Raw genomic sequence first — 72,089 nt, 5'->3', positions numbered from 1 at the left:
ACACGCGACACAGGTGAACCACCTCATAGAAGACCTGGAGATAGATATCCTTTTTCTCACAGAAACGTGGCTTGCCCCACACTCACAATCAGATATGGCACTAGCAACTCCACCGGGATACCTGATTCAGTCCCTCCCCCGCCCTTTAGGAAGAGGCGGTGGTGTCGCCATCATCCACCAAGACCATCTCCACTGTAAAACCAGTGACGCACAGATTTTGGACTCAGAAAGTCTCCACTTTACCATTAAAATAAACCCAACCAACTCCCTTACGGGAATACTTGTGTACCGCCCTCCTGGCCTCCCAGGTTCCTTCATTGGTTCCCTCCTAGATTCAGTCACAACTCAGGCTCACTCCCTGTCAAATTTTATGATAGTAGGTGACCTGAACATTCATCTTGAAGACCCAGCAGACCCTGTAGCCAACGATCTGATCCTAGATCTGGCGGCACTTGACATCCGCCTACTCAACTCCGGAGCCACCCATATCAAGGGTCATTTACTGGACCCTGTTTTCACTAGTTCGCCATCAATACTACCGAAGGAGGCTCTTCCCCTGCCCTGGACAGACCACTTTTTAGTTCTCTGCCAACTTCCTGGAATTTTCAGGAAACCCCAAACACCACCCACCTATAGCAGAGACAGGACCTGGTCTAGACACCCCACGGAAAAATGGGCCAAAACCCTAGAAAGGACGACCCCGGCACACGCGGAAGACCCGGCTACTGCCGATAAACAATACAGAGAATGGATTACCTCCTCCCTGGACTCAGTACTCCCAATTATAACTAGGGAAAACAAAAACGGTAAACCTGGGTCAGCCCCATGGTATACTACGGATCTCCGAATACTCCGCAAAAATTGTAGCTTTGGAGAAGAAACTGGCAGCACGCCAATAAAGAGGCTTACCAGATCACAGTCAGACATTACAAAGAGGCCATCAGACAAGCCAAAGCCTCACATTATGACACAAGGATACAAGAATCATCCAATTCAGCCAGGGAATCCTTCTTAATTGTTAAGGAACTGCTCAAAGTCCCCAATTCTACCACCTCCACCACCCCTAAAATTGATCGTAGCAATGAACTCGCTAACTACTTTAACGATAAAATCATAAAAATCCTGGCGTCTCTCCCACCCCCCGACCCCACCAGTCACATGGAAAGCCGATTATCCCCTGACCAGGCCAAAAGCAATCCGCGCCCCACACTGCCGACATTTCGGCCAGTAACTTGCTTAGAAGTGGAAAGAACACTGATGAAAATGAAAAGCGGTTCACCTCTGGACCCAGCACCGATCAGGTTCCTCAAAACCGTAGCATCGGTCATCGTACCCACTGTCACAGAACTTATCAACAGTTCGCTCGCTCACGGATCTGTCCCTGATAGCTGGAAGAGTGCTGTTGTAAAAGCACTTCAAAAAAAACCCCAGCTACATCCAGCAGACTTGGCAAATTATCGACCAATATCACTGCTCCCGGGTATCAGCAAAGTAGCTGAGAAACTGGTAAATGCTCAGTTATCTCAGTTCTTTGAGACTAACAAAATACTTAGGCAATCCCAAACTGGATTTCGCCCGGGCCATGGGACAGACACCGCACTCCTTGCCGTCATTGAAGAAGCAAGGCGCATATTGGATTCAGGAGGATCAGTGGCAGTGATCCTCCTGGATCTAAGCGCAGCCTTCGACACAGTCAACCATCGTGTCCTTCTTCATAGACTGGCGGATGCAGGACTAACCGGGACGGCACACAGTTGGATTGAGTCATTCCTGACAGGGCGCACATTCCAAGTATGGGACAACAATCACCACTCAGCCATCCTTCCTCTCACAAGCGGTGTCCCTCAGGGCTCCTCCCTGAGTCCGACGCTTTTCAACGCGTATATGGCCCCCCTTGAGGACGTGGTGACACCATTTAATATAAAAATGGTAAGTTATGCCGACGACACTCAGCTGGTCGTCTCCCTGTCCCAACTGATAGGCCACCCAGAAAATCTGACCAACTGTCTTACAGGAATTCATAACTGGATGAATAATTCATCATTAAAACTCAATGGGTCAAAGACGGAGGTCATGCTCGTAGGGAAACAATGGAAGACCATCCCCCCAGCACTCTGGCCAGACGTATTCGGAGAAATCCCACCACCAAAACGCGAAATTAAAACACTCGGCGTGTGGTTCGAACCAGAGCTGTCTATGAAGACACAAGCAGCGAAAACTTCAGGCACCTGCTTCGGGCTCCTACGCACAACCCGCAAGATCCTCCCCCTACTGCCACCCAACTCTAGGAAACTACTCATCCAGGGACTGGTACTGTCCCACCTGGACTACAGTAATATGGTCTACCTAGGAGCCCCTGAGGCCACCCTAACAAAACTTCAACGGACACAGAACGCAGCAGCACGCCTTCTCACCAACCTCCCCTCCAGAGTGTCCGCCAAGCTGGCCCTCAAAGCTCTGCACTGGCTCCCTGTGCGCCAAAGGGTGCAATTCAAAGCGATGTGCACAACACATAAGCTGATCAACGGCACTGGCCCCGAGATCCTCAGAAAAATTATTACCCCCTACACAACAACCAGATCTCTTCGATCTCAGAATGAGAACCTGGCCAGCATACCTAGATTTAAAAAGACCCGCACAGGAGGACGACAATTCTCCGTACAGGCGGCTGCTGGATGGAACGCCCTTCCACGGACCCTCAGACTCGAACCCAACTACCTGGCTTTCCGCAAGAAACATAAAACACACCTTTTCCCTAAATAGTGTCCCCATACGAGTACCTCTCCCCCCCCCTTCCCCTCAACAGGATTACAAATTTACAGCACGGGGATACCCTTGGGTCAACAGGCGCTTTAGAAATCGCTATTAAATTAAATTAAATTTTTTAAGTTTCTGTAATAAATCAATAGACATCAAAGAGAAAACAAAGGGTAAACTGCGAAGCATTTCCCCATTTTGTACTGTAATTTTCAAAACACAATTGCTGCCAAGAAAATATTGTAAGCAAAACCCACCGAAAAAGTAAAAAAAAAAAATTGGTAACATAGTGATACTCGCTATATCCCAACTTATGGTAATAAACTAATTTTACACAATAACAATCAGGAATTACTGTGCATACAACTATGCAGCTTTTCTGGCGAAATCTCAACTTTGGGATATCTACCTCTTATCAGCAGTCATGATCTCTTATGATACATGAGCCAAGAGGGATTGCCTTAAGAAATATTTTGAACAAGTGTCCGTTATTGAATTTAAATAAATATATTTAAAATACACCTTCAGGTAGGGAGATCGGTAATGAAATGCCTAAGGCATAACACTCACTCATATGACTCAGGAGTGGAGGCCCGTAGGCGCGTGGCAGGGGGAATTCTTCACGCCCGGGTCATCTAAAAGATAAAAACCGGGTCAGCTGACGACCGTAATTAAACAGCATGACATGTTCTTTTATGAGCTCTTTCAAAGATAAATAAGTTGAGTCAGAGCGCACGGTTGCCAGTGGGACAGGAGAAAGGAGCATATCGCAGCACACACTTACTTTCTACCAGGCTACTCCCCTCCTGGAAACCTACAGCGTCCAAAACCATGGCCCGAATACACCGGAGACCGAGGAAGAACGCTGATTTAAAAGAATACGTGCTCCACATAGGTTCCGATCACGTGTTCGTCCCATCTTAAAGTTTAAAGAGGCCAATTTGTTTATAAGCCTTATTTACTAGATGTATGTAGCGTCTGTCTCTTGTTGAAAAACTTTATTAGTACGATGGACTGGCACGAATGGCAAAGATATCCTTCTCAAAAGAGAAGAGTTAGTATAACGCCGCCTTTCGTATCTCAGCACACAGGAATTCCTGTGCAATACTAAAAAGAAACAGCCTACGGGTAATAGCTCTAAAAAATGCAGGATCGATAGATGATACCGAAGTGTGCTGTCTGCACTGACTGTCGGTTGAGAACGTAAATGCAAAAGGAGCCAGCAATAATAAACAGACGCAGCCACCTTATTTTGCCTGAATATGCACGTATAAGTGTCCACATCTGACACCTGTAATAAGACACATAACACAAAGGGCCAGCAATAATAAAGGCAAATGAAGACACCCCATCTGCCTAAATATGCACGTATAGGTGTCTATGTCTGATACCTGTGTAATAAGCCATACACCACAAAAGAACCTCTCTTTTAGAAATCTAGGGGTAGACTGAATCTATTGGTTACTTCAACAATCAGCAAAAGGAAGTACTTGTTATAAAACCACTAGGCTGGAGAAATTTGGCACAATGACTAAGGGCGGATAATAGGCACAGGAATCCAATAGTCAATGCATTTTGGAACCAAATAATGACCTCAAAGGTATCAACAGGTGGATCACCGCCGCATAACTGACCCCCAGGGTATATCATTTAATCCATGTGTATGCGTAGAAAGGCGGTAGATCCATCTTTGTTCCTTCTCAAAGATGGAGTTTTCGCTGGTTTGATTCAGTTGCTCTATTATTGTCCATCTAATGTCATTAGGACAGTGACCTCATTCCAGGAAATGGGCGGTTAGTTTAGTAGTCCTCTTTCGGCACCTCACATTACTTCGATGTTCTCCAATACGTACTTTTATTTTCCTTGTGGTCATCCCCACATGCTTTAAGTTGCAGGGACAGGTGACAAGATAAATAACGTTGCTTGAATTGCAATTTGAGTGTCCTCTGAGATGTCAGAGTTTGCCCTCTTCCAAATTAAGTGTTTTGGTTGCTGTAGTGAGGTGGCAAACACTGCACCCTCCGCATGGGAAATGGCCATTAACGGGGGGTAAACCCCATGTAGTAAGTACATTATTATCCTGAGTAGTGTGATCAGTTCTAGGACGGGTATGGACCAGAGCATCTTGTAGGTTCCTTTCTCGTTTGTAAGAGAAAAGCGTTTTTTGCCAATTCCGCCCCGTGCTGTTTAAAATTGGCCAATGTTTATTTATGCAGCGACTCACGGCATTTGATATATTGCTGTAGGTCGTCACACACGTCAAAGGTGGCTCGGCTTCGCTGTCCTTTGTGTAGTCTTCCAGTAGAGCTTCTCTATTTTGGTTTTTTGCCCTCTTGCGTCCTTTTTGGAGGATTTTTTCTAGGTAACCTCTTTTCAGTAACTTAGTGAGATCTTCTGCTTGTGTGTTAAAATCACTCAGGTTACCGCAATTTCTACGAATGCGTAGATATTGTCCAAAGGGTACGTTTTCCCGCAAGGGGCGTGGGTGGAAGCTCGAATAGTGAAGCAAGTTGTTTTTGCTGGTCGGTTTGTGATAAGTTTTAGTGGTTAGGTGGTTACCTTCCCTTGTTATTGTGACATCCAGAAAGACAATGGAACTTGGGTCATGCTGATGGGTGAATCTCAGGTGTGGATCGCATGTGTTAACCCAATCGAAAAAAGACAAAAGGCTCTCTTCAGAGCCTTGCCAAATTAAAAGCACATCATCAATGTACCTCTGCCACAGGATAACATTGAGAGAGTAAGGGTTGGTGGTAGCTAAAATATGTGTCTTTTCAAAATTGTACACATACAATCCTGCAATGCTCGGAGCAAAAGTACTCCCCATCGAAGTACCTGTTTTCTGTAAATAGATGGTATTCTCATATTGGAAGAAGTTACGCTTGAGAGCTAGGGTAGCACAGTCAATTATAAAAGTCCGGGAGGTGGTATAATTCCAAGGGGTCTGTTCTAAGACGTCTGCCCGGACATTTATAGGTGCATCCTGCAGGGTGTAGGTATACAAGCTTTCAATGTCCAATGAGACAAGAAAGCAAGGCTCATCAGGCATCTGGACGGTTAGTAACATTGATAGCAGGCTTTTGGTGTCGTTTATATAGGTGCTAGTAGACTGTACCAAGGGTTTGAAGAAAAAACTCAGAATAAGTGGAAAGTTGCACAGCTGTGATTTGATTTGAAAGGTTGATAAGTTAAAGTACACAGTTCAACAGTTTGTGAGGTTTGCTGCCCGGGAGACGTCTCTTGTCAAGGGCGTCCAGTAAACATCAAGATAGTGCTTCCAATAAATATTGGAAGCATCCCCTGGCGCTCCACTCCGTGGAAATTTTTAATAGAATCAAAAGAAAATTTGTGCAAACATTTTTTTTTGAAAGAAGACTTATTTTATATTCATAAGTTCAAGTTATGGAGCAATATCCATTCAATCGTAAAGTTCATTGAAGCTCAAATTCAATACAACACATTTACGGGTCCAATGCATTTCGGGCTAATTGCCCTTCATCTGGGACAACGGCTGAAAGCAAGACTCAAAATAATATTCAAATGGCTGTAGATCATACAATCTATTCTAACAACAAACACATTTTATCTTATATAAAGTACAAATACCATAAGTGACCAGTAAAAGTTGTGCTCTCCCCTAATGTGCATGCATGCAAAACTTAATCAGCATTTCCATGAACTCACGTGTTGTATATGTCTGATTAGCTCGCTCGTACGTTGGGCTAGAGGATAAGCATAACATTTTCTCAGTGTCCTAGTAATACAAAACCAGTAACAAAATGGAACTAAACATGATGGAATATAGACTTACTTATCATACGCATAGTGTCTTCAAGCTAGTTTTCAGTTTCGCGTCTAGCGCGAAGCGGTTTGGAAGCGGCATGTTTCCGCGTCTTGTATAAGAAACCTGACAGGTTACTCTTTATGTACGGCACAACTTGATTGGATGAAGTTCCGATCATGTGATCGGAACTCCACCAATCAACCATCGAAGTATCGCTAGCAACTCTGGAAGGAAAGTGTATCAATAAAGTTGTGAACAGCAGGAAAATTGTAACAATGGGGTTGAGTCAAGGCACTTTTGTAGTCAGTGTAAATGTCTTCTAGACCATCTTTAAGAACATGAAAAAATTAAAATATAAACAAAAAAGTTAAGTTGATGAAATGCAATGTACAGATCGGCCACCAATACATGACAACTTAAATCAATTACTGTAAATAATCAGGTTACAGATAGCATGCGAATTCAATGCGTTCATTAAGTCCGTTCGGTTTACTGGAATTAAGTAAATAAATCCAGTGATTCTCTCTTTGTAAAAGAAAGCTGTTATTGTCTCTGCCCTCTATTTTGTCAGTGGTTTCAAGTACAACATACTGAAGTTGGGAAAAATTGTGATTTGCTTCAAGAAAGTGGGTCGCTACTGTTGATTTGACGTTTCTGGTTCTAATGTTTGACTTATGTTCATTGAGTCTGATTTTGATTTTGCGTTCAGTCTTTCCGACATATGCCTTTCCACATGGGCATTTGAGCATGTAAATCAACTTCGAAGTGTCACAGGTTGCATTAACTTTCAATTTAATTCTATGGCCCTTCATTGGATGAACTATTTGATGACCTCTTATGATGTTATTGCAGTTACCGCATTGGAGACAGGGTCGAGTTCCATGATATTGTTTGGGATCATTATTGGTGGGTTTCAACATTTCTCCAAAATATTTATTTCTGGTAAAAACAAAAATGGGGGGATTGTCAAAAGCTTGTTTGAAATCAGGTTCTGCCTTTAGGATATTCCAATGGCTCCTAATGATTTTTTTAAAGTTGAAACTCGCAGTTGAGTATTTGGACACTACTGTCATTCTGTCTTGTTGAGGTTTGTGTTTGACAGTAAGTAAGTCTGTTCTTCGCAGATTCTCTACTTTGTTAACTGCTTCTTTGATTAGGGACTCTGGATAGCCTCTAGCCTGAAATCTTTTACCCATTTCACTGATGGTTCTTTTTGCTTTAGCTGGATTTTATGTAATGCGTTTGACACGCATCATTTGAGATAGCGGCAGGTGTCTTTTCAAAGGTTCTTGGTGGAAGCTTAGATAGTGAAGGGTGTTGTTCCTGTCAGTTTTTTTACGGAACATTTCAGTTTCGATTCTACCTTGAATTAGATTAACTCGTACATCTAGAAAGGTGATGGACTCTGTGGAAATTTCCCAAGTGAATTGGATCCTTTCTTCTTTCTTGTAGAGTTCCATTAAACAGACCCCCCAGGATATAGCGGCATGGATTAGCAAATTTAGCGGCACAAAAAAGGAAATTTAGCCGCACAAATATGGAAATTTAGCGGCAATTTTGCAGCATTTTTTTGGCCATTTTTCCTACAACAAACAGATATCTTTGTTTTTGAGTTATTTAGCAACATGAAGCTATGAGACTCTATTGCTGCTGCTTTCTGTCCCAAAGGGAGACAAGAGAAGGCACGAGTGTACAGGAGATGTGCATACCATATGCATGTACATCTCCTGTCCCCGGAGGCTGGCAGCGCCTTCAAACTCTTTTATGCAACAAGACTTCATTTTACTACACAAAATGAACCCCTTCTTCTCAGGTTGTACACTGTCTTTGTACTTGTGTTACAACAATCATTTAGAGTAAAAACATGGAATTGTTCAGAGTGTGACAAAGAATCATCTCATTGGGTTAATGTACCTGAGAACAAGATCTCTAAGTAACCAGAGGGGTCAAGAAGTTAAAATACATTGTTGAAAAAAAAAATACATTGTTGACTCTGACTTTCAACCTTCTGAGGCTGATAACAGAAAGAGTGGCTCAGTTGGCAATATTTAAAGCACAATAATGGCAGCGTAAGGCAACCTACACGGCTTGTAGGTCTAATCCAGATCTTTCATGCAGATTACTGACTACAGTGAAGTCATTAATTAGAAACAAAATACAAACGTTTCTTTTGCCTAAAAGTACTTTCTCTAAATGGAATGACTTTTATAATCTCAATAAAAAAAAAATAATGAGTCAAATAGCTTATCAGGAAAACTATCCGGGCATTTATCAAATGATTTGTCAACGGTGGGAATCTCTCGCTTTCATCAACCTTTGCGGCAGGTGAAGGCTGCTGGCACAATAATACAAACTTGGCAGCAGCTGCCCCTGTAATTCTCGTAGGATGCAGCCGGCATGGTTATTGATTTGCCATTAGACCCTTTCCACATGTCAGATAAATAATTGGTGCGTGCATTTGCCACTATTATTTATGGCATGTGGAAAACAGTGGCAGGCTCAAAGGGCTTCCGACCCCCTCCCTCCCCCGGAGTGTTTGTCAGCCCGAGCTGAGACAGCCCCGGGCTGGCGGCCGTCTTGTCTTAAGGCATCTGCAGGGGGGGGAGGAGGGGGTGTCAAATTCCTACAGCATAGGCAGAGTGGAGGGGCAGGGGGCTTGAAGGGGTGAAAACAGAAAACAGAACAAAGCCTAGTTAACAGGTCTTTAAAAGTCCATTCACTTGTTAAGTACTCGGGTGCAGCTGCCTTAAGACAAGACGGCCGCCAGCCCGGGGCTGTCTCAGCCCGGGCTGACAAACACTCCGGGGGAGGGAGGGGGGCTGAAGCCCTTTGAGACTGCCACGGTGGGTAAAATATGCATGCCTTCAGTGTTTTGGGCACGTTTTCTAAATTTCGCGGGCAGTTTTGTAAAAATCGCGGCATTTTTACAAAACTGCCGATTTCGCGATTTTTTTGCAAATCGCGAAATCGCGAAATGCTGGAGGGTCTGATTAAAGCAGTTCTAATGAGTCACTCGAGTTCTTCCATAGTATAAAAACGTTGTCAATATAATGAACAAGCATCTTAAGGTTGTCTGTCCAGTATAGGTTGTTCAAAATATATTGAGATTCAAATGATTTCATAAAGAGATTCGCGTATACCGGTGCTGCGCTATTGCCCATGCTAGTTCCAATGAGTTGCTGATACCAGGTGTTGTCGTATTTAAAGTAGCTATGGTATAGAGTAAAGACGGTCAGTTCCATGAGGCTTCTTCCATGGCTTCAATGCCCAATCCATGCGGTATAGACGTATATAGTGATTTGACATCTGCCGTGCAGTGTACCAGTTGTTCTTGGTCATTGAATTCCAAAGCGCTTAGTTTGGATAAAAAATCAGTAGTGTCACGAATGTATGTCTTCATGTTTTGTACTGTGGGTTGCATTAGTCGATCAATGAATTGGCCAATAGGTTCGTGTAGACTGTTTCTTGTTGAAACAATTGGGAGTAATGGAGGATCGAGCAAATTCTTATGAATTTTTGGCATCATATAAAATGAGGGGCTCTTTGGATGAAGTATCGTCAGAAATGTACTTTTTCTCTCGTTGATTGTGCCCTCATTTTTGGCTTTATTGACAAGTTCTGTGAGTTTTGCAAGGTATTCATTGGTGGGGTTACACTGAAGAGGTGCATAAGTGCTATTGTCATTGATGTGTTCTTGTACTTTTCGTTTGTACATGGAGGCGTTCATGATGACAAGGCCGCCGCCCTTGTCCGCCTTGCTGCATATGATGTCCTTGTTGGTAGATAGTCTTTTGAGTATCCCAAGGTCTTTGTTGGTGACATTATTGTGACATTTCTTTTGACAGTTAATTTGTGAAAGATCCTGTTTAACCAGTGTTTCAAAAAGGTCAAGTGTCTTATGGCTCATGGGAGCTATGAAGGTGCTTTTCGGTCTTAGGCATCTGAGTTGATCTGGTTCTTGTGTCATGGGTTTTGTTGAGATGTTGTCAAAGAAGTGACGCAGTCTCAATTTTCGCATTAGTTTAAAGAAACTGATCTCTAATTCCAAAGCATTGGTTCTAGTAGGTGGTACAAAAGATGTTCCTTTTTGGAGTAGTTTCAGCTCTTCTTCTTTTAACCTATAGTCTGAGATGTTGATGACTAATTGTTCTTGTTCGTTTGTTTTTTCTTCTCCTTCTCCTTGGTGGTCACCTTCTCTTTGTCTTTTTCTTTGGTGGTCACACTTCTTGTATGTGGGCCTTCTTTTTCCCTGCCTGAGTCTTCGGTTTCTGGTGGACCTCGTTCTAAAAAAGGCACTTCCGAAATATTAGAGGTATGAGATGTTGATGGTATACCTTCTCTGTGTTGTTCACCTTGAGGGTTTGTCGGTCCCTTCTTGGTGGGTTGAATTCTATTGGAGGGTGGTTTATTTGACATGTCACTTCCTGACGAGGAAGTGTCTGTGTAGGGCGTGTAGGGTCGATTTCTGCGTCTTTGGGCGTACACATCTGCCCATGTGTACACCTCTCCTAATTTGTAATCGAGCATGTCATGCCTAAATTTGCGGATTTTTCTTTCATTTGGGTTGGAACCCCCTCTTTGCTCCACCACCACAACATTACCAACAAATTATGTACCCCCAACCTTTTGTAGGGTTTGGCCAGAGGGGCAGGGGCAGGAGGAGAGGAGCGAACCAATTGCACTGGGGACCAACAGATTCCATGGGCGACAACACACGGAGCAAAACCCAGGAACTGAGGGTGGGGCCCAGCAATGCCAAACCTTAATTACGAACCTATCTAAACACATCTTGAATCCTGATGAAACTGCTGTTTTAGAGAAAGGGCTTGGCTTTATACCCACGCCATGCCTTGACCGCTTTAAACTGCAATGCGAACTTAGGTTGAAAACCTTTTTTGAACACCAAAACCCAATGGAGAGTCAGGCTGTAACCAGTGATACAAACTTTAAGAAAAAGTCCTCCTTTTACTCCACCGCCGCATTTAATACCAGCTGACATAATTGCCTTTGAGCAGGCGGTGTTCCATGAAGTGGAGTCACTGGTAGAACCGACTCCTTTTAAGAACTTGACAGCTGGCGAATACAAAGCTATTCAATGTCTTCAGAAAAACCGAGAAATCGTCATCAAGTGTGCCGATAAGGGGGGATGCATTGTCATCCAGGATGCAACTGCCTATGACGAAGAATGCAGATGCCTCCTGGGTGACATTAAAAACTACTCTGTCCTTCCTCAGGATACCTCCCCCTTCCTGAAAGATGAAATAATGGAATTGGTCATGACAGCAGAAAGAGACGGTTACATCAACAAACATGAAGCAGATTTTCTAACCAACTCAGAAGGCAAAATCCCGTATTTTTATACTCTCCTAAAAACTCATAAAAATCGTTTCCCTCCCCCAGGAAGACCAATAGTTTCGGGCATTAGTTCTTTATTAGAACCTCTTTCAAAGTACTGTGATTTTTTCTTCAAACCCTTGGTACAGTCTACTAGCACCTATATAAAAGACACCAAAAGCCGGCTATCAATGTTACTAACCATCCAGATGCCTGATGAGCCTTGCTTTCTTGTCTCATTGTACATTGAAAGCTGGTATACCTGCATCCCGCAGGATGCAACTATAAAAGTCCTGGCAGACGTCTTAGAACAGACCCCTTGGGATTATACCACCTCCCGGACTTTTATAATTGACTGTGCTACCCTAGCTCTCAAGCGTAACTTCCTCCAATATGAGAATACCATCTGTTTACAGAAAACAGGTATTTTGAAAAGACACATATTTTAGGTACCACCAACCCTTACTCTCTCAATGTTATCCTGTGGCAGAGGTACATTGATGATATGCTTTTAATTTGGCAAGGCTCTGAAGAGAGCCTTTTGTCTTTTTTCGATTGGGTTAACACATGCGATCAGCACCTGAGATTCACCCATTAGCATGACCCAAGTTCCATTGTCTTTCTGTATGTCACAATAACAAGGGAAGGTAACCACCTAACCACTAAAACTTATCACAAACCGACCAGCAAAAACAACTTGCTTCACTATTCGAGCTTCCACCCACGCCCATTACGGGAAAACTTACCCTTTGGACAATATCTACGCATTCGTAGAAATTGCAGTAACCTGAGTGATTTTAACACACAAGCAGATCTCACCAACAAGTTACTGAAAAGAGGTCACCCAGAAAAAATCCTCCAAAAAGGACGCAAGAGGGCAAAAAACCAAAATAGGGAAGCTCTACTGGAAGACTACACGAAGGACAGCGAAGCCGAGCCACCTTTGACTTGTGTGACGACCTACAGCATTATATCAAATGCCGTGAGTCGCTGCATAAATAAACATTGGCCAATTTTCAACAGCACGGGCGGAATTGGCAAAAACCGCTGTTCTCTTACAAACGAGAAAGGAACCTAAAAGATGCTCTGGTCCATACCCGTCCTAGAACTGATCACACTACTCAGGACAATAATGCACTTTCTACATGGGGTTTACCCCCCGTTAATGGCCATTTCCCATGCGGAAGGTGCAGTGTTTGCCACCTCACTACAGCAACCAAGACACTTAATTTGGAAGAGGGCAAACTCTGGCATCTCAGAGGACACACAAATTGCAATTCAAGCAACGTTATTTATCTTGTTACCTGTTCCTGCAACTTAAAATATGTGGGGATGACCACGAGGAAAATAAAAGTACGTATTGGAGAACATTTACGTAATGTGAGGTGCCGGAAGAGCACTACTAAAAAAAACGCCCATTTCCTGGAATGAGGTCACTGTTCTAATGACATTAGATGGACAATAATAGAGCAACTGAATCAAACCAGTGAAAACTCCATCTTTGAGAAGGAACAAAGATGGATCTACCGTCTTTCTACGCATACACATGGATTAAATGATGATATACCCTGGGTGTCAGTTATGCGGCGGTGATCCACCTGTTGATACCTTTGAGGTCATTATTTGGTTCCAAAATGCATTGACTATTGGATTCCTGTGCCTATTATCCGCCCTAAGTCATTGTGCCAAATTTCTCCAGCCTAGTGGTTTTATAACAACTACTTCCTTTTGCTGATTGTTGAAGTAACCAATAGATTCAGTCTACCCCTAGATTTCTAAAAGAGAGGTTCTTTTGTGGTGTATGGCTTATTACACAGGTAACAGACATAGACACCTATATGTGCATATTTAGGCAGATGAGGTGTCTTCATTTGCCTTTATTATTGCTGGCCCTTTGTGTTATGTGTCTTATTACAGGTGTCAGATGTGGACACTTATACGTGCATATTCAGGCAAAATAAGGTGGCTGCATCTGTTTACTATTGCTGGCTCCTTTTGCATTTACGTTCTCAACCGACAGTCAGTGCAGACAGCACACTTCGGTATCATCTATCGATCCTGCATTTTTTAGAGCTATTACCCGTAGGATGTTTCTTTTTAGTAGTGCACAGTAATTCCTGTGTGCTGAGATACGAAAGGCGGCGTTATACTAACTCTTCTCTTTTGAGAAGGATATCTTTGCCAAGAGACAGACGCTACATACATCTAGCAAATAATGCTTATAAACAAGTCGGCCCCTTTAAACTTTAAGATGGGACGAACATGTGATCGGAACCTACGTGGAGCACGTATTCTTTTAAATCAGCATTCGTCTTCGGTCTCCAGTGTATTCGGGCCGTGGTTTTGGGCGCTGTAGGTTTCCGGGAGGGGAGTCGCCGGGTAGAAAGTAAGTGTTTGCGGCAATATGCTCCTTTCTCCAGTCCCACTGGCAACCGTGCGCTCTGACTCAACTTATTTATTTTTGAAAGAGCTCATAAAAGAACATGTCATGCTGTTAATTTACGGTCGTCAGCTGACCCAGTTTTTATCTTTTAGATGACCCGGGCGTGAAGAATTCCCCCTGCCACGCGCCTACGGGGCTCCACTCCTGAGTCATATGAGTGAGTGTTATGCCTTAGACATTTCATTACCGATCTCCCTACCTGAAGGTTTATTTTAAATGTATTTATTTAAATTCAATAACGGACACTTGTTCAAATAATTTCTTAAGGCAATCCCTCTTGGCTCATGTATCATTAGAGATCATGACTGCTGATAAGAGGTAGATATCCCAAAGTTAAAATTTCGCCAGAAAAGCTGCATAGTTATATGCACAGGAATTCCTGATTGTTATTGTGCAAAATTAGTTTATTACCATAAGTTGGGATATAGTGAGTACCACTATGTTACCAATTTTTTTTTTTTTTACTTTTTCGGTGGGTTTTGCTTACAATATTTTCTTGGCAGCAATTGTGTTTTGAAAATTACAGTACAAAATGGGGAAATGTTTTGCAGTTTACCCTTTGTTTTCTCTTTTATGTCTATTGATATATTACAGAAACTTCATCTCTCACGCTTTGGGGAGGACGCACGAGGAAGAACCTGTGCATTGATTGCATTCAAGTTTGTAATCTGTGTGTTTTTTGTCCCGCCGTAGTTGGTGTTGGTGCCTTAGAGAGCACCAGCCACCAGGCGAGGTTTCTTCTTTTTGGTCCTGATGAATGCTGAGCTTACTTGTAGCTCTTTATAGCAGAAACATGTCATGTCGACCTTCGTTGTTTTTCTATGTATAGGACTTCTTCGTTTACATTAACACGACCAAATGTATGTCCGCTCTCACTAACGTTTTTAACGGAGTTAGAACTACCCCTTCATTAAAATAATCTTCTGATTTGGGGAGTAGTCCACACTCCTTTTAAATTAACTTTTTCAGCACACGTGGTAATAAATCATGTTTTCCATAAGAACCCAATGAAGACAACTGGCATCCGACCTTCAGTTGGTGCCTGAGGGTTCTTCTTTTACCACTTTGCACCTGCAAAACTTACTGGTTCCTTGTTTTTCTTCATTTCTTTCCTGTCTTCTTACTTTGGTGGTAGTAACTGAACTATTCTACTGCCTTTGTTTGTATTTGAATATTTGCTGTCACTCTTTTGTTGATTTGTATTGAGTAATTTAAAGGGGTACAAGAGTGGCTTTCTGACCCTTTCTCTCCTGTTGATTATATGATATCCAAATGTATTCCACCGCTGCAAGCCTCCCGGGGTAAAAAATGGTTAATACTGCACCATAATAATTTTCTTAATGCCAATATGTTTCGTTGCTCAAAAAGTTCCAGCAACTTCGTCACGGCAAATTGGGGTTCACTTTCCTTTATCTTCACACTCATTCAATTCCAGAGCCTGTAGTAACATTAAAAACGAGAAAGCAGTGAATCGCCAAAGTTCCTTCAGAGAAGGTTTTTGGTTGAGAACAAGTTTATACACACTGACTACTTTTGAACGCATATATTACCTTAAGGTCGCCTGGTCACCGCATACCAGCAACCATGTAGAATGTCGGACCACGTGTCACAAGATCACGTGTCCACCAGAGGCTCGTTCTGTTTTAAGCCCCCTGCATGACAAAGACAAATGCATATCATCATGTCCGGGAAGCACACCTTTGTGTGTGGAGACTCCAATGACCACCCTTCTATACAAATGGCCACATCTCGCGACATTCCTTACAAACACAGGCGGCCTCTTAACAATCGTATGAGTGCATCTATCAATGCACAAATGATTAGTGGCGTCCACACCCTTTCACGTTCCACAACTATCAACAGCAAACACTGACGACGTGCATGTGCTTGCTTAAACACCCTCAGCCCGTCTCCAAGTACTTCTTGTGGCCCACAGACACAAACGACCCGAAAACCTTACTGTTGCCGAGTCCCACCAGCTCTTCTGGGGATCCCTCGCACTGCCTGCTACCATACTCGCTCTATATCCTCAACTTCAACACCGCCCCTTCGGCAATGTGACGTCAGGCATCATAGCAACTCGAGACGCGTAGCGTCGCTGTTCCACGGGGCGGCCATTTTGGACAGGGATTAAAACTTTCGAGCCTGTTCAAAACTATGGCAACTATTATAATCAATTGAACTTGAACAAAACACCATCATGCCCCATCGGACTGTAACAGAGTTATGTGGCCGGCAACCTAAGCTCCCATTATTACTTTCAAATGCTCTTGATTGCACATAGCATAGAAGTGGCAAATAACTATGCGCTCTTTTAACAAAATAATGGTAAAGATAAAAATGACGTGGCATTGCAATTGCATATATCTATGTTCTTTATTAAATTACCAGTGAATCTTGGTAGCTTTCCTAAAAAGGAACCCTGTCACATCAGAGCATGTAGACCAAACCTCGGATAGTACCAGCACAAAGGGGGAGGGGACGTGCAGCTGGTAGTCAGAGATTAGCCGATCTTAATGATTAAGACACTGCCATGGAACAGGTATGTGGGGCTCTGTGTAGATTGGTATGTGAACCAAGGGTACCCAAGGCGGGATATGAGTGAGGGCACGGGGCGACCTGGGTGGTGTGTGTGCTCAGCCATTTGACTTGGTGATTTTAGCTCAGACCGAATCAGGCCTTCATAGGAAGTTGAATTCCTTTAAACAATACCGTGTAAGGAAATTTTTAACAATTAATCTGGAGAAGACAAAAATGTTATGTTTCGGGAATAAAATCAGCAAGTTTACTTGGTTTTTGGGCGATTTGAAACTGGATTTAGTTAATGAATACCGCTACCTAGGATGTGGTTTCATAAATCCCTAAAGTGGAATTCGCATCTTGAAGCCCAGAGAGCGAAAGCCCATACATCGATCGCTGGCTTGAAAATCTTTAACCGCGATTACGGAGATATGTCTCACCGTCCGCTGGTAAAGGCATTCAGCGCAATGATCCCCCCACAGGTACTCTATGGTGCAGAAGTCCTTTATTTGAGTGGTAAAGGGGTCTGGGACCTGGAGGAAGGGAAGTGTCTGAAATCCCTGTTGTCCTTGCCCATGCCATCAATGATCCAAGAAATTAGAACGGAGCTAGGAACAACAGCCTGGGGGGGTTCAATCCCAAATAGCTTTGCTAAGGTTCTGGAAACGGCTGGATAATGAGAACAGCCAGAAAGTATCCCAATGGTGTAGAAGTGAGATCCAATCCAGTAATCTAAGTTAGGCAAAAATGAATAGGAAGAAAATCGAGCAGGTATGTGCGAATATAAAGGTTGAGTTTTGCCAAGACTCACTATGAGTAGAGTGCACAAAAAGCGCTTTGAAGTATCAGGTGCTAGAAGTCTCAAGAAATATAGATATGGAATACTTGGCCAAAAAAAAATCGGTCCAGTTTATGATTGAATCCTGGCATAATGAAAATTGGTTCCCCACCTAGATCGTCTGCCAAACCTCTCGTATAGGCAGGAGTTCCTAAGATTGAGAATTGGTATTAACCTTTGGCTAGCAAATGAAGAATTAAAACAAAAATGATGGACCGAAAAAGGGTGTTGTAGGTGCCAGCTGGGTACAAAGGAGGACACAATGCATATCCTTCTTGATTGCACTTTAATCTTTGAGCAGCGAAAACTATGCCTTCACCCTATATTTTAAAAAATATAACACAAGGAAACGAATACAGGCGATTAACTTACTCACAGAAATGCCCACCATCGAAATTGCATTTTGCTCTAGGGAATTTTATAAACTTATGATCACATTTTTAGAAATGTTATCGTTAAATAGATGAACTATGAAGTTTTTAAGAAACTGGATATCTTAAGTGTATACATTTTTATACTATTTCGGTTAGGACAGGTCTGCCCTAAGAATGTTTGCTGCTATTGCTACCTACTTGAAGAAATGTTTTAAATTTTGAATTTTATAAATGGTTTTGTAGAATGTTTTATCTGTATACTTTTGAATTGTTTAAAGACTAGAGTCTAAATAAACCTAATCTTGACTGACTGACTGACTGACTAATCTGTGTGAATATCTGTATCAGTCTGTCAGTTGGTGTGTATGCGACTACCTGGGTTGGGGAGTAGCTAAATAAGTGTCTATATGGGTTATTGATTGGTTGTCTAAGTATCTGAATGGGTGCTTGAGTGTCTGTGTGGGTGGGTGGGGTGTGTGTGACTCTGTGCATAGATGTGTGAGTGGGTGATTCACTGGGTGCATAGGTTCAAGAGTGCATCTATGAAGGGCTGTATGGGTGGGTGAGTGTGTGCATGGGCATGTTGGTTAGTAAGTGGGTGTCTCAGTGGTACATGTGTGAAAAACTACATATGTAAAAGGCAGTATATATGTGAGTGTTGGAGTACATAAATGACTATAAGTGAGAGTGAGTATTTGTGAGAGTGGCGGTATGGATGAGTGTGTGCTTGTATCAGTGATTGTATAGGAGAGTAAGTATGTGTTAGTATCTGTATGAATAAGCAAGGTGGTGCCTGTATAACTGTATAGGTGAGTAAATGGGACTGTGATTGATTCTTTGCAAGACTGACTAGGTGTGTTAGTAACTCTATGGATGAGTGGTGGTGTGGGAGTGTCTGTATAGGTGTATGAGTACAAATGATAGTGCTGTATTGATGAGTGACTGCATGTATGAGTGACTGTCTGGGTGAATGAGTGGATGTGTGTGTAGACATAGGAATCAGTGAGTGGGTATTGTCAGGCCTTTCGTTGTTGATCCTCAGGATTGGATTGATGCTATAAAGGGGGCCCACCTCTAGATCATCCCAAGTCTGGCTATCAGTAACACAGACTATTAAGGAGATCAAGCGGGGGAAAATAGATAAGTCCGGAGGGGAACAGCTGGGCGGCTGGAACTGGAAACCTGTAAATATATAAAGCATGGGATAAGTGGAATAGTAACCCTAGACCTATAACCTCTCTACCCAATATGCTATACTTTTCCTCACCTGAAATATCATACAGGTATGCTGAAACGAAGAGTAATAGAATGGGCGTCTTCTCAATTCCCAGATTTTTCTGCTTAAATACACAAAGAAGAACATAAATATGCCCCTTCCTGCCCACCTCTATTGATAGGGTTCAAAAGAACAGGTTATATGTATATATATGTACACCTACCCAAATGGGAAATGAGGAGGACCTGAAAGCCCTAGGAGAAATAATATCACCTATCACTCTGTCCAGAAAAAGGAGCTAAAGTCCCCTCCGAGGTGGATTTATGAACAGCACAGTCAAGGGGTCAGAACCAGAGGCTCAAATGTGTCTAACACCCTTTACGTTTTCACAACCACCTAAATTAGGAGTCTTTAATGTACTTTTCTGAGAACAAATAACAAAAGAAAACAGCCCAGCACAAATCAAAATGGTGAAGAACTCGACTTCCATGCAGATACGTCTCTGCAAGAGAAAGCAGGGACAAAACTTACCCACAAGTTCAAGGACACTTAGCCTAAGTGTCCGACAGGGAGAGAACCCAACCTTAAGTCGGATAACAGAGAATGTAAGTTTGTAAGTAAGTACAATACGAGCACCCCCCTGATCGGAGGAAACCTGAATACGAAGCTCTCAACGCGCGATGTGGGCGCTTCCTAAGCCCCTCCCAAGTAATCCAAGATACAGTGACACACCGGTAGAGGTGAAACGGAGTTCCGAGAATCAGGATCACAGATACCAATATACGGGCGCTTCCTAAGCCCCACCTAGGAATCCAACGGGTCCAAAGAACAAAATGGCGTGAGCTTACCACAGCCCACCGTAAACAGTACCGAAGAAGAACAGATCACTCGAGCAATCACTCTTGCTCGCCGGGAGGAATAATCGGCAGTGCGTCTCTCCGCAAGTGCCGTGATAACCCATTTCCGGTCGCATAGCGTCATTCCTACGCGCAGCGCTAGGAAGCATGGGTATTGTAGTTTTCATGCCCGTTACAGACTCGAGCTGCAGGCAGTGATCTACCAGCGGCCGGGGAATCCTGACAGGACACCCCCCCCTTGCAAAATTCACTGACTGCCACCAGGTTTGCCCGGATGAGATAGGTGGAATTTCCGCACCAATCTAGGGGCATGTACAGCACCAACAGGCTCCCAGGAGTCTTCCTCCGGTCCATATCCTTTCCATGACACCAAGTACTGGAGTTTGCCCCGCACTCTGCGTGCATCCAGGATGCACCTTACTTCGTACTCCACATCCTGTTGTACTCTCACAGGCGCAGGGGTTTTTGAACGGGGACACTTCGCCGGTTTGAGCAGTGATACATGGAACACGGGATGTATTCTGAAATGTGCAGGAAGACTCAGCTTCACAGCCACAGGGTTGATGTGACGAATCACTTGGTATGGGCCAATAAACCTAGGGTTGAAGACACTGTACTTGCGGAAACGGATGTTTCGAGTGGACAACCATACCCAATCTCCTTTGCTATATTCAGGACAAGACCTGCGATGTTTATCAGCCTGTGCCTTATATTTCTGTTTTGCTTTCTCAAGGTTCTTTCTTGCTAGCAGTACGGTTTTCCATAACTGCACCAATCGAGACTGTAACTGAGGAATCTGAACTTCTGTGGATGGGACACTCAAAGGGGCAAATCTAGGGTGAAACCCGTAGGTGCAGAAAAACGGGGTGTATGAAGTAGAGGAATGTGTAGCTTCGTTATATGACACTTCAGCAGTCCATAACCAGTCAACCCATGCCTCAGTAGTGGTATCTACAAAACATCTCAGGTATTGTTTGAGAGTTTGATTTAACCTTTCGGTTTGACCGTCTGTTTGGGGATGAAAGCTGGTGGATAAGGAAGAAGCAATGCCTAACCTGTCACACCAGACCTTCCAAAACTTAGCGGTGAACTGGGCTCCCCTGTCTGAAACAATGACCTTTGGAAGTCCATGTAAACTGACTACATGAAGGAGCAATAAATGGGCAAGCTGGCTAGCTGTTGGAACCCCTTTACAAGCAATGAAGTGTCCCATTTTAGTTAAGTAGTCCACTATTACCACAATAGCTGTCATGCCTTGATCTTTAGGGAGACCCACTACGAAGTCCACAGAAAAGCTCTCCCAAGGACTCACAGGAGTGGGCATACTTTGCAGAAGCCCTTGCGCCGGACGATGATCGCTCTTGGCCTGAGAACAAGTGGCACACCGTTGTACCCATGCAAATACATCAGGGCGGATGGTAGGCCACCAGTAAGTGCGTAGCATCTTCTCTAGGGTTTTCTTTCCTCCAGTGTGTCCCGCACACGGCAGATCGTGACACCATTTGAAAGCCTGTTGTCTCAAGGCTAGCGTAGGAAGGAGCAGCTGTGGGCCTTTTCTTGGCAACCCTTGTCGGATTCTCCACTCTGGATGTAGACGGATCCATGTTTTCCAAGCAAAGGTTTGTATACCTCTCTTGACCTTGTGAAGAAACTCCTCCGTGTGTATCACTCCCACCACTTTCTTAGGTTCAATGACGCTTTTCTCCGGTGTTACCGTTATCACTGGGTTATTTTCCTGACGCGTGAGAGCATCCGCCTTCCGGTTGTCACATCCTGGACGAAATGTAACCATGAAATGAAATTCAGCAAAAAACAGCATCCATCGTAATTGTCTAGGGGTGAGGTGACGAGCTGCTCGCATAAACTGCAGGTTACGATGGTCGGTGTACACCGTGATTTGCTGAGAGGCGCCCATCAACCAATGTCTCCATTCAGTGAAGGCGTCCTTGATTGCTAGCAGTTCTTTTTCCGCAATGGTGTAGGTGCGCTCCGCGATGTTCAATTTGCGAGACATGAAGGCAATGGGATGAAGATGACCTGTACTCTCGTTCCTTTGGGAGAGGACCGCCCCGACTGCCAGCTCTGAAGCATCAGCTTCCACCACAAAGGGGAGTTTCGGATCGGCATGGGTTAGTACCGGTGCAGAAGTGAACACGGTTTTCAATCATTCAAAAGCGGTCTGTTCAGCTAAGCCCCACACAAAGGGAGTGTTCTTCCTGGTCAACTTAGTGAGTGGAGTTACCATGTCAGAGAAGTGTGCGATGAATCTCCTATAGAAGTTTGCGAATCCAAGGGGTCTTTGAATGTCCTTGACGCTGTGGGGTCTAGGCCACTCCACAATTGCACGTATTTTTCGTTCTGTCATCACTTGACCTGAGGGAGTGAGCATGACTCCTAAGAATTCAACAGTGGTAACATGGAATTCGCACTTTGTTAATTTGCAGTACAGATGGTTCTGTTGTAAGGCGTGAAGTACTTGACATACATGTCTTTGATGTTCTAGTTCATCGTTGGAATAGATCAGGATATCATCTATGTAGACTACTACAAAGATGTCTAAGAAGTCTCTTAACACCTCATTCAAGAAAAATTGGAAAGAGGCTGGGGCGTTACAGAGCCCAAAGGGCATCACCAGGTACTCGAAGAGCCCATACCGCGTCTTAAAGGCGGTCTTCCACTCGTCGCCACTTCGCATGCGTACTAAATGATAGGCCCCTCTAAGGTCCAATTTGGTGTAGATGTTGGCTGATCTCACTTGCTCCAATAACACTGGTATCAAGGGGAGCGGGTACTGGTTCTTTATAGTTATGGCATTTAATGCCCTGTAATCAATGCAACAGCGTAATTCCCCATTAGCTATAGGGCTAAAGAAAAGCGGGGAAGCTGCTGGAGACCTGGAAGGTCGGATGAATCCCAATTTAAGGAGGTTGTCCAAGTATTCCCGGAGATGTTCAGTTTCGGGTTGCGATAGAGCGTATATCCTGCCACAGGGAATCACAGACCCTGGCGTTAATTCGATACGGCAGTCGTATTCACGATGAGGAGGGAGCACCTTGGCCTTCGTTTTACTGAACACCTCCCCATATTCCTGGTAGCAACAAGGTAATGCTACATCCTTTTATGCTGCCGTGGAAATGTAATGTGTAGTGGCCAGAACCATGGAAGGTCGGGGATTCTCTCTGAGGCAGTGTTCTTGACAATAAGGGGAGATAAAATCCAAAGACTGATCCGTCCACCTAATGGTGGGTTCATGTTTCTTCAACCATGGGAGTCCCAGTATCACCCCGTAATTAGGGGCATGGATAAGGTTGAATGAAAGACGTTCTGTATGATAACCCCCATACCACAGCTCGTATTCAGGCGTATGTTGGTTGATAGGGCCAGATTCCAGTTCATGTCCGTCTACAGCAAAGACAGCCTCAGGGACAGGTTTTGTGACAGGAGTCACCCCCAATCGACGTGCTTCCGCTAAATCCATAAAACAGCCTGTGGCTCCTGAGTCTACCATAGCTCTGATATTCTTGGGGGTTTGGTCTATCCACAATTCCATGTCCAGAAAGAATAGGTGGTTTCCCACGAAGTCTTCTTCTGTCACTGAAGGGATGAAATGAGTGCTCGAGTTCCTCCCTTCCAGTAAACTCAAGCGTTGGAGTTTTCCGACCCCTTTTCAACTGCGGACACTGCTACTTGTCCTGAACGGTAGCGACCACCCTTAGGCTTCACTGGGCATTCACGTAAGAAGTGTCCTTTTTTCCCACAATAAAGGCAGAGCCCAAATTTACGGCAATGATCTCTTTCACTCGGGGTTAGGGATACTCGTACAACTCCGATTTCCATCGGTTCTGTCTTTCCCTCATGCTTCTCCCCACTGGCCGGTTTTTCACCCAAGAGTAGCGGTCTGTCTTTTCTCCCTTGCTCTCCTTTTCTTTCACGTAATCTGTGGTCCAGACGTAAGGCCAAATCAATTAACGCAGCACACGTCGTAGGTTGGGGTACAACCTGGGCTATGACATCTTTTAGATTTTCTGTGAGTCCCTGGTAGAACAGGACCATTTGCTTTGCCTCAGGCCAATCAGTTTCCGCTATCAACCTCCTAAAATGATTCAAGTATGTGACTAAGTCAGAAGTGCCCTGTTTGAGGACAAGCAATTCCTTATCGGCGGAAAAAGTTTCAGCCCTCCAGTCAAAGGTCTTTTCAAATTCTGTTCGAAACAGATCCCAATCATAAAGGATTGCGTCATTACTCTTGACTATAGGGACCGCCCACTGAGCTGCCTCTCCACCCAGGTATGAAATCAGAAAAGAAACCCTGGCTTGGTTGGTTAAGAAACACTTGGGTTTACATGTGAAGTGTAACAGTACCTGGGTCATAAATACTTGCACCTTTTTTCCTATCTCCCAGAAATCGTTCAGGATGGGCCAATGGAACAGCGGAAGGCATTTCTACCACTACTGAGGCAGGTTGAGGGGCACCTACGTCGAAAGGGTTTCGCTGTAAGGCGTCAAACCGAGCTTGCAGCGCGGCGGTTTCCTGACGAGAGGTGGCTAATTCCGTTTGCACTAAGCTTAACGCTGCCAGGACGTCATCTAAGGTGGCCATCCCTTTAATCAACACAACCAGGAGGATAAGAACTCGTGGGCCGATTATTCTGTCAGGCCTTTCGTTGTTGATCCACAGGATTGGATTGATGCTATGAAGGGGGCCCACCTCTAGATCATCCCAAGTCTGGCTATCAGTAACACAGACTATTAAGGAGATCAAGCGGGGGAAAATAGATAAGTCCGGAGGGGAACAGCTGGGCGGCTGGAACTGGAAACCTGTAAATATATAAAGCATGGGATAAGTGGAATAGTAACCCTAGACCTATAACCTCTCTACCCAATATGCTATACTTTTCCTCACCTGAAATATCATACAGGTATGCTGAAACGAAGAGTAATAGAATGGGCGTCTTCTCAATTCCCAGATTTTTCTGCTTAAATACACAAAGAAGAACATAAATATGCCCCTTCCTGCCCACCTCTATTGATAGGGTTCAAAAGAACAGGTTATATGTATATATATATGTACACCTACCCAAATGGGAAATGAGGAGGACCTGAAAGCCCTAGGAGAAATAATATCACCTATCACTCTGTCCAGAAAAAGGAGCTAAAGTCCCCTCCGAGGTGGATGTATGAACAGCACAGTCAAGGGGTCAGAACCAGAGGCTCAAATGTGTCTAACACCCTTTACATTTTCACAACCACCTAAATTAGGAGTCTGTAATGTACTTTTCTGAGAACAAATAACAAAAGAAAACAGCCCAGCACAAATCAAAATGGTGAAGAACTCGACTTCCATGCAGATACGTCTCTGCAAGAGAAAGCAGGGACAAAACTTCCCCACAAGTTCAAGGACACTTAGCCTAAGTGTCCGACAGGGATAGAACCCAACCTCAAGTCGGATAACAGAAAATGTAGTTTTGTAAGTAAGTACAATACGAGCACCCCCCTGATCGGAGGAAACCTGAATACGAAGCTCTCAACACGCGATGTGGGCGCTTCCTAAGCCCCTCCCAAGTAATCCAAGATACGGTGACACACCGGTAGAGGTGAAACGGAGTTCCGAGAATCGGGATCACAGATACCAATATACGGGCGCTTCCTAAGCCCCACCTAGGAATCCAACGGGTCCAAAGAACAAAACGGCGTGAGCTTACCACAGCCCACCGTAAACAGTACAGAAGAAGAACAGGTCACTCGAGCAATCACTCTTGCTCGCCGGGAGGAATAATCGGCAGTGCGTCTCTCCGCAAGTGCCGTGATATCCCATTTCCGGTCGCATAGCGTCATTCCTACGCGCAGCGCTAGGAAGCATGGGTAATGTAGTTTTCATGCCCGTTACAGACTCGAGCTGTAGGCAGTGATCTACCAGCGGCCGGGGAATCCTGACAGGTATGTAGTAACTGGTATTGGTGTGTCTATAGTTTCGAAAATGGTAGTCTGTATTTTAGAGTGGGCGTATCAAAGGTTATATTAGGGTATGAGGAGGTGCATCAGATTATTACATGGATGATATAATCAGTGATGTCAGTGGAGATGTCATCAGTGATGTCACCAGTGATGTCACTGACCATATCATGGATGATGCAATATGTGACGTCATCAGCAGTGCATTGCGGAGGCGCAAGTTATAGTTAGCTCAACTAATTATAACAGCCAAATTTCCCTTGTTTTGTACGAGTGAAATGGCCACTGACTGTAACGTGCCTGAAACCTGAGGCTTTTTCAGTGAATTTCTAAGGTTTTTTAAATGCTAATTTCTAACTATAACATCCCTGAAACCTGTGCTTTTTCCAGTGAATTTCAAAGAATTTTTAAATGCTGATTTCTAACTATGCCTACAGAGGTAGGACGTGCAGAAAGAGGAAGAAAAGCGCATAAAGAAGCAAGAGAAATGCAGAAATAGGCAGCAGAAGTCCAGAAAGACGAAGAAAGGTGCAGAAAGAAGCAAGAGATATGCAGAAAGAACCAACAGAGGCAGAAAGAGGCCTTGTTGCAAAGTCATCCTGTGCTCTCAACTTTTTGCTGATTGGTTCTGGTGGTAACTGACTCTGACTAACCAGGCCCGGAGTCAGTGCTATGCTGAAAGACACTTAGAATACAGTGAAAACGCCTACATACACTAGTGTACACTATGGGTTGGGGTACTGCTGTGATTGGCATGACATCCCCTGTCAGGCCCTAATACATAATAAGGCAGGGGGGTTAAAACTACCTCTAAGTCAGAAGTGGAGAAAGAGGCAAGAGAAGTGCAGAAAGAAGGAACAGAGGTGCCGAAATAGGCAAGAGAGGTGCAGAAAGAAGCAAGTGAAGTGCAGAAAGAGGCAAGAGAGGTGCACAAAGAGGCAACAAAGGTGCAGAAAGAGGCAGGAGGGGTGTAGAAAGAAGAAAGAGAAGTGCAGAAAGAGGCAAGTGAGGTGCAGAAAGAAGAAAAAGCAGTGCAGAAAGAACCAACAGAGGTGCAGAAAGAGGTATGAAGGGTGCAGAAAAGGTAGGAGAGGTGCACATGGAGGCATGAGAGGTACAGAAAAAGGCAGGAAGGGTGTAGAAAGAAGGAAGAAAAGTAGAGAAAGAAGCAACAGAAGTGCTGAAAGAGGCTTGAAGGGTGCAGAAAGAGCAAGAGACGTGCATAAAGAATCAACAGAGGTACAGAAACAGGCAAGAGAGTTACAGAAAGAGAAAAGAGGTGTGCAGAAAGAGGCAAGAGGGGTACACAAAGAAGCAGGAGCAGTGCAGAATGAACCAACAGCAGTACAAAAGGAGTCAAGAGAGGTGCAGAAAAAGGTAGAAGAGGTGCACAAAGAGGCATGAGAGGTAGAACAAGAGGCAGGAGGGGTGAGAAAGAAGGAAGAGAAGTGTAGAAAGAAGCAACAGAGGAGCTGAAAGAGGCATGACAGATGCAGATAGAGAAGTGCAGAAAGAACCAACAGAGGCAGAGAAAGAGGCAAGAGAGTTGCATAAACAGGCAGGAAAGGTACAGAAAGAGGGAACAGGGGTACAGAAAAAGGCAAGAGAGGTGCAGAAAGAAAAAATAGGGGTGCGGAAAGAGGCAAGAGTGGTGCAGAATGAACCAACAGAGGTGTAAAAAGAGGCAAGGGGAGTGCAGAAAGAGGTAGGAGAGGTACACAAAGAGGCAAGAGAGGTACAGAAAGAGGCAGGAGGGGTGCATAAAGAAGGAAGAGAAGTGCAGAAAGAGGCAAGAAAATTGCAGAAAGAATCAACAGAGGTGTAGAAAGAAGTAAAAGAAGTGCAGAAAGAGGCAAGTGAGGTGCAATAAGAAGCAAGAGTAGTGCAGAAAGAACCAACAGAGGTGCAAAAAGAAGCAAGGGGGTGCAGAAAGACACAAGAGAAGTACAGAAAGAGGCAAGAGAAGTGCAGAAAGCCCAAGTGAGGTACAGAAAGAGGCAAAAGAGGTACAGAAAGAAGCAAAAGCGGTACAGAAAGAAGCAAGACATCTGCAGAAAAATCAACAGAGGTGCTGAAAGAAGCAAGTGAGGTGCAGAAAGATGACAGTGAGGTGCAAAAAGAGGCAGAAAGGTGCAGAAAGAAACAAGAGAAATGCAGAAAGAGGCAAGAGGGGCACAGAAAGACGAGAGGTTTGTGCACCATTAGTACCAGTTTAACACCCACATTTTGCAATAAGTAACACATGACCATTCCAGCTTTGCAAAGGGCCTTCACCACACTGTAACACATGACGCTGCATTTTTGGGTACATTTGAGCCGTTTGAGCTAGAAACAAGGCTTTTTTTGTTCAAATCTGCAGATCAGGCAGTAGATGATGGAATATTTGGCAAATGCGGAAAATATTTAATTATGTTAAAATTGGTGCAGCCGAACAGTCACATAATTCCAGTGGCCCTGCTCATACCTCCAACTAGGTCCAGAAGTTCTCCTCAGTGGTTCCTTCTTTTATTGTGTCTCATTGACTTTATAGTTTAGCTTCTATCGAAACAAGGAAGACTAAACCTGAGGTTACCACTCCACAACACAGACTATAATACCACATAATTACTTTCCAAAACACATAATCCCACTCCACATAATTCCTACACACTAAATGCCACATACTTTCTATCAACATAATTTAACCGCACAACATGCCACATAATTCCACCACAAGCAACGTACATCCACTCCACTCCCAAAAATATTAGTAAAAAACTTTTACATTTATAATGCCAATAGCTCTAATTGTCGCAAATTTGAAACCTATCACATTGCAAATGCTTCTTTAACTAGTAGTCGCGTTTGCAGAGTGGTGGAGAAAGGGTGCTGGGCCTGAGACCAGCGCTCAGGAATTCTGCTGCGAAGGACTTACAGGAAGTACCAGGAGCGTTCTTAGATCCCAAAGTCCCTCAGGAGTAAAGTGGATTTCATCTGCCATCCCATAGTCTGCCAGGAGGTGTGTTTACAGAGTGGTGGAGAAAGGGGGCGTGGCATCTGAAGATGTCTTAGCAATTCCACTGTGTGGGACTTACTGGAGGTTACATGAAGGGCAGTTGGCCCCTAAGGACATTAATGGGGGCAACGACCCCTCCAATTACCTCCAGTAAGTCCAACACAGCAGGATTGCTAAGTTCTCATAGCAGGCCATGCCCTCTTTGCCCACCACTCTGCAAACACACTCTCTGGCACACTCTTGGATGGGGATTGAAGTCCCCTTTGCTGCTGGGGGTGCATTGAGCTAAATAGCCTACCTCAGTCCTCCAGTAAGCCCCACACAGTGGGTTTGCTGAGAGATGGGCACGGGCAACACCCCCTTTCTCCTCCACTCTGCAAACGTGCATCCTGGCGCGCTCTTGGTTGGGGGATGAAGTCCCCTTTCCTCCTAAGGGTACCTGGGGACCAACTAGCCCTCCTGTTACCTCCAGTAAGCTCCGTACAGCTGGTTTGTTGAGAGTGCTTATAGGCCATGCTCCTTTTTTTTTACACCACTCTACAAACAGGGTTCCAGGCGCACAGCTACTCGGGGGATAAAGTCCACTTGTGTCCTGAGGTCCTCAGGACCCAAGAGGACCTCACCACCCCACCAGCAGTGCGCCAAGAGGCGCGTTTGCAGAGGGGTGTAAAAAGGGGGTAGCCTCTGCCCACCTCTCAGCAATCTCACTGTGTGGGACTTACTGGAGGTACCTGGTGTGCTAGTTGGCCTCCAAGGACCCTCATGAATGAAGGGGACTTATTCCCCCACCCAAAACGCACCAGGAGGTGCCTTTGCACAATGGTACAGGGAGGGTGCGAGGCCTTCAGCAACGCCGGCTTGCCTTTTTCCTTTGTTTTTGGAAGGGGGTGTGTGTGGTCCCCCCTTCCCTTAATTATTTTTGGGCCCTTGGAACCCCATCCCTCAGGGCCTCAGCATTTTAGCTGTTCAATTTTAAAAAAATGGGATGGGGGCATGTGGCCCCCCCTTCCCTGGGCCACTTCATGCCTGGGTACCCCATCCTCCGGGGCCTGGCCAACCTGGAGCTTTGTGGTGGTAGGAGGACTATGTGGAACCCCTCCTGAGGCCAATTATGGCCCCAGGGGCCCCAGGGACCCCATCCCCGGGGCCCGGCCTTACTTAAAAAGAAACGGGAAGGGGTGCGCGGCCCCCCTCCCCTGGGCCACTATTGGCCCCGCAGACCCCATCCCCCGGGGCCTGGCCTCTTTTTTGTAATTGTTTTATTAGGGGAGGTGGCCACGTGTCCCCCCTTCCCTGGGCCACTTCTGGTCCCGGGGATCCCATCCACCGGGGCCGGCCCTCAAGTTGGGGACTGTGGGGGTAGGCCCAATGCCCCCACGGTCCCTGCTGGCTCCCCGCCTCCTGCGGAGCTGGCATTGGTTTTGGGCAAGGGGAGCTGCTGACATGCAGCTCCCTTGCCCAAAATCAATCCTGCTTTGCTTCTTGAAAGCGAGAGTAGGTTCCCTGCTCTCGCTCCCAAGAAGCTATGGCACGGCGGGAGCAGTGCTCCCGACCTGCCATAGCAAACAGCAATGTCCCTGTGGTGGGCACCCCAGGACATAGCAGGAGCTGGCCCTGGGGGGTGGCGGACCCCAGGGCCATCGAGGGCTCCAGGAGGGGAACTGCATGGCCCTCCTCCCAACTGATTAAAGCCCTTGGGGGTGGTGGTCCCCAGGTCCCGGGGGGAGGTGGTGGTCCCCGGGCAGTGTGCGGGGGGCAGGAGCCCTGCCACACTTTATAATTTTGATTTAAGCCCCAGGGAGGTGGCAGTCCTTGGGGGCTTTAGGGGACCCGTGAGGCACCCCACCCATTATGATGAATGCCCCGGGGAGGTGGCAGTCCGCGGGGCAGCATGGGGGAGGCAAGAAACACCCACACATTTTTTTACTAGTCCCGGGAGGTGGCAGTCCCCTGGGCTGTGGGGGGCTGTGTGACCCCACACATAATGGATAAAGCCCTGGGGAGGTGGGGGTCCCTGGGGCTGCGCGGCCCCCCGTGGGCACCCGCTAATTTAGTGTACGTTGCCCCGGGACTTATAGAAAATAAAGTGGGAGCCCGGTGAGCGCGACCAAATAGGCTCGCCAATTTGGAAGGGAGGGTTTCTCTAGGGAGTATGGGGGCACAGGGTGGGTGGGGCCGGGGCGGGGGGGCACATTGGGTGTAGCAGGGGGAAAAAACAAAAAAAAACTCATCTCACGTAAGAATTCTCACTAATGGGCCGTTGGCTATTTGGTGAAGATTTCAAAAGACATGGCGGGAGCAGTAACCCAGGGCAGGAAGAGAAGCTTTGTCTCCTGGAACATTAACGGAATGAGGTGCCCCAGAAGACAACGCATGGTTATGAAATATCTAGAACTTTCTGAGGCACAGATATGTATTCTCCAAGAGACACATTTGTCCACCGGGGAAGCTGGGAAATAGTTGAATTTTTTTTTGGGGGGTTGAGAGTTTCTGCGTGTCTGGCCAAATAACAAATACCGAGGGGTCACAATTTTAATAAAACGGGGGTCAGCTTGCTCAATAAAATCTTTTCAGACAGACCATACTGGGAGGTGGGCTATCGCGCATCTGGCTCTGGAAGGAACGGAAGTGATTTGTGTGTCCTTCTATGGACCTAACGTAGATGACTCAACATATATTGCAAAACTCCACTCTAAATTAATGATGGAGAATCTCCCCATAATCATAGGGGGGGACTTCAATGTCCTCCTTGATCCAAATAAGGACAAATCAAATCAGAGCCACTACATGGGAGCTTCCCATGTACGGCGCGTTATGAAAAACCTGATCCACGATTTGGGGTTGGTAGATCTCTGGAGAGAGTTGAAGGGAGAGGCATAGGGCTTCACATTTTGCAGTAAAAGACATCATCACTTCTCCAGGATCGATTATATTATTATGAATAGAGAGAATTCTTGCCCGGAACCATGACTATCTCCATCTTAGCCAGTCACGTTTCAGATCATACCCCTATTTTATTTTTATACAAAACATCTATGAAGACAGTTGAATCGAGATGGACTCTTAATACGAGAAGGTTATCAGATCCCGAAATAATTTCAGCTATTAAGGTCTCCTCCTTGAAGTTTTTTGAGTTTAACATTGGTTCAGCAGCAATTGGGGTTGTCTGGGACGCCTTTAAGGCCAGCCTTAGAGTTAGGTTGCATGGCCTTATATCCTCCAAAAATAAAATTGAATCCTGTGAATTAAAACTAAGGGAAGAAAGAATTAATATCTTAGAAGCAGACTTACTTCACTCAGGGAGCGGTCCATTGGAAAGAGTTGAAAAAATACAGGATGATCTTTTAAAAGCCAGGTCAGAATATAGAGGTATGCTGGATGAAAAATTCAGGGCCTAATGGTCAGTTAAAAACATGGAAAATTTCGAATATGGGGAAAAGGCAGGGGCCTTGTTAGCCTGGAAGGCCAGAACTGAGCGCTCCAAAAATGACATAAGCGAGTTAGTTATAAATGAAAGAGGAGATAAATTGAAAGATATAGAAAATATAAAGAATTGTCTTCTCTCTCTCTTCAAAGATCTTTATAAAGAGGATCTGAATCCTTCAAAAGATCAAATTCGCGCCTGGTTGAGCTCCAAATCGTTGCGGTCTCTAACGCAGGAGGGTAGAGACCTTATGGACTCCCCAATTTCGTTGTAAGATATTAAGACACAAATAAAATCATCAAAAAACAAGAAAGCGTCAGGTTTGGATGCCCTCCCAAACAAAATATATAAACTTTTGGAGAACCAAATAGTGCCAACATTAGGCTCCCTGTTTCAATCGATCTATAGCTCCCAGGGAGTCATACCAAGCTTCTGGCAAGAAGCCACTATAGTTCTAATACTCAAACCCGGAAAGGATCCCCTGAGGGCAGATTCCTATCGTCCGATCTCCCTGCTAAATTCCGATTATAAAATCTTTATGGGTATTTTGCCAGGGAGATTGGCAAAACTGGCCTCGGGCTGGTTAGCCCTGCTCAGAAAGGTTTTATCAGTGGGCGTTTTACTGAAGAGCAGACACAGCTCCTTATTGGTAAGATTGATTTGGCCCTAGCGAGATCTGACCCCTTGGCGGTAGTCGCTCTTGATGCTGCCAAGGCGTTTGATAGGGTCTGTTGGTCCTACCTTTGGGAAGTTTTAGAGATCATGGGGTTGGACCTGTTTTTATAAACACACTCAGACAATGCTATCAGGGAGCTTCTGTAAAAATTCTGGTAAATGGGACTCTCACTTCTGCATTTGAGATTCAAAGGGGAACCAGACAGGGCTGTCCCATCTCCCCTCTTTTGTTTGATTTATATATAGAGCCGTTAGTCCAGGCTATAAAGTTAGATGTTCAGATTCTACCTTTCAGATCTCAACAGTATGAATCTAAGATAGCTTTATATGCAGATAACATCATCCTTTACACCAGTGATCCAGAGGCTATAATGCCAAGGGTTGAGGCTCTTCTGAGGGAATTTGGGGTAATCTCTGGATACCTAGCTAACTCCTCCAAAACAGAAGTAATGTGCTGGAATATAACACACTGGATGGGGCAAACCAGCAAAGAGTTTAAATAATTAGGTGTCACAATAGTAAACGATTTGGATCAAATTGCTCCCTTAAATTTGAAAAGAGTAATTAACGAATTGGATCATCTATTTGCACGGTGGAAAAATCTCCCACTGACCATTTTTGGTAAAGTTAACTTGGTCAAAATGACGGTCTTACCCAAATTGACTTACATTTTTAACGCAGTCCCTTTGAAGTTTCCTCAGCATGACATTTCTAAAATACAGGGCAAGATTGGGAGCTTTATCTGGGGAGACAAGGGAGTTAGATTGTCCTGGAAAAAACTGAGGCGCAGGCTGCTTAAAGGTGGGTTGGCTCTCCCAGACATAAGCTGGTACCTGGTCGCATTCCAATTTAAAACAATCAGGATGCTTTTATCAAAACCCACAATTTCTGCTTGGGGGACCCTTCTCAGCCAACAGATCTGTAACATCGAAGGGGGGGGGGGGGGGAACAGAAGGATTTCTCTATAAATTTGGGGCACAAAAATTATTTAAAAAATATGTCTGAAGATTTTGAGGAACGCATTAGAAATTTGGTGTAAAGTTAGAACAAAGTGTAGGATAGGCTATTATTTGGACCACGCCCCCATTTGGGGCTTCCCAGGAACTCCACTCTGTCTTAAAGACGGGTTGGCCGCCCCCATTAGGGAGGCAGGAATTTCCACCGGGTCTGAACTGGGGGACACTAATGGGTTGCATCCGTGGGGAGTTCTGAAAGCTAGGATAGGCTCTGGACTCTCTAAATTTAAGTTCCTACAGATAAAATCTTGGTTTGAGGCAGAGTGTCGGGACATAATGGGAGATTGGGAAACTGAGCTCCTCTTTTTGACAGGAAATCGCATTAAGAGAGAGGTATCGATTTGGTACAAGAAATTGGTTGAGGCAGACGACCAAGATGTTCCATCTCAGTCTTTGGTGTGGAGAGAATCCCCCTTTGAACTAATAATAGAGGAGTTATTAGAACCCTCCTTGATAATCTTATATAAGTACACCAAATCTGCCAGCTTAAAGAAAAACAATTTTTTTGTAACTAATCGTATCTACTACATTCCAGCGAAAATTGCAAAATTGCCCCAATTCCAGAGCCAAAATGTTATAGATGCATCGCCCCTAAAGCTTACAATATCCATGTCTTTTTTGGTTGTGTGAAGTTGGAAACATTCTGGGAAGGGGTTGGAGGATATCTTGGCAAGACCTTTGGCATTAATATCACAGTTAATGAGACCCTAGTTTTCTTTGCGGATGACCGCCTTTCATCACAAGACCTAGCAGTAAGGGATAGAGGTCTCTTATTGTGCTTGATTCTCATGGCTCGTAGAGAAATCTGCCTGAAATGAAGGACCCCAACCCCCCGAGTCTGGAGGATTGGTTGAATTCTGCCTTCGAGACGGCCCGTTTGGATCTTGCTAGCTTTGGTAGCCTTCCTAATAGTCTTTGGCACCCTTTCATCAACATGGGTAAACACCTGAGATTATATAGAAACTGTAAAGCTATCACTCCCCAGTCCAATGATTACACCTTAAAACTCCAGCACAAGGAGTTGGTCTGGGGACCTAAGCCACTGCAGTTGGCCGGAGGGAGCCCAGAACCAATATGCGGCTGTAACACTCTGCATAGTGCTTAAAGGTGAGATGAGGACAAAATAAATGGAGTGTTGGCAGCCAATCAAAATGAAGCTTGTGCACTGGGGGTTCGCAAATCCTCCTCGGTGCTCAGATATCGATATTTTTATTTTTTGAATTTTTTAGCAACTACTGAACGGATTTACACCATTTAAAACAAGCATTTACAATGCAATGGTCTCGTCTTTGTTAAAGTTAGAGCTATTGGCATTGCAAATGTCATTTTTTTCATTTATTGTTTTTTTTAAACTGATAAATATATGGTATTGTCATTTACAATGGCAATAGGTAAGCATTAGAGTGTAGTTGAGAGTAATAGCTTAATCTCTCGCAAATGCGAGACCTATGGCATTTGCACCCACACACACACAGCCACACACACACACAGAACCCCACACACAGAGCAACACACACACACAGAGCCCACACACACAGAGCCACACACACTCACACACACACAGAGCCACACACACACACAGAGCCACACACACACACAGAGCCACACACAGACACACACGCTAGCTCTAAAGTAATTGAAGTCAAGTGCTGATCTTCTATACCTAGTTTTGTTATTTGTTTTATATCTCGAATTGACGTACATGCACTTTGAATTGTCAGAACTATCTCCAGCTAAGACCAACTGTTTTACATGATTATATTCTTTCACATGCAGAACTTATCGATAGATTATACTACGTATTTGTGATAGGCCAAACCCAACCATGTTTATTTTATGTATCCACCCTTGCTCCATATTTTGCAATCGATTTTAAAAGTAAATGAATTGTATGTAATTTTAGTTGTACTTTTAAGCTCAAATTGACCTAAATAAAGATATTACTGACTGACTGCTAAAAATCAACAAAGGGATTAGATACCAAATGTTTACTGTTTTTAAGAGTTGCACAAAACATGTATTACACAGACAATTGAATTAATCAATATATCAACCCTTAAATTGTGAAATTTTCGGTTACACATGCCATGATTGAAGCTGGGCTTGCCAGGTCACAATCCCCCCGAGAAGGGCTGCCTCGCACAAAAGGGGGACATTGAGGTGGGGATAGAGAATTGAGAGGGGGGCTGGAATAAAACAATCAGGCTAAATAAACTGGGAGTGTGGACTAACATTAAGAGGGCAGAAGGCCAACGGGGCTGGTGCAGTGATACAAGGCTAGGGGGGCAGACACGGGTAAGAAAAACATGTGGCATCCGGTGCAGCTCGCTGTCAAGACAGAGTGAATATACACATGGGAAAAAAATACTAGGGATTACTTTTCCACCCAAAATAAGCCTGTACCCGTAATACATTCATACACTACCCACCGCTCTCCACAACGGGGGTCGGCAAACGCCACAACAGAGGCAGGCTGTTTTTAGCACTAAACGGCAAGGCGGTGTGTGTGTGTGTGTGTGTGTGTGAGAACGGGTCGGCCTAGCCTGCGGAACTCTGTAATAAAAAGGCAGGTCCACGTAGTGGGGGTGGAGTAAAGCCAGTGGCAGGGTGTCTGGCTAGTCGTGCCTGTAGTAGGAGCAGTGTCGGCCGCCAGCAGTACCTGCAGGGGTCTGGAGAGCCTCAATCAATCAATCAATAAGAGTACTTGTAGAGCGCGCTACTCACCCGTGAGGGTCTCAAGGCGCTGAGGGAAGGGGGTGCTGCTACTGCTCGAAGAGCCAGGTCTTGAGGAGTCCTCTGAAGGCGAGTAGGTCTTGGGTCTGCCGTATGTGGGTAGGGAGGGTTTTCCAGGTCACAATCAGGGAACAGAGGCAAGAAAAACAAAGCACAATCAGAGGGCAGAGGCAAAAAAAAACTAGTACAATCAGGGAACAGAGGCAAGAAAAACGAGCACAATCAGGGGGCAGAGGCAACAAAAACTAGCACAATAAGGTGGCAGAAGGCAAGAAAAGCGCGCACAATCAGGGAACAGAGGCAAGAAAAACGAGCACAATCAGGGAACAGAGGCAAGAAAAACGAGCACAATCAGGGGGCAGAGGCAGGAAAACGATCACAACCAGGGAACAGAGGCAAGAAAAACGATCACAACCAGGGAACAGAGGCAAGAAAAACGAGCACAACCAGGGAACAGAGGCAAGAAAAAACTAGCACAACCAGGGGGCAGAGGCAACAAAGGCGAGCACAATCAGGGAGCAGAAGGCAAGAAAAGCAAGCACAATCAGGGAACAGAGGCAAGAAAAACGAGCACAATCAGGGGGCAGAAGGCAAGAAAAACTAGCACAACCAGGGAACGGAGGCAAGGAAAACGAGCACAACCAGGGAACGGAGGCAAGGAAAACGAGCACAACCAGGGAACAGAGGCAAGAAAAATTAGCACAACCAGGCAATAGAGGCAAGAAAAACGAGCACAAGCAGGGAACAGAGGCAAGAAAAACTAGCACAATCAGGGGGCAGAAGGCAAGAAAACGGGCAGAATCAGGGAACAGAAGCAAGAAAAACAAGCACAACCAGGGAACAGAGGCAAGAACAAGCTAGGTTTAGGAAGTGAAAACAAGTGACATTACCACAGCTCTTCACTCCTCAAAGCTGTAGATTTAATGCCATAACACTTGATCAATAGCTTGTAACATTTTAATGGTAGCTCTTTATTTATATGCTTGTATAGCGCTAGCATCGACCCCCGAAGGGGGATTTCTGTGCTTAGGCGGGACATGTGGTAGATGTAAGGGCTCAGCAAGCTAACAAGTATTGAAAAGAGTAGTTTTAAGCACCTTCCTGAATTGTGAGTGGTCTGTGCACTGTCTCAAAGATAGGGGCAGCTCGTTCCAGTAACAAGGTCCACGGTGTGAGAGGGCCTTTCCCCCTAGTCTTGCTCTTTTAACCTGTGGTACCATCAGCATATGTTTAGTGCTCGAGCGAAGAGATCTCGGAGGAACATAAGGCTTGAATTTCTCAGAAAGATAAGAAGGGCCTGAATCATACAATGAATTATGGATGATGCAGCAGATTTTGATTTTGAGCCTTTGGCGGATGGGAAGCCAGTGTAGTTTCATCAGAAGAGGGCGAGAGGGGGTTCTTGGGGGAGCGTTAAGAACCAATTGCACTGCTGAGTTCTGAACTACCTGTAATCTGGCCAGTGAAGCATCGTTGGCAGAGACAAGCAGGCTGTTACAATAGTCAAGGCAACTCAATATAAGTGCCTGGACGAGGGTTTTACGGGAGGAATCAGGGAGTAGAGGGAAAGTGTGGTGTAATAGGCCCATAACCTGGAAACAGGAGCCTGCAGTTTGAGCTGTATGCTCCTTCAATGTAAGTGCCTGATCTAGCCGGATCCCCACATTTTTAACCACTGTTTTGGGCACAGGAAGGGGGCCTAAATCTGTCGGCCACCAGTCTGGTAGCCACAAGAGGGGTGCCTCTCCCAAGAACATAATTTCTGTCTTTCCTACATTAAACTGGAGGAAATTATACCTCATCTAGTGTGAAAATGCTCTTATTCCTTTGGAGAAGTCCGCCTGAACTTCTGGTGTGAGTTTGTTGAATGGGAAGAGTAATTGGGTATCATCGGCATATGATATGGGGATGAACCCATGTGATCTCAGGAGGTTAGCCAATCAAGCAACGTAGATATTAAATAATGTAGGGCTCAGACAGGAGCCCTAGTGTACTACCTTGGTCAGTTTTGTGGGGGCCGATTGATGTGGTCCTAGATTAACAACCTGAGATCGGTCAGATAGGAAGCTCTTCATCCATTGGAAAGCAGTTTTCATAATCCGATCTCTTCTAGTCTTTTAGTCATGATATTGTGGGAGACTGTATCAAACTCTGCGGACAGGTCCAACAGCACCAGAATCATAGAAAGGCCATTATCTAGAGTCATCCCCTGATGTTGTCTGTGACCGCTAGTAATGCTGATTCAGTGCTGAATTTGGGCCTGAAGCCGGACTGGGAAGGGTCTAAACATCCAGTTTGTTCGACAAAATTGGAGAGATGGGAGTTTACATGTTTTTCCAAGAGCTTGCTGGTAAATGGTAGGAGTGAGATAGGGCGTAGATTAGAGAGATCTGTCCATGGAAGTTTGGTGTTTTTGCGAATCGGCCTGACCTGGGCGATTTTCCACTCTAAAGGTATGTGCCCTTCTTTTAGGGAGAGGTTTATAAGGCACTGCATGGTGGGAACCAGGTTTTTGGGCAGGGAAGGGAGGATCTTTGCCGGAATGCAATCGGCAGGGGAGCCGGATTTAATTTTATTAATCATTGGTTCGACCTCCATTAATGGAATAGTAGGAAAGTTCTCTAATGTCTGAATATCAGTAGGAATTGGTGGATATATCATCATTTGGGTCCCTGGCATATCTCCTGCTCCCATCATTTTTTCATAGATGAGCTCTATCTTTTGAGTGAAATAGAGGGCAGTTTCATTGCATAGTGATTGGGCGGGAGCCTCTATACTGTCACAGGCTTTGGGGTTGACAAAAGATTGAAGAATTTGATATAGAGTTTTGGAGGAGTTGCCGGCCCTGGCTAGCTGGGAGGTAATATATGATTTACGTGATGCTTTTATGTTTTTATGATAGCTAGATAGGGCTGACTGAAATTGTGCCTTATCATCATCTTTATGGGATAGGCGCCACATCCTCTCCAGTTTCCTGCATAATTGTTTTTGAGCTCGCAGTTCGCTAGAAAACCAAGCTGCCTGTGGTCTATTCGGAGGGCTGGGTGTGTTTTTCAGAGGTGCAATGTAGTCAATAGCTGTAGAGACAGCTGAATTATATTTGAGTAAGACTCCTTCGACATTATCTGATGACAAAAATTCTGGCCTCTGAAAGACAGCTTAAAAATTCTCCTCCGTGACTTTCTTCCATTGTCTGCAGTAGGAATGCGTTTTTGGTTTGGTAATACCCAAAGCAAAGGAATACGCAATGTCAAATTCAATAACACAATGGTCAGACCAAGCCAGTTGCAGAGGGGCTTCGCAATGAATCATAGAGGAATTTGAAAAGATAATATCTAGGGTATGTCCAGCTTTGTGGGATGGGCCTTCATTGAGCTTGGATAGGCCTAGCAAAGAAAGGTCAGTCAACAGTGTCTGTGCATCTAAATTAGAAGGGCATTCACTGTGGACGTTAAAATCTCCTAAGAGTAGGAAGTTTTTACACGAGTTTACGTAAGGGACTAACAATTCGACCAGTTGCAAAGAGAAGTCAGCAAGGAGCCCTGGGGGTCGGTAGACTAGTGCTCCTTTCCAGCTAGTTTGCAGGGGGTATTTAATTCTAAAAACCAGGATCTCCATACTGGCATCCTCACTCTGCTCCAGTATAGAGATCTGAATTCCTTCTCTATGTATGATGGCAATTCCCCCTCCCATTTTGGGAGTTCTGTCTAATCTAATCATCTTATACCCTTCTGGGGTTCCTAGTGTGATGGCAGGAACACTGTGGGGTTTCAGCCATGTCTAGGTTAGGAAGCCCAGTTCAGGTTGGGCTGTGGATAGTAGGTCCCATACCTCTATGGCATGTTTAGGCATAGATCTAATGTTGCATAAGAGGTTTTTCCATCCCTTCCGTGTGGGTTGTACCGGGTTGGCGATATCTTGGTCAACTAAGAGGAGATTTGCCAGGCAGGAAAAAGGGCCTTCTGTATATGGCCTGGATTCCCGCTTACATCCCGAGAGGGGATTAGTTTGTAAATTTATTAGTAGTTGTTTAGTATAGCGTGTGGGCTTAGCGGGGTCCCGGTTTGACAATAATTGACCAGGGTCGCTGGTACCTTGCGGCGTCCTGGCGCGGACGGGCGCAGACGGGCTTGCCTTTAGCGTGCCCGCTGCGCTCATCCGCTGCGCGCTCGGCCGTGCCTCCTTATTTATACAGGACTGAGGGTGAGGACTAGACCGCCAACCCTTGTCCCTCCGGAAGTGTCCTCCCTCCACACAAACGGGAATGAAGCCCGCGGTGGACCGGGGAGTGGGACCGGAAGTGAGACCAACGAGAAATGCAGGCAAGTATTTAGATTATCGTGGACAGTGCTATTTGAAAATATTGATCAGTGACGGGGATTCTGCCCCGCAGTGGCTTAAGAAAGTCATCCTGCGAGAACTCAATCTGCAAAACTTAGTTCATTTTGTGTTCCCCTAGTAAGCAATAGGTGAATTGAGAAGAAAGTGCTTGCGACCAATGTTTTCTTTAAGAGGTAGCATAACAATTTAAAACATGAAATGATTAAAAACAGAAGTATGAATTTATTTTTTCAACAATGTAACACGAGTAGGTCAAAGTGCTATATGTACCTTGATAAGCAGCAGTATCATCTTTGTAGATCTTGAGTCAACAACTGCAACACCCTATATCCGACAACTGGATGGTACTGGGCATTTGGGTAGTAGAGTGGAAGGGCGAATTGGATAAGTGACCCAAACCAGACTTCATTTCTTGTAGCGGCGTGCACTGGCCGAGACTTATTTTCCAACATAAGACTGAAGGCACGAGATTAAAGCTGAAGCCCTGGACACATCAGACAACGGTGGCAAACTGAAAGAAGATTAAAAGGGACCTTTAAAAGTGAAGTTAAGGAGATGGTTAGGGAGAAAGTTTGAGGGTCATTTTTATACACTAAATTTGTGGAAGTTGCTCCCCCAATGAACATAAGTAGATGGGGGTTGTTCTATCCTAACTGATGTAGCGCGGTGGATTTGTGACAACCTAAACTCGCCACCGCTAGAACTGTCCACCTGGCAGTGGAAAACTCGTACCGATAACACTCCGGGCAGAAGTTCAAGCCTGGTTTGGGGTCTGAATTTGGCACCAGACGACCAGTCCAAGCGAGAGCTGCAGTAGTTTGCCTGAGCTCTGCAACACTTAAATACCAGCAAAGGACGGAGGGGCCTAGGCCCAGACGAGAAGAATCTGCCATGTTCGGCAGCAGCAGGAGGTGGGTCGCAGAAGATGACTATAGTGAAGCCCAATCAGGCCGAGTGGCTGAAGGCAGTGGATCGCACTAACAAAGTCGTATTTTAGAGACTGGGCCCTCTTCAAAGAGTCTACTCACCAGCAGCACTCCCTTTACTCTGGTCACCAAAGGTCTTCCGGACCTCGACACCCAGAGGCTGAAACAGACGATGCAACACAGGAATGCTTTATTGCAAGTCTAAGTATGCATACATTGAGTCAGCGGTTCTGTAACTATGTCACTCGAACTCGTCAACTCAATCGCCAAATACTGCGTGCTCTCTGGTGTGCCAAAGCCAATGAACATTAGAGAAGCTACTCTAGCCAATTCAGCGACAAGGTTCACCCACCAATCTAAAGTGATCGCACTTTACCACGACATAAGGAATATGTTTTCAATTACCCGATTGGTTGTTAGCCACCGGGTGAAACAGTCTTGGCTGGTTCTTCGTGTGCAGCGGAAATGTGGGTATTTCAGGTGTGTAACTTTTTTTGTGTACGCACGGGTAATTCTGTGAGCTGTCTTGGTCCAAGATGATTTTTCCGGCCCACACTTCTCCAAAAATCTAATAGAGGTATTCAGACCCCCACAACCAAAGAATACTTCCGAGAGAAAGGGGTTCACAGAAGTAACAACCATTAACAAGCATTTCGAAGGCTCATGCATAAACAGCGAGACGGGCAGCAGGAGTCTGTAAGCCCCGTCCTTTTCAGACTGGGCGGCGTGTTTTTCTTTCTCCATTGTTCTCCAATGGAGAAGAATGAGAAAGAAACGAAAAAACACACCCCTCAATCCGAAAAAGACGGGGCTTAGCTGGAAAAAATGACGTCACTAAAACCTCTTCTCCAATGGCTGGCTGCCATTTAGGAAGCCAGCCAATGGAGAAGAGGGGCGGGGTTAACCCTCGCTACTAAGAAACATAAAATCTTGCCAGCGAGACTGCGCATGCACAGCCTACAATAGCCAAGACCTAAAAAGGGTGCTTTCTGAACCAAGAGCTACCTTTTTGACAAATTTGTTGTAATTCCGTTCTGCAGTTTAGGCTTTAGTTGTTCCAAAATTCCTATGGAAATTAACATAGGGAAAACATGCTTTGGACCCCCCTTTTTTTTTATCTGGGCCCCGCTTGATGAATCACCCCCAAACTTTCAAGACAGGAGCTGACCTGAGCTGGTCATTATTTTGTAAAATTTTGCGAAGATTCGTCAAACAGCAATAAAAAACTATAACTACCTGCATTAAGCATAGAATAGCACAGTGCCATCCATGCTGAGATAGAAAGGGATAAAAGGACATATTACCAAGCCTGGTGAAATTACATTATTGCTGCTTTAGCGGCCGTTTTTGGTCGCCAAGCGGCAATAATTACATTGCCCTATTAGCAAGCTGTCGCTAACTAATGTTAGCGACAGCTTTGAGGTGATAGCGAGCAGTTTGGGGCCCGCTTTGCATGTCAGCGATAATTATCGCTAATGACATGCAAAGTGGGCGTACCCAAACTGTTAGCGACTGAAAACAGTCGCTAACATCGCTATCGCCTATTAGCAAGGGAGGCATAGCGATGGAAATATTCTCGCTAAGCGCGAATATCTCCAAAAACTAATGCCTGCTCAGACCAGTTCTTAGCCATTATATCCAATGGGAGGTGGATATAATGGCTAAGACCATGTTAGCGATAATACATGAATATCGCTGTATTCTCAGCGATATTCACGGATTTCGCCGCTATCGCCGGGAATTCTATCGCTTTTGAGATAAACGTTGCTAATAGCACGTTATCTCAGCGATAAAATCTGGCGATGCTTGGCGATAGAAAAATTGTCGCTAAGCCTATTTAGCGATGAATATCGCTAGTTGTTGGTAATATGCCCCAAAGTCTTTTGCCATTTCTACATCAAAGTCTTTAAGCATAAAATTAGCACAGTGCTATCCATGCTGAGCTGTAAAAAGCCCAAAACCTTTTACCACTCCAGGCACAGTATTACAGCTTTGGATTGGTGAAATACCATCCAAGACAAATCTGTGTCAATGACTTATGCGTGAGGAACTGGGTAAATGAAAGGTGGTATAGATAAGTGATAGGATATGTGAGTGACTGTATGAATGAGTGAGTAAATGTAAGAGTGGCTGTATGGGTGAGTGTGTGCATGTGTCAGCGACGGTATAGTTGAGTATGTGTGAGTATCTGCATGAGTAAGTGAGTGAGTGTGTGTAACTGTATAGGTGAGTATATGGCTGTGTGATTGACTGGGTGAGTGAGAGGGTGTTTGAGAAAGTCTATGGGTGACTGACTCAGTGTAAGTGGCTATATGGGTGTATGAGTGGATGTCATTGGCCGTATTAGTGAGTGGATGTGTGGGTGGCTGTATGGGTGAGTGAGTGGATGTGTGTGTTGATCTGTGAATCAGTGAGAAGATGTGTAAATACTGGTATGGGTGTGTGAATGGGTTTGAGAATGGTAGTGTGGAAATTGGAGTGGGTATATGAAAGCTTATATGGGGTGTGAGTGGGTGCATCCAAGAGTCTGTGGATGTTATCATTTGAGATGTCATGAGTGATGCTACTGATCATGTCATGAGTGATGTACTAAGTGAGGTCTTAAGCAGTGCATTGCGGGGGCGTGAGGTATAGTTAGCTCAGCTAACTATATCTGCTGAATTTCTCTGGTTTGTACCAGTGAAATGTCAGCCAAATTATGACGTCCCTGTAACCTTTGGTTTTTCAGTGAATTTCAAATCTTTTTTTAATTCCATTTCCTAACTATAACATCCTTGTAACCTTTGTTTTTTTCAGTGAATTTCTAAGGTTTTAATAACTATAACGTTCCTGTATTTTTTTTCTATAATTAGAAATTGACCATTACATAAGCATGGGGACCCACCTATGTTAAACAAAAGTTTTGGCTCTTCTCAAAGACAATAACATGGGCTCTATCTACAACAACAACCTGAGTTTTAACATGCATGGAATCTATAGAAATGTTGGAGTTCCCTTTACAGAAGAAGGGAACAGGGTATTTCTAAGCAGCCAAAAAAAACGGAATACAGTCTTATCTAAAACTGTCTTATACACACTCTCAACACAAAGACTCTTGTCAGAGTCACGCAAAAACGCCCCAAAATGTTGTTCATTTTCTTGTTAAATAACTGTGTAATGATGTTGTGATGACCACGATCACATCACAAAATCGTAAATCAAAAACAGACATTCAATGACCATCACCACATTAAAAAATGTGAACTTAAAAAATGTATTCTAATTATTATAATACACACATTACTAACTACATCACTGCTTAAAAATATGTTTGTAAACAGAAGGGCCGCCTGTGAATGGGTAAGAGTTCCTCTAGGCAGGTAAAAAATGTAAATGTAAACACCTAGGGCAACTCAAATATGTTCAAAATTAACATATTATAGCTTTATATCAACATATAAGGGCCACAAACCATACTATTAAGAAAAACTGTTATTTTATTTAAACAATACAGTTTAAATATTAAATTATATAATTCACATCTGAACTTCACTCATAACTGAATGCACTCAAAAATGATTCTACACAATGAGAACAAGGTACACATACAAGACAATAGCAACAGAAATATGATGAACTGATACTATCTTGTATTTCTTAGTGTATCATGAACTTTTTATCAAGATCGAAAGACATTGGTCTATAAGCACAAAGGAATGGTGTAATCAGGTAACAGTCAGTGGCTGGAACACAAATTCTTTTCTACATGTGAGTTGGCATAAACTTGTCTTCATCAGAAAATGCCACAAAAGACACTTGCCTGTAAATATGAAAAAAAATTATATATATTCCCAACAGCAATTCAAAGAATAAAAATGAGGATTTTAATGCTTTGTGTCTGTGGACTGACTGGTAGTGAAGGCATCAAGAATATATAAAAAGAAAGAAAAGAAAAATACAAATGATAAATGTGCTAGAGTAAATCCCAGAGACACCGAAGAAAAGATGCAACAAACCCAAAAAAAAGACATATATGTACAGCATGCAAATACGCTGTGCAGTTAAACCGTGGACTCTTTATTCAACAATGCATGCACTACACTGTGACATTCTAGATGACATAGAGAGGCTTTGTGCACTCAATGTACGAGACCTACAAGGTGACAAGGTCTGTACGTGAAATTTCATGAAGATTGGTCAAACAACGCCAATGTTATAGGCAAGTCATAAACTGATTTTCCTATGGAAACTATCCTAATTATAACTACCTACTGGTGACCGCCATTAGACAATATATGTGTATATATATGTGTGTGTGTGTATATATATATATATATATATATATATATATATATATATATATATATATATATATTACCTACTGGCGGTCGCCAGTAGGTAGTTATAGTTAGGATTTTTTTCAATGTTAAATCTCAAAATTCTATTTGGAATAACTTTGGCACCGGTTGACGAATCTGCCTGAAAATTTCCTGAAAATGGCCTCGTCGAGCTCCGGTCCTTCCCTGAAAGTTTGGGGGGGATACGTCAAGCGGGGGCCGAGATAAAAGGGGGTTCCCAAAACGCATTTTCCCCATGTTAATTTCCATAGGGCGGTCAATTCCACTTTTAGCCCGAACGGCTGAATGGATTTACACCAAACTTGGCAAAATTGTAGGGACTGGTGGCCCGATGTGCCTTTGCTATGTCTCAAGATATGTGCTCCAGTGGATTTTGAGTAATTTAGGTGCCAAAAAATATATATATCTATAGGCGCTCTCCGGTGCGCGCACCGGAGTGCGCTCCTGGCGCGACACGCGACTTGCGCGCAGAAAGCTGATTGGCTCTTGGGTGTCTGTAAACATTCTAAACAGTCTGGAGCGGCCGCCATCTTGTGTCTCGGTAAAATCGAGACACAAGGAGTTTGAAAAAAAAAGGGGCAAATGACCATAAGGGGGAAGAGTAGACCCCCTCTGACCCCCTAGGTTTGATGTAGGGACTAAAATAGAGTCCTGCAGGGCATGAAATTTTTTTTTTCGTTTTGCGCGGGGGAAGCGCATGGTACGCGCACCGGCGAAGCACGGGGAAAATCCAGGACCATATTTATGAAGGCCTTGCGCTGTTAGTTTTGCGCCTCCTGTGCGTCAATTTTTGTGACGCACCAGCGGTGTAAAAAAATGCGCATTGTTATGCAATATTTAAAAAGTGACGCATCTATCTAGATGCGTCACTTTTTAAATATAGTGCAACGAGGCACATTTTATTACACTGCTGGTGTTATGCGTCACTTTTCTGTGCGCACTCCTTATGACATTCCAGATGTGTCATATTTAATGTATGAGGAATCATGTTGCAAGGAGTTACAGATACGTCAGTATTTCTGACATATCTGTAAACATAAAAGTGATGCGAGGCAGGTGCAAGATTTTGACGCAACAGCATCCTAAAAGTGACGCAGAGAAATCTTATAGATTTCAGTACGTCGTTATTACCAAGCTTTTTGCGGGGGAATGCCCCCTTTGCATACATTATACCTGACGCAGATATAATGTGGCGCAGAGTTTTAAAAAGTGACCCATGTACCTAGATGCGTCACTTTTTAAAAATAGCGTCAGGTATAATGCATGCAGAGGGGGTGTTCTCCCGCAAAAAGCTTTGTAATAGCAACGCAGTGAAATCTTTGAGATTTCACTGCGTCAGTTTTAGGATGCTGTTGCGTCAAAATCTTGTGCCTGCTTTACAGCAGGTGTTAGACTGAGGCAAGACCTTTCACATGCTGCTTTCCCCATTTGAAAGGACGCATTACTGGAGTTGCGTCACTTTTGTGACGCACTCCAGCAATGCGTTACTTGGAATGTCATAAGGAGTGCGCACAGAAAAGTGACGCATCGCACCAGTGGTGTAAAAAAATGTGCCTCGTTGCGTTATATTTAAAAAGTGACGTATCTAGGTAGATGGGTCACTTTTTAAAATCAAGCGCCACATTATATCTGCGTGAGGTATAATGCATGCAGAGGGGGTGTTCCCCCACAAAAAGCTTTGTAATAGCGACGCAGTGAAATGTTTGAGATTTCACTGCGTCACTTTTAGGATGCTGTTGCATCCTTTAAATATAGTGCAACGAGGCACATTTTATTACACTGCTGGTGTGATGCGTCACTTTTCTGTCCACAGTCCTTATGACATTCCAGATGTGTCATATTTAATGTATGATGAATCATGTTGCAAGGAGTTACAGATACGTCAGTATTTCTCACATATCTGTAAACATGAAAGTGACGCGAGGCAGGCGCAAGATTTTGACGCAACAGCATCCTAAAAGTGACGCAGAGAAATCTCATAGATTTCAGTACGTCGTTATTACCAAGCTTTTTGCGAGGGATTGCCCCCTCTGCATACATTATACCTGATGCAGATACAATGTGGCGCAGAGTTTTAAAAAGTGACCCATGTACCTAGATGCGTCACTTTTTAAAAAATAGTGTCAGGTATAATGCATGCAGAGGGGGTGTTCCTTGCAAAAAGCTTGGTAATAATGACGCAGTGCGTCACTTTTAGGATGCTGTTGCGCCAAAATCTTGCGCCTGCTTCACAGCAAACCTTTCACATGGTGCTTTTTCCATGTGAAAGGACACATTACTGGAGTTGCGTCACTTTTGTGACGCACTCCTGCAATGCGTTACTTTTGTGTTTACAGATATGTCAGAAATACTGACATATCTGTAACTCCTTGCGAATTGATTAGTCATATATTAAATATGACATATCTGGAATGTCATAAGGAGTGCGTCCAGAAAAGTGACGCATCGCTGTTTTCACGTAGCGATGCGTCACTTTTCAGAAATGAGGCCTCCAGTTTATTCACTGTGTCATAACTTTCTTTTCTAACACTCACCTTCTTTCATTCCTCCTACTTCACTTCCTTTCACCTCTCATACCTTTCTCTTCTTTCTTACTCATTCTCCTTTCAATTATCAATGCACTATATTTCACTTACTCTTCATTTTTTAAGAATATAGCTCTTTGATGAGAATTGGAGGTAGTTCTGAAAAGAACTTTTGGTTTTCTTCTTTTAACTGAACAGGAACAAAAACAGGGAATGGAAACTGCTCAACAGGAGCAAAAAGAAAAGAAAAAAATTAGGGGTGGGAAGGGCAGCGATGGTTCTCCAATGCTCGAACCATGAGCAGGACACTTTGCTCCCCATAGGTGAGGAGTTGATTGCAGTATCTGCATTTGACGACCCCATGGTTAAATGCAGGTTGTATGTTTGCTACCTGCTCCTGTGATTGTTCTCTTCCAGAAGAAGTTGCTCCTCCTGTTGATGTAGAGGCCCCATCTCTGGGAACCTCTTGTGCCAGAGCCCTGACACTTTCCCGGGCAAAATTCTGGGGGTGCCTCCTCTCCACATGGCGAATCATGGTGAAGTTGCCAAAAGAGTATTTTTTTGGGGGGTTACCCCGTGACAGGACCTGTTTGCAGATCCTGCACTCTACTTTTGGTGCATTCACCTTCTTCTGGTCTGCTGGAAACTTAAAAAATTTCCAGATGAAATGTTCTTTGACCTTCGGCTGAGGAGGCTCTTCATCAATGAAATCATTGGAGTCATCTTCACTGCTGGATGGTCTGGCAGCCATGATTAATCAAGGAATATGGAACAGCAAAAAAGGCAGGTCTTTCAGTCACAAAAGTGAAAGAAGAAGTGAAGGAAATGGGTGGGGATTTCATTCATTGTAAAAAAAAACTGTTAGCAACCAATGAAAAGTGTTATTTTAGGGTCACATGACCCGACGCGTTTACGCTGCGCGCTCCGGAGCACTTCCAGTGCGTTTACGCAGCGCGATCGTAGGCGCTTCCGGGGCGCAAACGTGGCGCGATCGTAGGCGCTTTTGCGTGCGTTTATGCGCCGCGAACGTAGGCGCTTCCGAGGGCACTTACGTTGCGCGCCGAAGTGACGTCATCAATCTTTTACAGAAATGCATAATCATTTTCCTTATTAAAAAAAACTAATTTTATTTGTATGGTACGAAATGTTTTGCATTATTATTAACTTTTCATTCATATTTTTTTTCACGAACGACAGTTGCGCTCTGGGTGCGCTTTCAGATGAGCTCTCGGAAAAGCTTACCGGAGAGCTTAACTGAAAGCTTCCCGGAGCGCGCACCCAGAGCGCAAAAGAAAAAAATTATATAAAAAAAATGAATACTTAAAAAAAAACAGCAAATTGTAAAAAAAAAAAAAGGTTAGAAACTCGATATACAAAGGAATTAGCATTTAAAAAACCTATGAAATTCACTGAAAAAACCATAGGTTTCACACCAGTTATAGTTAGGAATTAGCATTTAAAAAACCTATTAAATTCACTGAAAAAACCATAGGTTTCACACCAGTTATAGTTAGCTGGAAATTTTACTGACATAAAACCATTGAAATTCCCACGTTATAGTTAGTTGGACTCACTATAACTTGCGCGCCTGCAATGCACTGCTGATGACGTCACATATTACATCACTCATGACATGGTCAGTGACATCACTCATGACATCACTGATGACACCATCCTTGTGACAGAGTGACAGACCTAATTTCAGTGTAATGTAACGCTTGAAACACATATTCAAAAATAGAAACAAACATTTTCAAAAAAATGGAGATACCCAAACCAGTAACAACAACCAATTCAGTAATTTCACCATCTATATACACATCCACTCATTCACCAACAGTTCTATATAGTCACTCATATATATACTCACTCATCATATGTAGTGATACACCTATACATCCTGTTACACATCAGCAGTCATCCAAAAGTTACTCACACACATACTCACACATGCAAATAAACTATTGAACATCCATTTATTTGCATATACATTTATACACACACTACCACCTTACTTCTAAGGAAACTTACACATACTTACTCTCTTAAACAATCACTTATAGAAACACATACTTATTTAAACAGGAACTCCTACAATCTCTCACTATATATACTATACTCACTTATATACATCAATACTCACATATACTAGATTAAAACATATGTCGTTACTAATGAAGACACTAGTGAGACAGTCATTCACTCACTAACACACACATATACACACTCATCCACCCATACAGTCCTGCACATATGCTGTCTTCAAAACACATACAAACAGTGAGTCAGTCACCAACCCCTGCAGCCACTTATACACAAAGAGAAACACTGATACAAACATTTAAATATTTAAACAATACTCGCTAATATATGTATTCACTAAGATACACTTAATAAGCCAGTTAACCAACCAATTAAAAAAAAAAAACATCCATTTACACACTTATTTAAACATTTATTCTTCCATCGGCCTTTACAAATACATATATAAAACAAATTTATTTTTCAGAAAGACACACATTCACTGGATGGTGTCATCAGTGATGTCATGAGTGATGTCACTGACCATGTCATGAGTGATGTAATATGTGACGTCATCAGCAGTGCATTGCAGGCGCGCAAGTTATAGTGAGTCCAACTAACTATAACGTGGGAATTTCAATGGTTTTATGTCAGTAAAATTTCCAGCTAACTATAACTGGTGTGAAACCTATGGTTTTTTCAGTGAATATATATATATATATATATATATATATATATATATATATATATATATATATATATATATATATATATATATATATATATATATATATATATATATATATATGTATATATATATTCACTGAAAAAACCATAGGTTATAGACCATATATAGTTAGGAATTAGCAAATACAAAACCTTATTTTACTCGCACAAAACCATTGAAATTCCCATATATAGTTAGTTACACTAACTATATATTGCGCACATGCAATCCACTGCTGATGATGTCACATATTACATCATTCATGACATGGTCAGTGACATCACTGATGACATCACTGATGACATCTCAAATGACATCACTGATGACATCACTGATGGCAACATCCAGTGACTGTATGTTTCTGTAAAGTTAAAATATGTCTTATATATTGAAGAATGAGTGGATGTATAAGTGTCTGGATGAAGGATTTAGTAGGTACATGACTGACTGTATGAGAGAATGATTACATGTGTCTCACTGAGTGCATGGGTTAGTGACTAAACTGTCTTAATTTGTGCATCATTATGTCTGTTGTTCTGTAAACTGCTGCATGTGTTAATCAGTAGCTATATGAGTAACTATATGGGTTATTGATTGGTTGCCCAAGTATTTGTATGGAAGACTGAGTATGTGTGTGGGTGGCTGGGAGGTGTATGACTCTGTGCATAGATGTGTGAGCAGTTAATTCACTAGATGTATGGGTTCAAAAGTGCAGGTGGAAACAGCTGTATGGGCAGTTGACTGTGTGCATGAGTGTTTTGGTGAGTGAATGGATATCTTAGTGCTACATGTCAAAGTAAGTACATATGTAAAACACAGTACATGTGAGAGTTGACATATATAAATAACTGTGCATAAGAGCCAGTGAATGTGTGAGTGGCTGTATGGATCATTGTAAACTTGTATCAGTGATTGTATAAGAGAGTAAATATGTGTTAGAATATGTTTGAATAAGTAAGGTGTGTATAACTGTATAGTTGAGGAAATGGAGGTGTGATTGATTCTTTGCATGACTGACTATGTGTGTTAGTAACTCCATGGATGAGTGACAGTCTGTGAGTGTCTGTTTACACTGAGTGTATGTAAGGTTATATTAGAGTCTGAAGAGGTTCAACGTATTATCACATGAATGATATCATCAGTGATGTAATCAGTAATGTCAAATGAGATGTCATCAGTGATGTCATCAGTGATGTCATTTGAGATGTCATCAGTGATGTCACTGACCATGTCATGAATGATGTAATATGTGACATCATCAGCAGTGGATTGCGGGTGCGCGATATATAGTTAGTGCAACTAACTATATATAGGAATTTCAATGGTTTTGTGCAAGTAAAATAAGGGTTTGTATATGCTAATTCCTAACTATATATGGTCTATAACCTATGGTTTTTTCAGTGAATTTTCAAGGTTTTGTAAATGCTAATTCCTAACTATATATGGTCTATAACCTATGGTTTATTTCAGTGAATTTCAATGGTTTTTTTAATAGCAAATATCAAAACCTGTAAAATGTATTCTTCTTTTAAATGACACTTTTTCCCCAAACTGCCTTGGTATATTCCAATATATGTCAAAGACAAAAATGTAAGTGGTCCAATCAATTTTTTCCACAATTTGAGAAAGCACAGAAACATGTGAATAAATCTGTTTCTGCTTACATGAGAGACTATGGAATGGGTTTAATATACAACAATAACTTGCGTTGCAACATTCAACACATCTACAGAAGAGATGGTGTGCACTTCTCCGATGAAGGGAATAGAATATTCGCCCTTTATTAAAAAGTGTGCATTGGAACCTACTTGTAGGTACCTAAATTAGCCACAGAACCCAATAGCTCTTTTCAGAGCTACCCTACCTCTGATCATTCAAAACGTTTATCTTTTTCTAATTTTTTTTTCTTCACCAAAGTACGCTCCCCGGTTCGCTTACCGGCGCACGTACCGGGTGCTCCCCCCGCGAAATTTTCAAAAATTTAATTTTTGTATTTTTCCATATATCAGCGTCCTAATCCCCCCACAGAAAACCTAGAGGGTCACAAAGTGTCCACCGTGCCCCCTTCTACCCATTCCGTACATTGTTTGTCCTCCATCTTACGTATCAATTCTACCGATACACAAAATGGAGGACTCCCGTAACGCTGCCGGTTCGCGTACCGGGGAGCGCACCGGTAAGCGCTTGATAAAAAAAGGTGGGAAAGTAATTTACAGAAAAACTACTACAGACACTTTCATCAAATATAGAATAGGGCCTACTACATAGCAGTCCCTACCATTTACCCAAATTTGATGGAATTCCATTGAGAAAATTATGCTGTAAGCCTGACTTAATATCCTGAGGTAAATTACCTAACAAAAACACTTATGAAGTGTTAGAATTGACAACCAATCAAAATGCTACTTTCAATATCTTCTATTATTTCATGACATTTGATTGGTTATGTACCTGAATATATAGAAAGAAAGAGAGAGAAACACAGCCATTTTGACTACTACTTCCTGAAGTACATATCAAGTGCATTTCAACTGAGAACTTAAACTTCTTTTTGATTGGTAAGATATTTTAAAAACTGAAGTATGTTCTGCACTTTAAGTTAATTAGGAAAACATTTTCTGATAGTTATATACTATCCCTCTGTAATAGTTATAGAATAAGATAGACTTCTCTGTTTTAGTTATGGATGGACTTAGGCTTGTCTTGTATAATTAAGAATTAACTTAGGCTTTATCACATACATTTTTTTATATTTCTACTTCCAGTCTGATACCATACACTGCCCAAAGATAAAATCACTGTTTAAAAAAACAAACTACCTGTCTGTACTTAAACCCAACAGTGCCCTACCTGTACTGATATATTTTTTAAAAATTCGTTTTACAGCACAAAAATGCAAGGAGAGAACAAAACTAACTTGGAAATCGTTGCAGGAAGCAACACAGATACACAAATTGACTCTGAATTCAATGATGATTCACGGGACTTTGAACTTCTGCAATGTGTGGAATCTGTAGATTTCCTACTTGAAAATGAAAAAAAACTGACAATGAATTATTAGAAGTTCTTTTTAATTTTGAAAAAGAATCAGAAAAATAATTTTTTATTCAATTCAAAAATTGTTTGAGACATTATTCATTTTTATATGTATTTTGTAAAGTAGTAGCAAATTGATTATAATGTAAAATCAGACTTTAAATATACTGTGCAACTTTTTTTGTGTTACATAGTAACTTTGCTCATATTTACTTCCTTTCTTCCACTATATTATCCCCAAAGTGTATTTAACATCTCTTTATCATCTTCTGCCTCCATGGTGTTTCTGCTTTCCTGACAGACTATGGTATGAATTCCATATACCACAATAGCTTCAGAAACAACATGCAACATATTTACAAAGAAAACGGTGTATTTTTATTTTTAGACTCTGCATTGGTACCTACATCTTGGTACTTAAATAACCAAAAAAAAACAAAAAGAACAGTCAATAAACATACAATATTTGAACATTCTTTCATCCCATTTTCCCAATATTACGCTTCCCGGACCGCTTCCCGGTGCGCGTACCGTGATTTAAGTACCAACATGTAGGTACCAATGCAGAGTCTTAAATGTAATGTACACCGTCTCCTCTGTAGATATCTTGCATGTTGTTACAGAAGTTATTGTTGTATAAGGAATCCATACCATAGTCTGTCAGGAAAGCAGAAACAGATCCTTTAAGCACTCCCTGAGAAGGCCTAGGGGATCATGGGTAGTCTATCCTGCTCCCTTATGATGTTTTCAAGTATTACATTTTACTCTCTTCTGAATCTACACAAAATTGGCGGTGATATGGTGCATTAGAGACGGACAGTGAGAGAAAGGAGGCAGGAGATGAAAAAGAGATGTCAAATACACATTGGAGATAATATAGTGGGAGAAAGGAAGTAACTATGAGCAAACTTACTATGTAACACAAAAAAGTTGCACAGTATACTATAAGTCTCACTTTATATTATAATCATTTTGGTACTACTTCATGAATTACATATAAAAATGAATAATGTCTCAAACAATTTTTAATTATTAAATATAAATTTATTCTTCAGAATTTTCAAAATTTAATAGAACTTCCAACATCAGATTATCTGGAATCTCCTCAAAATTTTGATTGCATGATTCAATGGTTTCTATACAGTCAATCATTTCTTGGTCCAGAGACTCATCCATGAAATCAAGTCAACATTATCTTCTTCAGGATTGTCCTCAACCATAATTTCAAAAGAAAAATTAATGGTCTCTTCTTTACCTTCCATTTTCTTGCTGTAAATTGCATAAAAAATAACTATATCAGTAGAGTTAGGGCACTGTTGAGTTTAAGTTTAGACAGGTACTTCTGAGTTTTTAACAGTGAAGTTATCTTTGGGCAGTGTATGGTTTCAGGCAGGAAGTAGAAATATAAAAAAGTGCATGTTATGAAGCCTAGGTAAATTCATAATTATACCAGAGAAGCCTAACTCAATCCATAACTATAACAGAGAAGCCTGTCTCAATCTATAACTATAACAGAGGGACAGTAAATAACTATCAGAAAACGTTTTTCCAAATTAACTTAAAGTGCACAACATAGTTCCCCTTACAAATTAACAACTTACCTTTCAGAAAGCAGTTGAAGTTTTGAGAGAAAATCCTTTATAAATGTACCTCAGGTAGTCCTAGTCAAAATGCCCGTGTTTCCCTCTCATTTTTCATATATATTCATGTACATAACCAATCAAATGTCAGCACATAAAGTACAAAACGAAAGCAACATTTTAATTGGTTGTAAATTCTAACACTTTCATATGTGTTTTTGTCATGTAATTTACCTCAGGATATTTAGACAGGGCTACAGCCCAAATGGCTCAATGGAATTCCACCAAATTTGGGAAAATGGTAGGGACTGGTAGGGCCTATTCTATATTTGTTGAAAGTGTCTCCAGTGGTTTTTATGTAAATTAACTTTCAAAATTTGTGGGGAGCGCTTACCGATGCGTGCTCCAGTACGCGCACCGGTAGCGCTACGGGAGTCCGCCATTTTGTGTTTCGGTAGAATTGAGACACAAGATGGAGGACAAACAATGTTGGGAATGGGTAAAAGGGGGCACGGTAGACACCCCCTAGGTTTTCTGAGGGGGGTTTAGGAGGCTCATGTAGGCCAAAAAAATATATATTTTTTTAAATTTCGCGGGGGAGCGCCCGGTACGCGCTCCGGGGAGCGTACTTGGTGAAAAATAGTGAAAAAAGTTAAAGATAATCATTTTCAGTGATCAGAGGTAGGGTAGCCCTGAAAAGAGCTTTTGGGTTCTGTGGCTGATTTAGGTACCTACAAGTAGGTTCCAATGCACAGTTTTAAATTCAGGAGGAATATTCTATTCCCCTCATCTGAGAAGTGCACACCATCTCCTCTGTAGATATCTTGCATGTTGTAACGCAAGTTATTGTTGTATATTGAACCCATTCCATAGTCTCTCATGTAAGCAGAAACAGATTTATTTACATGTTTCCGTGCTTTCTCATATTGTGGACAAAATTGGTTGGACCACTTCCATTTCTGTCTTTGGCATATACTGGAATATACCAAGGCAGTTTGTGGAAAAAGTGCCATCAATTGCCCAAAGGTGTCCTTTAAAAGCATTTCCAGACCTACCCCAGTCAAAGTGCCCAAGTCATTTCCACCACAGTGCACAATTATGAGGTCAGGGTGTGGCAGATGCAAAAAGGTTTTCACCAATGGTATCAATTGGTGACATCTCAATCCTCTCTGGCCAATCCACTTGATGTCCACATTTGGTAAATCAAGGTTGTGAAAATTTCTGATAGCTGTGTACCTTTGAGCCGAGTGGATGTAGCTATGTCCAATAATCCAGACAGAATACATGGTGAGAGGAGGTTCTGGTGCAGTTAGATGAAGTGTGGGAATGAAATGGCAGTTGGAACAGTAGGAGTTTACAAAAAAACTGTGGAGTTTCAGTGCTCTTGAATCACAAGCAATGATTGGTGGATTCAGATAGTTGAAAACTGAAAGTTAGGGTGCATGGTTCTGTTCTGTGAAAGAAGTAATTTGAATGGTTAAGAAAAAGTCATTTAAAGAAACATTGCACCGTATAAGCTGGTGTATTGAGAGGTCAAACATCCTTGCTGAGTTCATTTGCAACATTGTAGAATAAACTTTTAAACCTGAGAGTTCAGTGCGGAGGGAGTTGCTATGGTAACAGGTAGAAAGCGCTGAGGGGGAAGGGTGCTGGTTTGAAAATAGTGAGGGAAGAGTTTTAATTGGTTGACATGAGGGATATGTGTGTAGAATTAGAGGTTTTCTGTGCCAGTCATGGTAGCAGTGTCTGGAGTGCATACCTTTTGCTCTGCTAAAGAAATATTGGTGTGTGTGTCTGACACTGTTCTCATTCTCCCAAAGCATTTGTAAAGGTAAGTAATGATTCATTTAATATAGATAGAGACTTGTATGCTCTATGGAGAAGATTTGGAAGCAGATTGTGGTTTTTTAATGTTGCTTTGTGTCATGTTTTTTGATAATGCTTGGTAAAAAGATTTTGCTGCATAGAAGAATTGTATTTTGTAAAATTGAGAAGTTTCAGTAGTGACATGGAATGCTTGTACATAGGACCTGTGCTGTGTTTCTTAAATGTGATGTTAAAAACGATTTTGGGGAAAATTAATGGCTTTTACATTTTTGAGAAGGAATAAATTGTGTCTGCATGATTAAATAAATATATTTGAACCTTTCACAATGGTGTCACCTGTGTTACCTCAGATTAGGAAGCAGATTGAGGTTCCTTCTTGTTGGTTTGTGTCATGTTGTTTGATAATGCTTGGTATCAACATTTGCAAGATAGAGGAATTGTATTTTGTGAAATAGTGAGGTTTCAGTAGTGAAATTGAATGCTTGTGCTTGGGACCTGCGCACTGTTTCTTAAATGTTATTTAAAAAACGATTTGGGGGCAAATTAATGGCTTTTACATTTTTGAAAAGGAATAAATAGTGTCTGCAAGATTAAATAAATATATTTGAACATTTCACAATCATGTAACCTGTGTTTCCTCAGATTAGGAAGTAGATTGTGCAGATGAGGTGAGGCCTGTCCTGGGGTGTAGATGAGGTGAGGCCTGTTCAGGGTTGCAGATGAGGTGAGGCTTGTACAGGGGTGGAGAGGAGGTGAGGCCTGTGTTCAAGAGTGTAGTGGAAGAGAGGCCTGTCCAGAGGTCACCTCATCTGCATCCTGGTACCATCTATTATATCCAATACATTGAGGCTTGTCCAGGGGGCACGGAGGAGGTGAGGCTTATCTAGGGGTCAGAGGAGGTGAGTCCTGTCCATTGCACTATTGGACACAGGCCTCACCTCCTCTGCACCCCTGGACAGGCCTCACCTCATCTGCACAATCTGCTTACTAATCTGAGAAAATACAGGTGACATGATTGTGAAATGTGCTGATATATTTTTTAAATCATGCAGATACTATCTAATCCTTGGAGAAGATTTGGAAGCAGATTGTGTTTTTTTTAATGTTGCTTTGTGTCATGTTTTTTAATAATGCTTGGTAAAAAGATTTTGCTGCATAGAGGAATTGTATTTTGTAAAATTGAGAAGTTTCAGTAGTGAAATTGAATGCTTGTACATAGGACCTGTGCTGTGTTTCTTAAATGTGATGTGAAAAACGATTTTGGGGAAAATGAATGGCTTTTACATTTTTTGAGAAGGAATAAATAGTGTCTGGATGATTAAATAAATATATTTGAACCTTTCACAATGATGTCACCTGTGTTACCTCAGATTAGGAAGCAGAATGAGCTTCTTTCTTGTTGGTTTGTGTCATGTTTTTTGATAATGCTTGGTATCAACATTTGCAAGATAGAGGAATTGTATTTTGTGAAATAGTGAGGTTTCAGTAGTGAAATTGAATGCTTGTACATAGGACCTGCGCACTGTTTCTTAAATGTTATTTAAAAAACTATTTTGGGCAAATGAATGGCTTTTACATTACAATAGTGTCTGCAAGATTAAATAAATATATTTGAACCTTTCACAATCATGTCACCTGTGTTTCCTCAGATTAGGAAGTAGATTGTGCAGATGAGGTGAGGCCTGTCCAGGGGTGTAGATGAGGTGAGGCCTGTCCAGGGGTGCAGATGAGGTGAGGCCTGTTCAGGGTTGCAGATGAGGTGAGGCTTGTACAGGGGTGCAGAGGAGGTGAGGCCTGTGTTCAAGAGTGTAGTGGGAGAGAGGCCTGTCCAGGGGTGCAAAGGAGGTGAGGCCTGTGTCTAAGAGTGCAGTGGGGGAGAGGCTTCATGATGTCCAGTCCACTGCACTCTTAGACACAGGCCTCACCACTTCTGCTCCCCAGGACAGGCCTCACCTCATCTGCACCTCTGGTCAGGTCTCACCTCATCTGCATCCTGTTACCATCTATTATATCCAATACATTGAGGCTTGTCCAGGGGGCACGGAGGAGGTGAGGCTTGTCTAGGGGTCAGAGGAGGTGAGTCCTGTCCATTGCACTATTGGACACAGGCCTCACCTCCTCTGCACCCCTGGACAGGCCTCACCTCATCTGCACAATCTGCTTACTAATCTGAGAACACACAGGTGACATGATTGTGAAATGTGCTAATATAGTTTTTTAAATCATGCAGATACTATCTAATCCTTGTCCATAATGTAAAATCTATTCATGTGCCCGAAATCTTTTTTTAAATAACATTTAAAAAACAGAGCAAAGGTCATATGTACAAGCATTTCATTACACTACTGAAACCTCACTCATTTACAAAATACAATTCCTTTATGCACCAACATTTCTTTACCAAGCATTATCAAGAATGTATTAGTCTCTCTTATATTCTCTTCCTGACTTACTCTATTTTCCCACCTGTCCCCTTCTAACACCCTCTCTCTGACTTATTCCTTTTTACATCCAGACTCTGTGTTACACTCTCTTACACTCTCTCTTTGACTTACTTTCTCTTACACCATGTCTCTGATTTATTCCCTTTCTCTCTTTTTTACAGCAATTTCTTAGTCACACTCTCTCTTACATCCTCTTCCTGATTTACTCTGTCTTACAACCTTTCTCTTTGTAATATTCTCTCCCTGACTTACTCCCTATTACACCCTTTGTCTGTTTTACACCCTCTCTCCCTCTTTCTGACTTTTTTATTCTCTTCCTCTCTTCCTGTTACACCCTCTGTCTGGCTTACTCCTTGTTATATCCTCTCTCTGATTTACTTCCTCTTACACCCTCTCTCAAACGTACTCTCTCTCTCTCCCTTTTACAGCCTCTCTCTGTTTTAGTCTCTTTTACATCCTCTCCCCTTCTAACACCCTCTCTCTGTCTTATATCCTCCTACACCCTCTCTCTGTCTTACACCCTGCTACACCCTTTTTCTGACTTACTCCCTTTCTCCCTTTCTTTGACTTACTCCCTCTCCCTATTACATCCTTTCTCTGTCTTACAACATATTATACACTCTCTCTGTCTTACTCCTTCTCCATGTTTTACTCCCTCTACCTGTTTCTTTGTCTGACTCTCTCTGTCTCTTTGTGTTACTCCCTCTAGCTCTTTTTCTCTGTCTTACTCCTATTTACATAGTTGCTGTGGTATAAACTTAGATATGTTGCAAACTAGTGTTTACATCGTTTGCTTATTGCCATTGCTTTGTTGTTTGGTAATAGTGGTCTATAATGTGTTATTTTTTTCTTTAGGACAGATTGAAATCAAGATTTCAATAGTAAGGAAATATGCCCTCAAGGCAGAGGAGAAGGAAAGATGCCAAGCGGAAAAAAACAAAAACAGCAACGGAATTAAAGCACTCCCCTACAACAAATACTTCAAAAAACACAAAAAAAGATCCTCGTAAGACAACTAAGTCTATTTTTCGGAACATATGTAGATACAAAAATGTTTTAATGGGAATGTGAATATACAGAAGGTGAGAGCAAATTTGAAAAGGAAGGAGAGGCCCCCCAAAAATGTTACTACTGGAGCAGGAGAGAACAGTATGTAAAGGAATAGAAGGCAAAACCAATTTAGGGACATTCTTAGATGAATGTTTCGCAATAGGGTAGTTTTAAATTTGTTAAAAAATGTTAAGAAAGGTAAACAGAGAGGTGCTTTTTACAACAAAAAGAAATGTGTAAAGAAGATTGTTGATCAGGCTTTCGAAGTTAAGAAAAAATTATTTATTTTAGTAATCAATAGAATTAGGATAGTTAACAAGGCAATTGATGTTTTCAAATCGAACAGTAGATGGAAAAGAATAATTAATCAGACTTATTTTTGTGAAGTTTTTTCTGGAGAATGGATGCATAGTTCAAGTTGTGAGCCATTTTTTAATGAGGAGAGTTACTTTCAGGAGAATGTTTTGGTGCATGCAGTTGACACCCGTGGTCGAGCATATGAGGTGAAAGACGGCTGTCCGATTGAAAAAGAGAAACTTGTGTCTAGAGATGCAGAAGAGGCGTTAGCTGATGAAGTTTTAGGGAGACGTACTAAGGGTCCAGTGTACACTTGGAAGTGTAGTAGTATTTGTAGTGTGCGACAGGATTCAATCGATTTACTTCGTAATTTCTTACGTACATATAGTAAGACAAGTCTAAAACAGAAAATGAAGATGTTGCAAGACTTAGATCCTTGCAGAGTGAGAGAAAACACAGGTTTGCATGGGCATTCACTGGCTTGTCTTTCTAGAAAAGTATGTCAGAGTGTTTTTCATCATTTTAGGATGTTAGCAGTGCATCATAATAAAATGAGGAAATTAGTGAGAAGGTTGTATTATGCAAAAAGTCCTGCACTTAAGCTTAAACAGTTAAACAGTGCTCTTTTGCATGGATCTGAATTAGATGTGAAGAACATTTGTGAAGAAATTGAGTTTTGTTATTTTGGTGAAAAAGAGGACAGTGTAGACATTGACACAGTAATAGAAGGTAATGTGGAAGACAATGTACAGATTTCAAGTACAGAAAAGTTTGACCAGGAAATTACCAAGTTTAAGGTGAAATCAAGTGAAAGGCCTAATTTTACTTGTGTGTGTTGTCGACGGACTCATTATATGATTCAGACTAGGTTAGTTGATTTATATGCAAAAAGTGAAATGGAAAATAATAGTGAATGGAAGGATTTTGCAACTTATTTGTTGGTGGAGAATTCTTTTGATTTGAGTTCTGATCAGCGTATTTGTAATTATTGTTTTAAAAAATTAAATGAAAACAGAATGCCTGCTAGAGCTGTTCATAATAATCTTGAGTTGGTAGACATTCCTTCTGAATTGATGGATTTAAATACCTATGAATCTATTTTGATTCAATGTGTCCATCCTTTTCAGGCTATTGTTCGCATGGAGCCTAAGATAGGGAAATTGCCTCCTTCAGATTTACAGAGAGGATTAAAGGGAAGAGTTGTTTATTTGCCTCTAGATTTCAAGAAAAATATTGATGCAATTGGTGTAGAAAAAGTGGAAGAGGAACCTCTGGTTATTCTAGTTAATGGGGTTCCGACAAAGAGTAAGAAAATCTGGCAAGATTTAGTGGATGTTAGGAAAGTCAAAAAGGCAACGTTGTATTTGGTCAAAAACAATGAGTACTGCAAACATGTATGTGTTGGAGCAGAGGAAACAGCTGCAGAAGAAGACAGTGATTGTTCAGCCGGCGAAATTGAAAAAGTTGATGTGTCTAGAAGTGAAGAAATATATGAACATTATACTGTTCATCCTTTGCATTCCAAAGAAGTAATGGGGAATGCAATTGACTTGTTTCAAATGAAAGCAGCAAAAGGAAGTCCCATTAGTGTATGGGAAGAAAGTTTGGAATCTCGTTGTTTTCCACAGTTATTTCCAACAGGTCAAGGTGGACGATATGACGATCGACCAGTTCAAATTCCTGCATCTGAATACCAGACTTTAAGATTATATGCTGAAGATCCAAGGTTTCGTCAAAGCATTCCGTATTTGTTTCATCTACTGTATGAAAGTGACTTGTCTGGGCTTTCTTATGCAGTGAACCATATACTGAAAAGTGGAGCACATCTGCAAAATGGTTCGGCGAGGGACTTTATGGAGAAAGTCAATCTGCAAGACAGTATTTTGGAATCTCAGCTAATCAATCTCATGGCATGTCAGCGTGGTAAAAACGAGTATTGGTTCCGTCGTCATGGGGAATTGAAATGTATGCTAAGAAACTTAGGAACTCCTACATGGTTCCTCACTCTTAGCTGTGCTGAGTATGCATGGGACGACTTACTTCAATTTCTACGAGAGGCAAATGCAAACATACAAAATATAGAATTCAAAACATCTGGAGAACTGTGTTCTTTGGATCCAGTGAATGTATGCAGATATTTCAATCATAGATTTGAAGCTATGATGTCTTTTATTACCAACAAAAAAAATCCTCTCCTTGGAGAGGTTTTGGATCTCTTTTGGAGAAAGGAGTATCAAGCGAGAGGTGCTCCTTACATACATATGTTGTTATGGATTAAAGATGCACCCAAATTTGGAACAGATTCGGATGACACAGTGATGAGTTTCATTGAAGAGTTTCAACATGTGCTGTTCAGAAAACTACCGAAGAAAACAGTTTAAGGCAACAAGTTTTACGCTTTCAATCCCATCGTTGTGGAAAGTACTGTCGTCGTAAATTCAGAAACAAGGACAAGTTCTACACAAAATGCAGTTTCGGGTTTCCACGACCAGTGATTTCTAAAGGAAGAGTAAATAATTTGATGTCTTCTCTGTGACATATTGTGACGAGGAAATCACCAAAAAATACATACAATTTAAAAAGAAACAAAGAGTCCAAGTACATCAACGACTACAACCCAGTGATTTTGTCCACGTGGAATGCTAACATGGATATTCAGTTTGTTGCTGACAACTCTATTGCTATGGCTCGATATGTGACATCTTACATCACAAAAAAAGAAAAGACAGAACTGAAGGAAATGTGGGAGGACATTTCACATGAAAAGAGTATAAGTAAAAAATTATACAGTTTCAGTCTGAAGATGTTGTCGCATCGAGAAATTGGAGCATATGAATGTTCTGATCGGTTATCATCAGCAAGTCTCTATGCCAAATCTAGAACAATCATTTGGGTGAGTCTAGGTCTTGCTGCAACACGAAACCGAGTTTTGAAATCTGTACAAGAAATTGAGTATTTGGAGGAGAAAGAACCAAACAGTACAGATATTTTGAAGAAAAACATGTTGGATACATACTATCCAAATAGAAGTAGTCATCTTGAGAACACTTGTTTGTATGAAGTTCTGCAAAACTATAGTTATAAGAGGAACATCACAGAAGATATCAATAATGGGATTTATGCTGTCATTGGGTGTGAAGGATGTCTAGTGAAGCAGAGAAAAGACCATTTGATTAATCATCGAAAATTGAGTTCGAATCTCCAGACAAAAGGGAATTTTACTATTTAGCTCTTTTGCAACTCTTTAAGCCATGGCGTACAGAAGAGGAACTACTTGGAGATTTTCTCTGTTACGAAGATTCTTTTAATACAACCAAAGATACCATAGAATGTCCTGTTTTTCTAAATTATCTGCAAATGTTGAACGAAGAAATAGAGCAAGAAGCCACAATTGCTGCAAAGATTGCTAGAGACAGTTCTCAAGACAGTCAGAGTTCTACTTCATTGAGTCAGGATCCACTAGGAGGACCAATTATCCAAAATGAAGCCGCCACTGCCATGGATGAGGTGGAAAGAGCTATGGAACAAGCTCAAGAGGATGTAGTTACCTTAGAAGATTTGGTGAAACAACTAAACGTTGAGCAGAAACAGATATATGACGAAGTCACAGAACAGATTGAACATGGATTCAGTCATGAGAAAAAAGAGTGGTCATGTACATCATTTAAGCCTGTCTGACTGTACGTGAGTGGAGAAGCGGGAACTGGAAAAAGTTTTCTGATTAAAGCAATTGCAACTTATCTGCAGAAAAGGACTGAATCACCGCTGTCTTGTGTTGTAACCGCTCCAAGTGGGCTGGCAGCACATAACATTAAAGGGATTACTCTACATCGTTTACTGATGCTACCAGTTGAGCATGATAATAAATTGCAATACCACTAGCTATCTGGAGATGCGTGTTCTGATGTTTCCAGAGTCCTGAAGAAAATGAAACTTCTTATCATTGATGAAGTAAGCATGGTCTCAAATCTAATGCTTGCTTTTGTGCATTTGAGAATGCAAGAAATTCTTAGAACAGAGTATGATGTGTTATTTGGAGGAAAACACATTATTGTTTTTGGAGATCTACTGCAGTTGACTCCAGTGAAAGGACAACCAGTGTTTAAAATGCTCACGCATGAAGATACCAGGAGGTGCCTAGGAAGCATTGGAAACGTTAATATATGGTTACATTTCAAATATGCTGAACTGCTTCAAAATATGCGACAGGCAAAGGATGAAGATTATAAAAATATTCTACAAGATGTAAGAATCGTAAAAGTAAGTGAGCATGGAAAAGAAGCTTTACATGCACGATTAATTTCAAATTTGTATTCAAAGGAAAACATTCAGAGAATATTTTTAAGAAAATTACTGAGAACAAATCTGGGATATGTTTGATGCCAACTCTGCAAGAATGTTCCATCTTCAACAACAACATGTTAAAGTTAGAAAATGAAGAGATTGTGAAACTGGAAGCTATAGATAAAATAGAGCATATGGGAGCAACAATTATTTTGTCAGAAAATTTGAAATCAAAATTGGATTCATTAGAGAAGAGTATATCTAAAACTGCTGGTTTTGAAAAGACTCTGAATGAGTGTTTAAATTGTCGTATCATTTTGAGAAGGAATTTGAATGTTGAAAGAGGTCTGGTAAATGAAGCAATGGGTCATGTTGTTGATTTTGTGAATTACAGAAATAGAGATGCAATTGAATTATTAAAATTAAATTTGATGGCATTGAGCAAGTACAACAAATCAGTCGTTGTTCTGCTAGATTTTTGCTTGTAAAAGACTTATATGTTCACCGAAAACAGTTTCCTGTTTGTTTGGCATATGCGGTGACAATTCATAAATCTCAAGGTTTAAGTGTTGACAGTGCTTTGGTGAACATTGGAAGTTCTGTGTTTAAAGAGGGTATGGCATATGTGGCATTATCACGAGTCAGAACTTTATCAGGATTGTACTTGATTGAGTGTGATGAGACAAAGATTTGTGCAGATTTAGATTGTGTTAAAGAATACAATAGGTTAAGAAGAGAGTATGCTCCACATTTGCCTCAATATCCTCTGTTTGAAAAACATGTGGTAGGCCGAAAAAGAAGAAATGAGAATAATTGCAGTGAGGTAGTAGCAAAAAGACAAAAAGTAGATGAAACTGTAATTGTAAACAGAAAGAAAAAGTATTCTGTTGAAGATGTTGTTAGATTTCAGTTTGAAAACAATTCTGGTGTCAACTGCTATGCTAATGTAGTGATTAATGTTGTTTTTTTCTTCATACATTACAAGAACAGATTGTTGAAAATCGGGATCAAAGATGCTGCTGTTTATTGAATTCTGTGTTTGAGAAATGTTGCAGTGATAGAGCAAAAATAGAAAGTGTTTCAGAAATTCGAAATCTTTTAGACATATGTTCTGGTCAAAGAAAATGTTCACAGAATATTCCGCAGGATTGTCAGGAATTTTTAATGTATATGTTTGGTGTATTGGAAGATGAAGGTGTAGATGTAGAAAATCTTTTTAGCCTTTCTAATGGCAGCATGACTGCGACAATTGTAGTTTATCAAGTAGTACTAGAATACACACCGAAAGATTTATATATTTAACTTTACCAGACTGCAAATCAGTGTCTTTTAATAATCTTGTTAAAGCAGCTGATCAAAATATGGTGTGTACCCAATGTAAGTGTGCAATGCTGTCCACATTATTTATACAAACTTATGGTCAGTATGTCATTTTAATGTTCCAACGATGTAGACCTGATGGAACTAAATTGACAACTTCTATTAAAAATTTCGTGGCTTCTCAGTTATCAATTTCAAGAAGAACCTTTGCAACTGAAGCTATTATTTATCATGACGGTCCTTCGACAACATCAGGGCATTATACAGCTTATTTAAAATGTCGAAAAGGCTGGACTTACTATAATGATACTCATTTGACTTTCAAACGTTTGCCTTTTGACTTAAAAATTCTTACCTAGTGTTTTTAGAACCGAAATTTAAGTAAAGGTAATTGGGCTATGAAGACGGGAGCAGTTAATTAAAGTTAGTCTGCTGTTTAAAATTATATTGTGAGTAAAAGTGATCAAGATAATATAAAAATTCTAGTTCTCATATAGGTACTGTAAGTGGATCTCATAGTAAGTGATATCAGTATTATAGGAAATGTTGAACATGAGTGAGCTGGAGATGGAAATATAAATATTTAAACATTGTGAAAATGTTGTATGAGCTTTTCTTTCAGAACGTCGGGAAAACGGGAATTTCAGAGTTTTTTTTGAGTAATTTGAAAACATACTGATACATCTGACACTATTTGGCCTTAAGGAAAGGTGAAGGAATGAGCAAAGAGTCATGACTGAACACAAGGAGGAAATGAAAACATTGAAACATATTTCAGATGTTCTTGGAGCTTTTCTTATAGAAAGTCGATGAAATGGAAGTTTTAGAGAACAGCAGAGTATTTTCCAACAAAAAGGACCTTCATGATGTACTATTTGGCTTAAAGGAAAAGTAAGTGAATCAAAGATTAGAGTACATATGTGATTTTTAAGTTATATGTTTTTTTTTTAAACACAATCTTTTAGATTGTGTTTTTTTCCCCGCTGTCATATGATGAATAGTTTGAACTCACTGTTTTTAGTGAAATTCAATATATTTTTAGAACAGCAAAAATAAACTATCTAATATGTTGTACAAGTTCTTCTATAGTTTGTATTGTGTAATTTATATTGTATTCCCATTGTCTCACACTCACTTTCCCTTTTCCACTCTCTTTCAACTCTCTTTACTCACTCACACTGCCTTTCTCTCACTCTGTTTCACCCTCGTTCCTTTACTCCACTTCTTTCACAACCCCTCATTCCCATTTCAACTGTCTGCATCCCCTCTCTCCCTTGCACCACTTTTCAGCTTTCAGTCTCTCTGCTTTACTTCCTTTTTCCGTCTTTTCCTCCTTTGCTCTTTTAGTAATTCCTCTTTACTCACTCACCTCTTTTGTCGCACTCTGTCACTATAACTCACCCACTCTCCCTCACTTATCTTTCTTTGCTCCTTTCTTTTGTCCTCTTCTCTTTGTTTTTCGTTCACTACCTCTATGTCCTCAGTCCCTCACTCTCCTTGTGTTATGCTCACTTGTGTTTTTCTACCTTCTATCATTTCTCTTACAACAACTTCACTGCTCCTCTCTCATCATTCTTCACCCCAGTTCTTTTACTCCGGTTCCATTACTACCCCTCATTTCCTATCTTTCAGTGTCCTTCTCTTTACTTTCATCACCGAATCACATTCTCTCAGTACCACTGCTTTAGTCCTCTTCCCCTCTCTTTCCTTCTTTTGCTCCCTTACTCATTTTCCTTTCCTCACTCATTGTACTCCACTTCACTCAGTCCTTCCCTTAGTCCCTCTGTCTACTAACTTCCTCACTCCTTTTCCCTCAATCCTTCTATATTATCCTCACTCCCTTCATCCCTTCACTCTGTGACTCCCCTTCAGTCACTCTCAGGCATCTTCCATTCCTCATTCTTGTAAATGCATCCTCAATCAGACTCCTTTCTCTCTCACTCATTCCCCTTTTATTTACTCATCTTTCCTGATTTAGTTTTGCTAACTCACATTCTTTTAGTATCTTACTTACCTTCAGTTCATTTCTCTCTTCTTCTCTTCCTCTCTGTCACTGAATGTATCTGCCTTACTCTTAGTAATTTGCTCTCCTTCTATTTCTTTTTCCCTCTTTTTGTCCTTCTACATTACTTTATTTCCGATTCTGTGTCCTTCACTCTTACTTTATTTCTTAGTACACTTTTATGATTTTTAACCTCTTGATCTGTCTCTTCTATTTTAAAATATATATTTTACTAATTATAACTTATTTTTTCTTCTCTCTTTCACAGATACAAAGTGTAGTAAAAACATGTAATTAAGTTTACATTAATTATATGGTAAGTGTGACTAAAAAATGTAGTTTGTCATCACCGTTTGCTTTAACCTCACTACTATTCTCTCACCCTACCTCATCCCGTTTCCTTACTCTGCTTCCCTCACTTATTCTTATCCTCCATGTTTACTCTTCTTTCCCTTACTCTCCTACCACATTCAACTTCTTTCAGTCCCCCTGCTTTACTTCCCTTACCCTCTGTTCCCTTCCTTTGCTCCCTCACTCATTATCATTCCCTTTCCCTTACTCACTTACTCCACTCCTCTCACTCCTTCTCTCAGTCTCCCTGTCCTCACAGTTCCTCACTCCCGTTCCCTCACTCCGTCTCTCTTACCCTCACTGTCTCTGTCCCCTCACTCTGTCACTACTCTTTCGTCACGCTCACTCCCTATAACTCACCCACACTCCCTCACTTACCTTTCTTTGCTGCTTCACTCAGTCCCTTTCTGTCACACCTTCCTTTACTCTCTCTGTCCTTTCTCTCTGTCACTCCCCATGTCTTACTCTTATTCACTTTTATCCACCCTCTTTACTTACACTCACTGCTCTTTTCTCAACCTCCCTCACCACTGTTTCTTTACTCCGAATCCGTCACTACCCCTCATTCCCCATCCTTTACTCTCCTTCCCTTTACTTTCAACACCCACTCACATTCTCCCAGTACCTCTGCTTTAGTCTTCTTCCTCTCTCTTCCCTTCTTTTGCTCCCTTATTAATTTTCCTTTTCTCACTTACACCCTCTTACACCTTCTCTCTGTCTTACTATCTATTACACAGTCCCTCTGTGTTGCTCCCTCTAGCTCTCTTTCTCTAAACATCACTCTCTCTGTCCCCTTCCCTCATGCTCACTCCTCCATTTTTTTTTTGGGGGGGGTGCGCGCACCGGGGCACGCCGCAAGACTGCGCCTACCGTGCGCTCACCGGTACGCGCACCTGGAGCGCTCCAGGAAAAAAAAAAATGAACAATATACATAAAAAAACAGTATTACATAAATATACAATATAGGATTCATTATAAAAAATATTATATTTCATAGCTATAGAAATTTGCTATTAAAAACCTATGAAATTCACTGAAAAAACCATAGGTTTCACACCAGTTATAGTTAGGAATTAGCATTTAAAAAACCTATTAAATTCACTGAAAAAACCATAGGTTTCACACCAGTTATAGTTAGCTGGAAATTTTACTGACATAAAACCATTGAAATTCCCACGTTATAGTTAGTTGGACTCACTATAACTTGCGCGCCTGCAATGCACTGCTGATGACGTCACATATTACATCACTCATGACATGGTCAGTGACATCACTGATGACATCACTGATGACACCATCCTTGTGACAGAGTGACAGACCTCCTTTCAGTTTAATGTAACCCTTGAAACACATATTCAAAAATAGAAACTAACATTTTCAAAAAAATGGAGATACCCATACCAGTTACAACAACCAATTCAGTAATTCCACCATCTATATACACATCCACTCATTTACCAACAGTTCTATATAGTCACTCAGACATATACTCACTCATCATATGTAGTGGTACACCTATACATCCTGTTACACGCCGACAGTCATCCAAAAGTTACTCACACACATACTCACACATGCAAATAGACTATTGAACATCCATTTATTTGCATATACAGCTATACACACACTACCACCTTACTTCTAAGGAAACTTACACATACTTACTCTCTTAAACAATCACTTATAGAAACACATACTTATTTAAACAGGAACTCTTTCAATCTCTCACTCTCACATATACTCACTTATATACATCAATACTCACATATACTAGATTAAAACATGTGTAGTTACTGATAAAGACACTAGTGAGACAGTCATTCACTCACTAACACACGCATATACACACTCATCCACCCATACAGTCCTGCACATATGGTGTCTTCAAAACACATATAAACAGTGAGTCAGTCATTGATGCATCTATATGCTAAGTAATACCCCCACCAAACCCTACAGACACTCATACTGATACTAAAAAACATCTAATAACCCATATAAACACACATGTAACTACTCATCAACCCATGCAGCCACTTATACACAAAGTGAAACACTGATACATATATTAAAATTTTTAAAAATTACTCGCTAATATATGT

Source organism: Lissotriton vulgaris, chromosome 5 (genome assembly GCF_964263255.1).
Source record: "Lissotriton vulgaris chromosome 5, aLisVul1.2, whole genome shotgun sequence".
NCBI lineage: Eukaryota > Metazoa > Chordata > Amphibia > Caudata > Salamandridae > Lissotriton > Lissotriton vulgaris.
The sequence above is the reverse complement of the archived record's forward strand: the minus strand, read 5'-3'. Positions refer to the sequence as shown.